The sequence below is a fragment of the Alligator sinensis genome, unplaced genomic scaffold, assembly GCF_000455745.1.
Source record: "Alligator sinensis unplaced genomic scaffold, ASM45574v1 scaffold469_1, whole genome shotgun sequence".
Lineage (NCBI taxonomy): Eukaryota > Metazoa > Chordata > Crocodylia > Alligatoridae > Alligator > Alligator sinensis.
Window position 1 is genome coordinate 1,292,161 of NW_005841934.1, and position 64,637 is coordinate 1,356,797.

Below are 64,637 nucleotides of genomic sequence, written 5' to 3' on the forward strand. Positions count from 1 at the left end.
GTAAGTAAGAGATGCATCCTTCTATACCCGCCTCGAGTGAAACAGCAGCAGTGTCTCGGGTACGGCGAAAGACAAAGATGAAACTAAACAAACCAGCCTTGAAAACACAGATAATGTAAAGTGATTGACAAATGGTTGGATAGGCCTGCCATACAGGCCAGAGACATCATTACATGTGGAGCTGGGCCACTTAAAGTCAATCAGTTTGAAGAATTACTAGATTACTAGGTCTGGATTTGGAAAGCAACATAGATTAAAAGGGGTTGCAAGGCTATGTATTACCATAATGACTGTGTTCATGCAGCAGACATCTCAGAGACTTTAAAAAGACAGAGCTAAGTCATTGCAGCAGAGATGTACAAACCCTAGCCGCATTCACGTCAGATCCGAGCCAAACGACGGCTCGCTGTATCTTTACATATTCCCTGCACAGATCTCTGCTTTTCAATGATTCATCAAAAAGCATCTAACCTGCTGGAAAGTGATATTAGCTTTCAACAGTTTTCACTTTCTCTGCTGTCTTCATTACAGAAAATTTGAGCAGATTTGGCTTTCATTCAAATCTGGCTAATATTGCACCTGGAATTCAATTAATCGAGTCTTCTGGAGCACGGAAATGACACGTGCTGGCAGCCTCGTGCATCACTTGCATCGGTATCACTGAGCGTCTCCACGCTGACAAAATGCTGGCGGTGTGCTTTGAAAGAAAACACATGTGAGCTTTAGTTCAAGACACCCCACCACCATTTTTTCAGCATGGGGACGTGCAGCAATGCTGATACGCATGAAGTGCAGGCGCTTTTAATTAGTCCAGCTGACTAACTAAAGCTCCTGGCACTGCATCTAGAAGCATGTGTAAAAATGCCCAGAAGTACTAGATTTAATGTGCATTAACTAAAGTGCATTAATGCACGTGTAGACGTGCCCTCCTCCAGGAACTTAGGTTAGCGTTTCCTAGTTAAGGATGTCCCGTTAGAAATTCACTGCATCTTTGAAACATCCCCCCCTCCCCAAATTGGACTTTAAAGCCAAATCCTATATTACCTCCCAGGTGTCTAAGAGGTACTTGGGTGCCTAAGTACAAAGGGCCGATGGGTGAATGCAAAGGTTAGTAGGTTCTCTTCCTTGCTGCTTTCTGTGACTTGGTCTTAAGACTTAGCCAAAGACATTTTACAAATGTTGCCTCATTCTGGGTTTTTCAGGGACGCAAGCAGGATGGAGTGGCACTGCTTGTTGGCACCTGAGTGGTGAAATAGGGTTTGGGCACACTTAGCTGCAGTGCCTGGGAGCTGGGAGTGCGAACTTCTAGCCTCAGACCTAGGTTAGGGCAGTGCTCATCCTCTTCAGGTGTCATGCCAACCATTCCTCTTCCATCCCCAAAGGGTGGTCGCCAGCTCTGCCCTCTACATTTTACCTGTTTGAACCCTACACAAAGCTGTGGTGTATGAGGAGTGCATGAAAGTGCTGCACACACAGGTGAAATGCAGGCCTTGACTGGCCAGGAAGATCTAGCCTGGTCCCCTGCCAGCGGGATGAGCATTGGCCCTAAGCAAGAAAAAGAAACATAACCAGTTAGTTAGAGCTGGGGGTGGTCAGGAACTGGTAAGTCCCCTTTGAGGGAACTTCTCAGCTTTTGAGCAATTTCTTTTTCATTCCAATTGGACTGAAAGATTTCAAAATTCCCCAGAAATGGAAACTTCATAAAAATTCAACATTTTTATTCCGCAATGCTGAATCATTTTTGTTGAGCTAAAAAAAAAAAATCTGTCATTTCAATGGGACAAAGTATTACATTTAGCCTTTCTCATTCTGCTTAACTTCATTTGGAAGTGTGTATTATATTAAAAAATTCAATATTATATTAGAAATCATCTATATTTAATATTTTAATATAATAGAGATGTTGAAATGCTAAAGTCAAAGAAGAAGGCTTCAATCTTTTGGCTAAAACCAAATAAGAAAGTTGGAGTGATTCGTTTCAACGTTTTCCCCCAGCAAAACTGTTGTCAAAATGAACAAGTTCCTGGGAGAGATTTTGATGCAAGGAAACAGGTTGTGAGAGTGTGTAATGAAACACTGCAATGGGTAAGGAACTTTGAATGTATCTCAAGTGTAAGTTGCTAACCAAGCAAGGTTTTGAAATGCCTTGAAAAATAGCCAAAAGTGAAGGGTTCGTAGAAAGAAGCAAGAATGCTGCTTAAAACAAAAGGCAGACAGTGGAATTTGCTGTTGGATCCGTTGCCTGATTGCGTTTCCGACTCGAGGCTTTCATTCTCAAGCCCATCACAGCCAAAAGGCTCCGGCGCTTGTTAGAGAGAAATAGGTGCCAACATGGGATTTTTTGGTTGCTCTGATGACATGACCCTTTTGCATGCAGGAAGCGCAAGGGGTCAGAAGGCAGGAAATGGGGAAGTGGCATAGAGCCAAGGACACGACCGCTCGTCTTCAAGAGGGAATTAATGAGGACCTGCAACCTTGCTAACTGGGGCCTGGAAGCAGGGCGCCTCAGTAATGAAAAAGTGCTATCGTTCCAGGAATAAAAACTGTATTAGGTCAGAAGAAGCACCGAGAAAATGGCACAAGCAGACGCAGCCAAGATTTCAGAAACTTGTATCAATTAGAAGAGGATGGAAACTACACTCCTACCTCCTACTCTCCTTCTCTGAAGGCCTGATGGAGCTCCTTTATCCACAGGCTGGTCAACTAGGCATAGCATTTTCCCACGTTTATCTTACTGGCTTCCTCCCTTCTTTTGCAGCACAGCACGTGCACTTTGCACACATTTGGGACCAGTGGCAGGATCCCAATGGGAATTCCTGATGGGTTTCCCAGCAGGTCTTTACTGCTTGTTTCCCTTTGCAAGCTTCAGGTGACTTTTCACTCAGGGCAACCCTGGTTTCCAGCATGACTCGTCCCAAAGAGAGAGCCTTTCATGTTTGCCATCCGGGTCCAGCCGTGCCGCCGCAGCTCAGCAAGCAGAGATGAACGGGCTGCACGCCGAAGAGAGAGCGCCGTGGAGGAGCCGGGAAGCTCTTCCTGTCTGTGCTTTCAGGAGTGCACCCTTCTTGGAGTACGGTGACATCTTATGACAATTTTGTGCTGAACAGCAAGTACACCAAACTTAATAACCACTGAACAGCTCATAAAAACTTAATGTGGTGAGCCGCTTGCAGGGCAGATGTGACTTGAATTAATGTCCCAGCCAAATGGTCTATTGGCAGCAGGCACACGGCTCCTCTTTCCATAGTGTCTGAGTCTACCCCCTTTTGATGCTCAGGACACCCCAGAGCGGGTGCTGCTCTCCCCGCTGTGCAGGTGAACTGAGGCACCCGCTCATCCAGTCAGTACTGATGTTTCCAGATGTGTCCGGACACTGAGCACTTGCTGGCTCCAGCCCTTTCCTTAACTTCTGGGTGGCTGAGGGTACTGGACACCTGCCAGCATGAGTAAACCTGAGCAGGGCAAGCTGGAGTTGCTCAAAGCAGAAAATCACTTCTCAATTCTTACCTCCTCCGTGCTAGACAGCAAGGACGGAAATGCCTCCTTGAATCATTGTAAACTGGTGACTGCGACTAATGGGAAGTTAACCTTGACAAAAAACAGCTGTAGGCAAATTTTCATCTACTGTAATCCCCTTGCTCCTTTCTGTAAATTAGCCGTGCTGGAAATCACAAACCCAGATACAACCAGAGGGATACGAATACAGCATGAGAGAGACCGTTTGCAGGACTAGAGCTACAGTACATGGATTTACAGGCCCTGGGTGAGAGATCTGTAGTAAAATGAACCTAGTTATTCTTCCAAGGAGAAAACAGAATTATATGTCCAGCCTCGGGCTAGTTCAGAGCAGGATATAGAGAGCCCAGACAATGAACTCCGTCCTGGGGAAATGGGAATGGAGACCAAGAACAAACTTGGGCACTCCTTCGAAACACTCACTCTTCTGAAACGTATTTTCTACCCACTGCTTTCAGTGTGGCAGCAAGTCATCCTAGCTCCTTTTTCTACAAGTGGGTCTCTGTGTATACACTGGTATCTTTTAATGTGTTTTTCTAATTATGCAAGGGGCCTAGAGCTTTCTAATTGGTAAGGAGAAATAAATAAATCATTAAACATCGCATCTCTTGCAAAAAAATCACTCCGGGGAGTGCCCCAGAAGTCTCGAAAGGCACAACTAACATGTCATCGTTTGACAACCCCCGGTTAGCAGATATCGATAAAAAGCCTTCCAACCTTTGTTATCTCAGGCTTAAGCCATGTGCTCTTTGCCTCTTTTCTTCGCAATTAGAAAGACCCATAGCTGTCTTAACAGAAATGCGAATAATCAGCTGCTGCTCACTAATCTCTCCACAAACTCCCCGTGAGATCGCAAGAGTTATGCACGTATCTGTGCCCTATGATTATTCTGGCTAAATAAGTCTTCAAAGAAATTGCATTTCATTTCTCCAAGTGAATTATATAAGATTTCCACTGGGAAATGAAAATGTATTCAAAGCAGACGGTGAAGCAGGGCGATTCACTTGCAAATGTGTTGCATGAAATCGAGCGCCAGAGGAACTGCTCCAGGAGTACATTTTGGTTCCCTGTTGCTTTCCAAGCTTTTAGTACCGAGGCGAGGAGGGGGGCCTGATCCAAAATCCACTGACGTCAACGTGGGCAAGACATTTAAAAGTACGTAGGTGCCTCAATCTCACTGATTTCTGTTGGAGTCAAGTGCTGAAATGCCTCTTTAGCATCTTGCTCTGAGTGTCTTTCCGTCGACTTCAGTGCACGCTGGTAACAGGACGCAGATGAGGACCATGTCCATGAGGAAGGAAATGACCTCAGGGAATACTACCCACATCTAGGGACCTTCCAGCATCCTTATGGCCATGTGCTTCTGCCAGAAACTTGTTCTACCACCTCTCCATGGCCAGGGATCGACCACAAATTACATGCCTTTGATTGCCTCATCATGCCACAGCATGTTTTACCTCACTCCCGCAAGACTCGGGAGCCACCGTATGCCCCTACCACATTTTGGCCCATTTGCAAAACTTTATGTCTTCTGCCTTTGTTTCCCACTTCATACCATCCTGGTGACTGTAGGCAAGCATCAGTCCTCTGGATCATGGTGTACACGTGGGAGGTCCAGTCTGATGAATCCACTTGTGCCGAGTCCTGTGACCATCACACCAGGACCTTCAACGCATACACTTAGGCAAGAGTATGGAGGAGTAGAGGGTGCCCAAGACCTACCACCTCCCCTTTAGACCACTGAAGCAGTATCCAAAGGCCAGCCCAAGTCTAGATGTTCAGTGTTTCAATAGCTGTAGTTTATGGCAGAGACAGCAACAGGTAAGACAGGGAGATGTCCCTTAGCCTTTCTCCAACCAAAGAGTATCCCCAAGGCCATGGAGGCTAGGGCTATGAGGCAACTATACTTGCCTTACTCTGCAGGTTGCAATGTTATGGTATTTTATAGGAGCTACCCCAGCACGAGCAGCTCCACCACGTTGCCACCAGGCCTTCCAGTCAGATGCCCAGGGTCTTACCCAGGTGATTAACATTATTTAGGAACAAAAGCAAAACCAACATCATATTCCTTCTCTGCTTCATGGTCAAGGCGGGGGAAGGAACTGAACGTGAGCGGCACTGGACTCACGTGAGTCGTCTGTCTTATTTTTAACTCTGGAAGATCATACGACATAGGGGATGGCATAGCATGAGAACCGCAACAAAGGAAACAAGACGGACATGGAGAATGCAGGCCCTTCTACCTGATTCAACAGTTTTTTGTGTTTGCTTGTGATCACATGAGTAAAATCTATTCTTTAAATCCCGTGTTCCTTTTCTGCTGAGCAATGGGTTACCGGCATTTAATCCCTGCAAGCAAAGTGCTATTGACAGGTCTATTTTAAGTTGCAGAATAATAGGATCTTAGGCTAGAATCAGCAAAAAAACCCCAGCTTCACGGAGGAATAAAATTTAAAAATGGGGCATATTGCAATATTCAAGCATTTTGCTTGGACTCCAGGGGAGATGAAGTTTCAACGGGACGTTAATTAGCATGTAACTTAATCCTGAGTTTTAATAAAGAGTTGTGGCTAATGCCAAGTTCAGAGCTGTCCCCTACTTTAGCCTGGGCACAATGCTGGAGCGTACGCTATCATTTTTAAAACCTCTAGTTACTGCGAAGGGTAAATCTCAACACACCCTGTGAACAGCTGGCTCCAAATCAATTTGACACAGTTCCTTATCTTCGTAGCGTTGGTTACTGTAGTTAGAGAGAATACGTGTTCTGATTTTCCTGCCAGAAATTGTGACCCATAAGCGAAACTGTGCAGTCTCCAGAGAGCCTATATGTCTGTGCGGACACCTTCCATGTTTAGTTCAGTTTAAGAGTAATGTACTCCTGCATCGCTCAGTTCGAGCTCTTGCACACTCCCCCTCCGCTCCCCCATGCTTCCTGCCTACAGACCTTGGGCCTCTGCAGTCTGTCCTCATCATGATTGTGATCCTAATAACAGTTGTGGTTGTACTGCAGCTACCGAGGTGAGCCAAAGAAACCAGGAAGGCAAGACGCCAACCTTGGTGCAACAACTTCTGCCTGCTCACCATCACCCTCTCCATCCTCTTTATCGCTGTCAGCCATCCTGAGTCTCTGTGTTGATGCCTTGCACCACCTGATGCTTCACCGGGCATTACATTATATCAGCTGAGTCATTCACCGAATTATTGTAGAAAAGGTAACCTATGGTCCAGATCATTGTTGATGGTGTATCAGGAGCTATTGATCAAGTCAAGTACATTGCATATCAAACAGAACAGGCAATTACTTTGGGTTGTAAACCTGGCCAAGGTCTCTCAAATCAATTTAACTGAGGTTAAAAATTCATGTTTACATGGGCACTAAAGGCGGCATATGCTTGGTAGGAAAAATATGATGGGATTTGGGGTTTTTGGGAGGCAGGGGAGGGGGTTTGCAGGTTTCTCATGATGCCTGGCAAAATGGGTCTACAGAGCCTGTACAAAAACCTGTGTTAATTATGCATGTCTTCACTGCAGAGGCCATTGGCTGAAAGCTAGTTTGAGTTTGCAGTCAGCCCTCCAGATAGGATAACCCTCATCATCTTCTTCTAGAGGCCCACTCCAGTTCAGAGAAACACAGAAAATGAGGGTTGAAGGGACCTCAGGAGGCTGCATCTAGTCCAACCCCCTGCTCCAAGCAGGACCAGCCCCAACTACATCATCCCAGCCAAGGCTTTGTCTTTGGCTCATTGGGAAGCCTGCTGGAGAAAAAGGCTCAAAGGTTGGATGTCTGATATGAGGAACTTAAAATACTACCAGAGAGCTGAGCAAAAGCCCTGGTCTGTCGAGAGAGCACTGCATGCCCAGCAGCTAGTCGACTTCCTCAGGAGTCATCGGGCACTTTTGAAAACCAGGCCACTTATTCAGATGCCTCAATATGATTCTGATTTGCTTCTTGACAGACTCATTGGTCTGGCGCTCAGTGCACTAGACATGCAGCAGACTCCTAAAGCAGCACATTTCATGCAGCAAATCAGTCAAGAAATTGGAACCTATTAACCGTTGTTGGAGATTGTGCGATGAAGGAAGCTGCAATGGGTTGGACACATCCCGGGAAGGCCGGATACCCTTTCTGACACCATAATGCAAGGTGCTGTGGAGGAAAACAGAAAAAAAGGTAGACACAAGAAGAGTTGGGGAACAAATATTAAGGACTGGATGGGGCTTCAACTGATAGAGTGCACAAAGCTAGCCAAAGACATCTAAGGTGCCCCAACAGTTGCAGCAGCCTTGGGACTGACCTGACCTGAATCTGCATTTACCAGCTCAGTCCCATTGAAACTGGAAGCCTTGATGAAGGGAAATATACGCCGACAGCCCTGGGGGAGATTGAAGAGATCACTTTCTATGGAGTCCTTATGCAAAAGCTGGGATAGCTAAATTTGATTTGGGAACCCACCAGCAATGCCAACTCATCCTGTCCTCGTTAAATCCCATGTGCGGAGCATTTGTTCTAAAGGATAATTCAAATAATTATTGAAAACCTTGTCAGGACACATCAACGATCAAAGTGAAACAAACACACCTGTAGAAAGGGAGCAGCAGCATGCAGACTGATGAGGACCGTTGTCCCTGACCTATTGAAATGTTTCTGGCCCAGGGCAGCAACGTTTCAGAAGAACGAAAACTCATAATAACATCCGGATCAAATTCACCTGTGCAATGCTAAATATTCTGCAGGAGTCAGTGGTATATTCATTTTCACTCCACACACTCACATTGCCTCTACGTGTTCTTAAAAGACACGTCTGTCCCACGTCTCAGCTGCACACTGTGTTGAGAGAGAAGGAACAGTAAGTTGTGCCTATGAATTGCTGCTGATGCATTATGGATGTTTTCCTTGAATTTTATCTTTTCCACTTGCCCTTGGGATGCAGCAACTTTCTAGCACATTACATTACCTAGATGACCTTAAAAATGAATTTCCCAGCTGAGATCAAACAGAAAAATAATAGCTAGAGCAATGCAGAATTCATTCCAACCGTGCACGATGCGATTGGCAGCGATGTCCGCGGGCAGGTCTTTTGGCCTCTTCCTAAGTCTGTGGCATGATCCCTATTTGCAGGCACACAGATTCCAGCACACAAGCAAGAGGGCATGTAGCTGTAGCTCCCCCAGGGGTGGTGAGGAATTTGGGGCATTAGCTCTGCTGCCAGGATTGGCTGTGCTTTTTATATTTGCACGAAGCAGAAATAACCTATCCACTGAGACCAGAGCCAAGACTCCCACCTACCAGGGCAGTGCCACAGTCATGTAGCTACAGTCACATCCCCTCTTGCTCACTTCTTTTTGGCCCCAGGGGTCTTGCACTCCTGGCTGCTCAGGGGATGGAGAGCCCCATGCAGTCTAGCCCATAGGTGTTAGCATGTCCTCCTGAGAGGAAGCTGTGGGTTGATGACGAAGGCCCAACCCCTGCTCTACCACTCCCATTTGAGCGCTCTAACCCTTCACCTGATGGGCTCCAGGTGGGCATTACTTCTCCCAAGTTGGCTAATAAGCAATCAGTACTGGGCATGCTGCAGGACTAGGATGCCCAGTATTCAGAGAGATTTTAGGCTCCTTCCACATTGATCTCAAGACAGCCAAAGCAACAGACCTGGATGGCTTCTGGGTATGCCTAGGAGTAGCCCAAGTCAAGGTGCTCAGGGATCTTTTCAGGCCAAAATGGAGATACCAGAGCAGTTTTGCAGCAACACCGTGGAGTCAGCCCAGATTGTGTTTTCTGCTTCACTCCTAAATGCTGCCTAAGTCATGTTCAAGCATTGTCAAACTTAATTTGGATCAGGCCTATTGTGCTCAGTGCCATCAAGCTGTGGACAATGTCCTGAGGAGTTTGCATGCCACAGAACTCGTGATTATCTTTTATAGAGAGCCGTAAGAGCAGGAAGTTCATTAGAGGCGAGTATAACGAGACAAGCATTAGGAGTCCCATTGTCTTCAGTGGAGATGGTGCAACATCACATCTATGATGCAAAAACACATAGGGCTAAGACGTGCTGTATGGGATGCTCATGTTAACAGTTCAGCTGTTAAAAAGTGCTTTTAAACATCCATGGGATATTTGTGCATGTGTGTGTGCAACTCAGTGAGTCCATATTGATGGACCTTTCCTGAAGGAGTAATGCGGTAGATCATAAACTTATGATGCTTTACTTTTAATATGGAAGTGCTATAAAGAAGAGCTCAGCGCCATTCACAATGGTGTTGGCGCTTCCAGATTATAAACAGCATTGTTCAGTAACGACCAAGATTTCAGCCATTTGTCTCACCACAGGCAATGACATCTTCACTTCGCATGAAAAAAGAGAGAGAGAGAGAGATCATAGTATCAAAACTAATTCTCCGGCTCTGAAATCTTACTGTCGAATACTGCTGCTTACCGCTTCGTATCACGGTAGAATCAGACAGGGTCTCAGTATGATAACATACATTGTGGTATTTATCTGACATGTTCAGAGAAATGTATATATTTGCTCACATTTGCATTCCTGAGTTCGCAGCCAGGAACATAACGGGCGCCTTCCAAATGCAGTGAGAGATTTTGTTCTTACCATATCCCCAACTGGCAACAGATGTAGGAGAAAGTTATCGTGAGTGCTCCAGTCCAGTTCTGCAGATCCCATGCTAGATGTTCATGAATTTTTCAACAAAAGACTTTTTTTTCCCCACTGGAGAATGACAGCCCATCAAAACAGAAACTTTTCCTGGAAAGGAGTTGGTTTTGCTGAGTTTCTTGACTCCAAAAACACTTGGCAAAAAGTTTTTAAATGGTCTAAAAGTTTCATTTCCATGTTGCTTAACACAAATTACATTTGCTCCCGTTCAAAACAACTTTTATTGAGAAATTGAAACCAGCCTTTTTAAAAAAGGTTGAAATTAGCACGGAGTATTTTTAAATGATCTAAAGGAAACACTTCTGACTGCTGATGGCCAAAATTGTTTTTAGAGTCTCGTGGTTCCCAACATTTGTCCTAATTCAGAACGATGACATTTTTTGAAAATTTCTACAGGGCAGGAAAACTGCTTTTCCCCCCAGTTCTGGGCAGCTGAGTGTCAACAACACAGCCCCAGCTCTTGAAGATGTACCCACTGCCCATCTCCGCAGGTCCCCAGACCAACGCAGATCCTTCAGAAGCAGAGATGGTCCCCGACTATAATACCAGGATCTGAACCTTGATCCTTATCCCAGCCACAAATTTAAGAGGTGCAAGAAACCATAGGTTTAATTCAGCCAATCATGAGAATACAGTGCAGGTGTAGGAAACAAGTCAGCTGGTGCAACTCAGTGGGTGTTTCTACCCATGCAATTAATTTGAAGCCATAAATTCCAGCGTGATAAGCACCGGAGCTTATTGCTTCCAGGCGCACCGTTTCAATGTGCGTCCGGGACCAAAGCCCATTGAGTTGGGTTGGAACAACCTTGGCTGGCAGGGGACCCCAGGGGGTCAGCCCGCCAGCCCCGGGCTGATCCTACCCAGCTCAACATTTGAAAACAATGACTAGGCATGGGAATTTGCATCCTGACGTTGAAACTGTTGTGATTTAATACCGATCCAAAGTGTTATCACCTCCTGAGCCTGATACTCCATGAGAAAGGAGCACAGGATCAGGACCAGCATGTCTTATTGAGGACATTATGGCCTGCTTAGACATTTACACGAATGGAAATCAGAAAGAGGAAGGAAGGAAGCTGGCACCTAAAATAGAAAAGGACGTGCCAGATTCCTCCGAGCAGTGAAAGGGGACCGCGGTTTTTCATTAATAGATAATTGCTGTTCTTCTACTTTTGAATCTTAACAAATATTCTAATGATGATTACAGAAATTCTCTATTTATAATGACCCAGCGCAGGGATAGACAATAGCATCATTTGTTAAGCAGCATTCTTCCGTCAGGGTACAAATTCAGTCATTATCTTTAGTGCTCTTCATTACAATTTGAAAAGAGAGAACCAGTGAACAGCAATGTCATTTCCCAGCAGTGGGCAAGAAGGGTGAGAACTAAAACTCAGAAGAGTTGGAAACAGAAGAAACAAACAGCACCCTCATTCCAGTTCCTACTACCATGCTGGCTGAAAGCCCCCGGAGAGATCACGGGTTGTCCTAAACACCACGTTCCTGGGGGCAATAGTTTTCCAGCTCTGAACTCAGCCTCTTGAACCTATCCCAAATGAGATGCTTATTTTTAAAGAAAAAGTTAGATGTCCTTTAAAAGGAACTACCCAGTAAGATGGAAAAGAAAGAAAAATAGGTACAGACAGTCAAAAGCTCGGAGGCTGAATCGAGTCAGTCTTTGCAGGTTAGTCTAAACTGCACAGATTAAATCGAAACAGAAGTGAACAGACATTACCTTTGATTCAGAAAATGCAGCCACATGCCTGCAGTGGCTCAGGCTAAAAGCCGAGGGGCGCTAGAGTACGGCTCTCTGGCTGTGTGTTCACTTCCTCTTCCTGCTGCCCCTGAGGGCTCTGGGATTTGCAGTCCAGAATTACAGCAGCAGGAGTCTGCAGGGTTGCACATCACTTCCTCTTCCTGCTTCCAGGTGCCTCTGGGATTTGTAATCCACAGTTGCAGCCAGCAGTCAGTTTGAGTGGGGGAAGGGGTGTTTGACCCCCCTCCCTGGCCCCAGACCCCAGCTGAGGTTTATTTGCCTCCCCGCCGAACCCCTCGTCAGCCAGGCCTCACTGCTCCAGCTAAGAGCCAGCCCTGCTCTCTGGAGCAGACAGCACAACCCAGCCCAGGGCTGCAAAGCATGCTGGGATGCTGGGGGACTGTGATTTAACTTGAACCAGGAAGGGGTCTGGGGCAGAAGTTTCATAAACTGGTTTGGCCCAAAATCAATTAAGTCTGGTACTACATTCAACCAGGTCGACCTTAAACCAGTTTCAGCCATTTTGAAATTGGTTTGTGTGCACAGAACTGTTCTGTTACAGGTTGAAACCAGTTTCTGATCGCTTAAACCAGTTTACGTGTAACCTCTGTCCCTAGCTACTATGATTAAGCAGGGAGCTGCAAGAATTACTCAAGGGTCATAAATATCTTAGCATTCCAGGGCAAAAGAAAGAAATAATTTCAATCCTCTGGCAGGAAACCACCATATGGAGTTGGCCACGCAAAGCCGGTCTACTTGGGCATTGCATCAGAAGGGTTAGGGGTTTCACCTGACACGGGTTCCCTTGCTGGCGACTCCTCACGTACTTTCAGTCCTCATTTGGACTGCAGGCAGTCACCACTGCCAATAGAAGAGAGAAACAGCCATTTTCATGTGTTCTGCTGCTTTTTATTCCTTACAAAAGCGTAACTTCTCTGTCCTACTCATTCAAAGCACCTTCTGGGGCAAATGGACTCAATGAACTTGTAAGGTCCTTTCCAGCCCCTAACATCTATGAATCCCTTGGTATTTTCTTTTCTCTTTACATAAAAGAGCTTGTTACCTTTTCTAAGGACAGTTCCTGTCCTTAAAAACGTATTTGCGAGTGGACTGCACCCGTCATCAAACGTATTTGTTTGGCAATACTTGTAGAAATAAAGGACATTAATTTACTGACAATTTTCAATGTGCTTCTAGGTTCTATGCAGTCTTCTTCGATACTAGGCATTGAATCTCCCTCTGGAAAGAGTTAGTATCAGTAAATCCCTGCAGATGATACCCCTGAGTACTGAAACTACTTCCTTCACCCCAACCTGCTCGTCTTTTCTGGATCTTGAAGGATCCCAGTGGTGGAATAACCACAGTTTCTAAAAGGCTTCATTTTGGGCATTATTATTAATGTTGATGCTCTGGCAAGAAGATGGAGTGGGTAATCAAACAAGCAGTCTTGGCGGCAGGGAAGAACGGGAGCAGGAGAAGAAGCTGATCTTGCATCCCAGAGAAGCTGGACGCCGAGGAGGGCAGGCAGACTGCAGCACAGATGAGGCAGGGCCTCCGTCACCTCTACCAGCTCGTTAGAGGTTGCTTTGCAATCAGTCCTTGTGTCCCATGTTCCACTGACGTCGCTCATCACCTGCCTTTGCAGAATCTATCAACAAGGTTATCTAATGATAGCGCCCTTCTTGATATTTTTAATGGTTGCAGAGGAGGATGCTTTGTGGAAATTCTGCTAGAATCAGTTAAAAATAGCAACTGCATTGAAAGCCTGAAAGGAAAAGTTTGGAGGAATCTTAAAGAGAGCTGCTAATTTAAGTTTGCAAGCAGTTCATTCTCAGGCCGCAGCTATCCGAACGCCTTTCTCACTCCTTTGGGGTGTTTTTTTTTTTTAATAAGTATCTCTGTGTTAGATGACGTCATGTTCCCATGAGTGAAGTCAAGGGAGAAAAACCCTGGGTTTTGGAAAGATTCATTTATTCTCTGAATGCTGCATTCTTCGGCTATTATCAGGACCTCTCGCTTTTCTATATAATCTTTTTCATTTCTTAAAATGTATTTCTGGCTTTCTTGGAAACATAAATGCTTCCAAGTTAAATAGTGTTTTCATCTCGTATTCTGCCATTTGGCCACCTTGGAGTTCTTTCAACTACATTGTAATAAAATACCAGTAGATGCTATTTAAAATGAAAGGGGAGCTACACTCATTCTTTTCTAAGACGAAAGCTTTAAAAGGCCCCTAAACCAGGAAATGAGTGCATTCTTAGGGGGTGAGTAATGAATAAGAAGAATCGTGTCAACGACTAAGCACAGTTTCTGGGGTCATCAAAAGAAAAAAATGCCGTTGCTAATTCAGTGCTGCAGTCATTCCCGACTGCTGTAGCTAAAGCGATGTGGCTGGCCAAACATACCCAAATTTCTATTTTGTTTAGTTTTGTTTAAAGCATCTTAACAACCTGCAAATGTATATTAAGCACCAGTATCTGCACTAGAAAGGCTTTTCTTGGACTCTGGATGAAAAACTAATTAGCAATTGAAGGGGGAAAAGATGAATACTTCCAGCTATAAAGATAGCAGTCATTAAGGACAAACATACACTGGAATATATGTGTATTTGCAAATATGTTGCATCCATCTGCTAGAAAACAGGCCCTATTCCCGTACCCCTCTCCGCTTCAGGTACATCCTTGGTTGGAAGCTGCGCGCTTGCAATTACCAGGAAGAGGTGACAAGTCACAAGTGGGCTGAGAGATGATAGGTGACTCCAATTAAATCGGAAACAGAAAGATGTCAAATAAATACTACTCTCAAGGACCGCTCTGAGCTCAAGGGGCCCAGGAGAATTGTCTGGTGTAAGATTTACTAGCAATGTCCTGGAGTACTTAACTCTTTGGCAAAGCTACTGGAAAATCTCTAGATGATAAAATGTCCAACAATAATATCAATTTCTTCTTGTTTTACCAGTTTTTTCCATGTCAGTGATCAACCTTATGAAAGGCAGGTGAGCAAAGATCACTAGGCCCCTTTGGGGAAACTTAAAAATGCTTCTTAGTGTAAGCATCCAGCGCAAGGCAGAAGATGCAGGCAGCAAGCCTGGAGATTTAAAGTCCTAACTCACATTGCAAAGGCTGACTGACATACACTTCTAGTTTGCAGTGGCTTAAAAAACATTTCTGAGAACATTAAGGGCCTTATAATACAGTCCTCAGGTGCTTTGAATGGAAAGCAGAGCTCTTGATCTATAGGATCCCCTTGTGGGATGGTTATACCGTCCTCCATGTGACCCGGGAAGGGCTTGATTGCTTTTAAATGCACATGATAGGATCCAAATGAAAACTGAAAGACTGAGCTGTAGTTCTGGGTATTGAGACCGATGCTCTTCATCACCAGAGCACTTCAGCATGTGCTTGAAGTCAAGCATCTCTATCAATCTCGTCGGCTGCAACGGGGCATAAGCACGTGATTCAGTCTAAGTGAGGAGCTGAACAGAAGCCCAGATCCCGAACCTATTAAACCTGTGGAAAAACCTGCACTGATTTCAGTGGGACCAGAATTCAGCCTGAAACGGCACATTTATTTTCCTGATAGTTTAACCACTACCAAAAGCAAGACTGAGATATGGCCTGAAGCATTCAGCCCTCTCCTCTTTCAGACATCACAAATAACCTTATCTTTCAACATCAAGCCAGCCTCCGCTCTAAGAGGAGTGGTTTTAATTACTTTCCCCACCAAGTACAATCCATCTCGCATACATCACTGAGACGAAAGGGGCTGGTCTCTCCAAATGCTGGGCTGAGCAAAATGGATAGGCCTTCATTTAAGCCTTGGGTTTGCTTTGGCTAAGTCCCCGTGCGGTCCAAGCGACACCCGGATTTACCTGTTTGGCTGGGGCTGGGTACCCACTGGCTGGGGCCCCTGTGCATGCTTCATGGAGGAAAAGGGCTGTTTTGCAGCCTCACCTGCAGAGTTTGCTGCTTGAGGTCCTGCTTTCGGGTTAATATTTTGAGCTGTGGAGGTCTCCAGTTTAGTCCTGTGTTAGCCACAGCTGTGGCCACCAACTCTAGCAAATGAGCAATGTAGCCTCATTGACTAAACAGCCAGCAAGTCTAACTCAGCTTTGATGGGTGCTGAGAAGACACCCAGAGCATCCCCAAAGTACTCTGACTCAGGCACACTTATCGGCTCATTCTTCGCTTTTTGCCGGTTTTCTGGTTTGAGTTTCAGCCGTGCAATCCCGGGCCACAACCCGCACCCTGGGGTTCAAGCGACCGATCGATCGCTCTGCAAACAGGCTGGAATTTCTTTGTATAAACTTCTCGAACACACACAAAGCAGGACCTGCCTGTGAACCAGGGAGGGAGGCAGGAAAGGATGCATTCATGAGACAACTGCTGACCATAATTTGCCCAGCTCTAAATTTTACTGTGCTCAGAGACTATGATGATGGGGAAACACAGGCAGTGCTCCCATCTTCCTCTTCAGGCCAGACATGCTGTAGGAAACTCCCCAGCTTTTGATTTCCAGCTGTCACTGAGACATACTTGGTGCATCTTTGAAAAGCCGTTGCATGTCCTTGATCTTCACCCAGCCGGTCTTCTGAGCAGTCCTTTGCATGGGATTATCTCCACTACATGCAAAGAGCCAGGGGAAAACAGATGTTTCCTACCAGTGGGTCCACAGGCGGTTGTAGAGGAGTCAGGCGGGCAGAGGGTTAGGGTTAGGGCTAGCGCTCCTGTAGTGATGGACCTGCTTTAAACACTTCCACCTAAAACCCAACAGGAAGATTTCTAATTCATAACAAGGCATTTTCTCCTTCACTCCATCTCCCTCTGGGGCCTTGGGACGTGGAAGGGGTATGGCTGCTGTAACCAAAGGGCTTATTCTCCAGCAAGGTTCGCTTCTTGAGACAGCAAATGCATGCTTCTGATGTGAACTTCCCTGAGCCCTGCGCACCAGGGCACGCACAGCTCTGTCTAAAAGAAAAAAGCTCATTAAAAAAAAAACCTCATTAAAAAAAAAAAGACTCAGAAAAGCAGCAGTGAGAGATGCCTCCTCTTGGAAAAAGAGCCAGTGCAGCACGTCTCGAAAAATGCTCGTTCTCTCCCACTTACCTCCAATAATCGTTACATTATTTGAGCCCTTTTTATGTTCTTTCTTCCCCTGCTCTCTCCCGTGGCTTGTCCCTTGCCGCCGAACTGTGATATTATACAACAACCTCCGGCCGCCTTTGTTGGGAAACCGCACCGTAGCCCAGATGTGTCATGGGAAAGGAGAGGTTTTGCTGATGGCCGTTGTAAATATTTCTGCCTACTTCATAAATAACAATCACTTGAAGTGATTTGCCCTAATAATACCGCTCAAAGTAAGGCCGGAAACAGCCCCTGCAGTGTTACCTGATTTCAGACTGAAACTGTGTCACCACTTTTATATTTTTTTATGTATTTTATTGATGGAGGGGGAGATGGAATTAGGAGCATAAAGTGCTATTGATTTGCAGTAGAAATTGCCAACCTAATTCCCTGAGGCTTTTTATTTTTCAGTCGTATCCTCCCCGTCTCCAAATATACTCAGCACGATATCCATAAACACTGCCAGCTGATTCCATCCTTTCCAGATGAAGGAGAGAAGAGAAGCCAATCGTTCCTCTACAAGAAGTAAATAAACTAGAAATGTTACCAAGAAAATCCTAGCTTGATATAACACATCCCCCCCAGTATAAAATGTGGATATAGGAGGTGGAGAGCGCAACGAGTGGTCCAGCAACATATATACCAGCTGCGCCTACGGCACTAACCAGAGACAGGAGAGATCACAGCAGTCGCATGAAACAGCAAAATTGACTCTCGTCCAAAGCCTATTAAAGTTGTTGGAGTCTTTTCATTGACTTCAATGGATGCGCTTGGAATCGTCCCCTATATGCCTTTCTATATCCATTTGGATAGCTACTAAAGATGAAGGAACGAGCTAATTAGTATCCTAGGAGGACAAAAAAAGGCCGGCTTGAAATTACCTCCCGGAGATTATTTTTCCTTAATATCAATTTACATTTTTCGGTGTTCGGTCAGGGTTTGGCACAAATAAAGCCGCAGTTCTTAGGAACTGCTTTGTCACCTGCTGCAATGCCTCTTTCTCGTTGCGAGCCGTGTATTATCATAAGTAATGACTTTGCTATCCTGCTTGACAATGAGCATTGCTGACAGCTCTTGCCCTTAGGATGTACCTCGTCCAAAATCTGGCTTTACGACATGAAAGACAAATCCACAACAACAACCAAAAATTCCTTTTCAAGGGCAAAAATTGTTCTTATTTAAATCACAATTGGGATTTTTATTCAGCTCTATTAGTTTATGCCACTCTAAGTAAAGATAAGGATGGCTAGTGATTAATTATTTATGCTGGATTGTCGGGTTACCAGCGTTTAGATCCTTTAAGGCTTTTTGTTTTTCTGATATCCCAATAAATCATTTCACTGTGCATTGGTGTGGGACACAGTTCACCTTCACCTCTGCTCTGTTTCTTGAGCAAGAGAAGGCTGGGCTTTCTTCAGCGGGCCTGGAAATAGGAGGATTGCAGGCTTGGTTCACCTAGTGCCCTACATGAGAAGCTAAGTTCAATTTATTCACAGGGGGTGAACTGAATTATGTGAGTCTTCTGAATTTGAACCGTGCTGGTATCATGCATGAGCCCATGAGACAGAGCTGGCATCATGCATGAGCCCATGAGACAGAGCTGGCATCATGCATAGGCCCATGAGGTCTACGATATAAGGCCTTAGGACTTGGTGCTTTTCAGGGAAAAGCATGACCCAATCTTTATGCGGGTCTGACTGCAGGTGCTCTAGGATTCATGACATCCCTTCTCTTGTCCAAAGACCAACTCACTGTTTTTTGACTGAAGTCAGATGCGGCACGTTCCACTGCTCCGCCAGAAAGGTCAAGGACAGCGCCGATCAAATTTTAGGAAAGAGGTAGGTGCTTTGCCTTTGGAGGATGAGAGCAGGCAATGAGGAGGTCCTTCTAATACCTTCTGATGAGCTCTCAGGACATCTCCGTTCAGTCCTGCGGGCTGTTCGCAGGGAAGAAAGAGCAGAAAACTCTTACTGAGACATCGTCTTGGGAAGTTCACATGTTCCCTGTCTTCTTACAGCTTCTTTTCTGTTCAATGGCAGTGAGAAGCTCGTACAGCTCTACTGGCTCCTAGTTGGGCTGGTCACGAGCAAGTGAAGTGCGCTCTGCCCATCCATAGCAGTTAATCCTCAAGAAGAGGAAAGCCCTTCATAGTTCCCGGTAAATGGTGCCGCTCCTGTAACTCGGTCATCTGGAGTGCCAGCTCTGCCACGGGATGGACGAGGCTGCGGCTGGCTGTAAAAGTGCTTTAGAGGCACCTCTTCCCTCCAGCCCTCTCCCGCAGCTATGAATCATTCCTCCCCAAGACAACGTTCAAGGGGAGATTTGCAGCCAAGGGACCGAGGGCAGTTAGTTGGACATCTTCCCTGGATTGAATGCATTTACTTCATTTTTCCAGAGAAAATAATCCTGTGTCGGCCGACGTGCTTGCCAAGGTAATCAGATCAAAGCCCCTTGCAGCAGCTGGCTCTCCCGCCCCTTATTCAGGCATGGGTTTACATCTCAGAGCCAGAGGCATCCAGCATAAATTATAGGGCTAAAATAGGTCCTGATGCCTGGCCCCTTTCCATGCCCTCTCTCTAGCAAATGCTTCCCTACTCCCTGAAGGCATCTTTCCCAACCAAGTCATCTCCAAGGACCAGGTTTTTCACAGGATGCCAGCTTAAGCCCTGGCTTCACACCCATCCTAACAGGTAGGAATATATCACCAATGTCTTCCAAGGATGAAGCCACCTTGTGACACTGCTTCATTTCTTTATTGCTGCTTTTGGGAAGGAACGGCTTCCTATGCAGAGGCGGGGGGGAAATATTAGGATGAATACGGTGGCTTCCTGGGGCTAGCTGGCTGGAGGCATCTCCTCCAGACCTCTGCCCAGGACAGTTGGACAACCCTAGAGAAAGAAGCAGAGAAGTTGGCAGTCCTACCCTGGGGGGACGCTTGTCAGGGTTGGGCAGGTGACGGCACGCTGCAGGAGGGATCGATAAGGCTCATCTCGTCTTCAAGTGTCTGTGCATCGCTTGGAGGCTCTCTCTGAGACGGGGTCAGGAATTTTCCAGCGAGATATTTTTCTCCGTCTGCTTTTGACAACCGGGCGGTTGCAACGTGTGGATTTTGATACGTGTTGATACAGCTTGGACAGATCTCGTGGCAGCCGGCTGGTGGCTGCCTGCCCACGCAAGCGCTGGGTGAAGCAGGGAAGGCACGACGTTCACCTCGTCGGGAGGCGCGTGCATTTCAGGGGAGGGGGAGAGCGGGTCTGCAAAGCAGCGAGCTGAGCGCCGAGTGGAGCTCGCCTGGCTTCCTGCCGGGCTCCTTGGTCCCCTGCCCAAAGCGCTCCTCCCGCGCTGGAGAGCCAAGTCTTACCGAGTCCTCATCTCTGGATCAACCATGTGGGGTGCCCCAACACCGGGACCCCAAAGCTTACAGCCTACCCCATTCTCATGGCCTGAGGAGCTCAGACAGCCAGCTGACTGGAGGGCCTGGCTGCTTTAGAAACCCCAGTCTGGACAGATCTGTGTATCTGAAAACCACCACTCCCTAAAGTAGCACAACAGAGGGAGCCTTGATTTATTATAGGAGAAGGGAAATCACAAGGGACAAAAGGGCAGCATAGATTATATGCCACTGCACTAATATTTTGCAAGCCTCTGTCTTTCCTGTTCATTCAGAAATCTTCCCTTTGGTTTTCTCTCCAATATACCGGGTGTTTATAAAGTCCTTGTGCAACTACAAAATATACGGGGTGTTTATAAAGTCCTTGTTCAGCTTTAATAACTTTGGATACACGCATGATAGAAGCAAACTGTAAATGGGGATCCAAAGCATAATTAACACAACACAGCTCAAATGTCTAGACTTCTGCATAAGCACCATCTTTCGTGATGCATTGTTCGATCTGATTTTCCAGCTCATAGGAAACATTCTCCAGGTGCTGCTGAGTGATTCCAGGAGTTGCACTGGTAATCCTTACCCTATTCAGAGCTTATACTATGCTCAAAAACTTAATGATTTATGCTTTCAGTTTATGCTTTCAATTGCTTCTATCATGTGTACATCCAAAAGTTATTAAAGTTTTAAGTTGCACAAGGATTTTATAAACACCCTGTCGAAGCAAAAATAAATGAGGAGCCTGATTTCTATCAGGATCTGGGAGACCACGGGCATCCCCAGAGGCTTGCGATTTTCAAAGCAGCTTGGACAGATGAGATAAACTTCTCCCTTCGAGCTTTGAAGCCTCTGGCTTGTCGCTCGGCCGCTCTGCCACAGAGAGAGAAAAATAACCAGGCTGAAAAACATCTTCTCTCCGGCATTCATACTAGATGAGAACTTGTAGAAGGAGCCTAAAACAAAATGCCCTGAATAAGCTTCCAGGTTATTACTGTGTATTCCCATGAAACAGCCCCAGATCCTGCCCACTGCTAATGCAACTAAATATTTCCCATTAAACCCATGGTGCATAGTTCAAATGATGAGACATCAAGAGCAGCTTTGCCACGGACGTCAGCGGGAGAGAGGCAGCATGCTCTGATGCATAAGGCACTGGGTGGGGGCTGAAGAGACTGATCCTTGGCTCCGGCACTGCTCAGCCAGGTGATGGTAGCAAGTCACTCCTCCTGTCTTCCTTTCTGTGCCTTGCTTGCTTGGATGGGAAGCACCTCAGGGCACAGGCCGCTTCCTATGATGTGTGTCCTATGATGTGCTCTGATCTTGCTTGGGACTTGTAGGTGTTACTGTAATACAGACAAAGGAAAAGACACAAACTCCTTTGGAAACAGAGTTCATCGCTTATGCAGCCAGGAACCAGCGCAGCCTGTGCCCGGTGCTGGTTAGGATCCTTCCATGGACCGTGCAGCTGATCCATAATCAGGGACACAGGGAGAGGGACTGATTTTGGGGTGAGAAGGGTAAAACCTTGAATGAAAAGAGATTCCTGAAGAATGGTCTTAATCCCCCACAAAAACATGGGAATAGGGCAAAGTTAGGGGTGCTCTTCAGGACTCTTTCTCCTCCCTTGGCTACCTCCGCATGTGCCAGGGAGAAAATGTGCTGAAATGCAAACTGACAATCAGCAAAAGACATTTACATCATTGCAAGAGACACAAATCGCAGAGAAGGGAGAGATAAGACCGCACAGCCCATGCTAAGCAGCTTTGGCAGATGGATGCTGATATGGGAGGTTACGGCTAGACCCTGGGCACCGTAAAGATAATTCATCAAGATAGAGGGATGTCTGCTACCACTGGCACGCCGAGGGGCTGGGCAACCTTTGCACCACCGAGCTAGGACTCAGTCCAGAAACTGCAGGAATCAGACAATCAGGCAGACATGTCTGTGAAACACTATCTGACATTAACTGGCAATAATTCAGTCGCATCCTTTTCACTCCGAGCCATCAATTCTGAAGCTTGCTTGCTTGCTTGCTTGCTTGCTTCCTCTCTTTCTCTCTCTCTTTCTTAAAAAGCTAGAAAACAGTGTTTCCTCCTGTTACTGGGGAGTTCAAGGAAATGTGTATTAATTAGACTTGCTTGCTGTTTAATCAATCATCGCTCCAGGCCTTGGCTAGAGATGGAGCAATTAATCTAATATTTTTTCTACCAAAGGATACTAGTGGAGTGTCCCTAGTTAGCGGGCGAAGAATCTTGGAGGCAATTACCAACATTAGCACTATTATTTATTGCTTTACAATGTTACCCTGTGAACGAGCATGCAGTCTGAAGAACAAAACAAAGTGGTTTAATACATCATCCAAGAATGATTGGGATTAAATCTATGCTTTAATTTTGCTCACAAAACCAAATCCTATCTATGAAGGTTAAATGAGAAGGTGTTTCCACATTTGGGGAACAGACTGTTGCACACGTACAGCGGTAGTAGCAACCGATTTTTCAGTTCACTGGTACTTACAAAATATCCAATTCCTTCAGACTGACCTGAAACAATAGTTCTGAAATACTGAAGGAATCAAAAAGTTGAATTAAAATTGCTTCTGGATGCACAAAACCTTTTGCTTTGTTTCGGATTTGACTGTTTTTATGTCTTTTTAATCAGGATGGAAATCTCTAAAAAAGAAAGGATTTGAAGTTAAAATATTCAAATGTTTCATTTTGAAAATGGCAAAAGGAAATGTGCTGGCTTTTCTGGACGCACATGATTGAGCAAAGTCAAGACAAATCTGTGAAATGTTGCATAGCACTGAATCTGTATTTATGGCCTCAAAAAGTTTTCAGCTGAACATTTTTACCCAGAAAAAAAGAGTAAAGAATCTAATTGTGATATAAAGCATTGGCTGATGCATAAACTAAAGCACATCCTCCTCCTTAGTAGCAATCAAAAGGTAGCTTTAGATTAAATCGACACATATTCATAGATGTTAGATGTTAGGGTCGGAAGGGGCCTCACTAGGTCATTGAGTCCGACCCCCAAATATTAAAAGATAAGCCTGAGGCTAATGAGCAGATGAAGTAACCCCATAAAGATTATTATGCAAGGTGAAGAGGGGGAAAAAAGTCCTTTTGATCTTAACCTATTACAGCAGGAAAAGAGAAGAAGCAAAAATAAAATCACGGCTGACTTCTTTTAGCTGTTTTAACAGAAGAGTCTAAGACTTTGAAATTGGGAAAGGTTAATAAACCGGGTGGCAGGTGCATAATGTTGTCAGAGGGGCTGGAAAGGGAAGAATCACAACCAACAGGATTATCCCCCTTGCTTGCGTGAACTGCCTCTGACCAGCCCCACGCCAAGGCCAGTCCTCCCGGCACACCCGGCACCAAGACGAACTGATGAAGCTCCCTGGAGCTGGTGACCCTCCTTCTGCAGAAGCCCCGATTGTTCAGCGACAGGCAGCATGAAACATTGCAAATCAGGCAGGACGTGGATACCTGCTACTGGATGAGAACAGAGCATTGAAATCCTGGGGGTGAGTCTTTTGCCAGAGGGAGCAAAGAAAGCAGGGATTCATGTCACGCCCAACGTGATGTCCCGCTTAATACAAAATCAGAATCACCTCCAGTTCTGGCCCCAAGTGCAAACCCACATCTTCATTCCCTCCTTCTATTTTGGCAAGGTAAAAATGAGTTTTCAGCCCTAGGAATTGCCTCCAAATGCTTTGGAAAATTTCAGACTCCTGCCATACAGGAACCCTTCAGCGCCTGCACAACTCTCACTGCAGGATCGGGGTTTTTGGTTGTAGCCGTGTTGATCTAAGGCAGAGACGGGCAATTATTTTGGGTGGAGGGCTGCTTACTGAGTTTTGGCAAGCCATCAATGGCTGCATGACAGGCAGCCAGGGGCGGATAAATATTAATTTTCTAAATTTTTTAGGGGTAGAATAGCCTGGTGGGCTGCATCCGGCCCACGGGCCATATTTTGCCCATCCCTGGTCTAAGGACACAGGCAGGCCAGGTTCTTTGAGTAGACATGATATCTTTTATTAGACCAACTGAGTAGTTGGAAACAAGTTCTTAGCATTTTTTTTAATAAAACCATATTTTTAATAGTTTAAAAACTCTGCCAAACTTTAACCGTTCAGAATTAGATTTTTTTTTTCATGCCAGGCATCTGTATCCCAGGTATCTTGTCCCATTTTTACTCACCTTCTTTACTGCAGGATCTGTGTCTTCTTGGCACCTCTCTTCCAAATGTTCTCTTAGTAGTTTTGCATTCAGTCTTCTGTGGTTCAAGCTTGGAGACTGGCAGTGCCGACATACTTTGTGAGTAGCTAATGACTATCATAAAGTTTTATGCCTCTCCCTTATGGATGGAAGAGAGATTGGGTGTAGGCGAGGCTAGCCGGCTTTGCTGTAAGTCACTTCCAGGGGAAATCTCCAGCCACGGGCAATGTTCAGTAACCACTCTATCCATACCGCCGTGCTAATGAATTGCCTTGACACCACCTCAATACACTGTAAATTACTTTTATAGGACAGGCGGAGTGATTGATGTCTCCCCAGCGAAGCTATTTTAGATTTGGCACCTCCAAACCCCTGCAATTTCCAGCTGCTCCAGAGATTAACATTTTACATTTTAACCTTTTCATTCATCTTATGAGGCCACAGCCCCCCAAAAGCAAAACACTTTGGAAAATTTCAAACTTCTGCTGGCTGAGTACCAGAATGTGAAGCTCTCACAAAACTAAGAGCTGTATCCAATACATTTATCAAAGTGGTTCACTTATTTGCAACCAGGCTTTTAAGAAGCCTGGTCAAACTTTGGCCACATACATCTTTGCTTGCAGCACATTTTTTTTTTTTTTTACGTTAGTGAATAGGAAATTGTTAAAGAAAGCTTGCTGCAAGACTCAACATGGGAGACTCAGGGCATCTGAGAGATGGCATCGATAATGGGAAGGTGATGAGCGTTGGAGACACAATTTTCCAAGGTGCTCATATTCACTTAGTCCTTCCTTGTTCATGATACCAGTTATAAGGCGGGGGTTGTATTTTAATTGAAGATGTTAAATAAATGTCTAGCAACATGCCTTTTTTCAGCAAAAGGATCTTCAGGCTACTAAATGCATTTATTCAGATGGGGGAAAAAAAGAACAAGGCAGAAAATGAGCCATACACCTATTGTAAAACATAGCTTCCATGCCATTTGCTGCCATGTATCTGGTAGGCATTGGTGATGTATGAGGTAATAGGCATAGCTCAGCTCTCCAGCTGTGATGTCATAATTTCAGTTTGGACACTGCATGGGTTAGCTGGCTTTGGCAGCAAAACACTTCATATCGGATCATTTTGAGAGGCAATTTTTCACTAGTTATGAAATGAGGTTGGACTTCATCACCTCTCTGTACCTATGGATCTAACCATCTGCCTATACACTTGGTCTGGGACAAAGAGGCTGAGAATATTGCCTGGGCCTTTGTGCAATTTTTCTCCTCCATATTGCCTAGTCCCAGAACATCTAGTGGTTATGCAGAGGCCAAACGTGTCAAGGAAAACAGCTACTATGGGTTGAGCAGGTCCTCCACCTACCAACTTGACTGATTCCACCAGACCCATGGTCTTATATGCCCTAACCTACCTCTTGGTGTGAACATCCCGCTCCATAAAGCATCAAGGAGGACACTGTCCAAACTCCACTATATTGCAGACCTACTCAGCAGGTCCATTCAAGACTGGACTCTGTTCTGCTAGGCCATGTAAGAGCATATGAAAAGCAAAAGCTAGCATTTAGTTGCAATGATGAGGAGAGTTGCTGCCATCTCAGAGCTGCTACATACACATATTAAAAGAGGGTTTGATATCTGCCTGAAGCAGCTGATGAGGATAATGGTCAAAGCTCTGGTCAGTGCTCCTAAAGGCTTTGCCTCGTGTTGAACTTCTCCACACCACCTCTATAGCATTCAGGACAAAACCACCAGGCAATGTCTCAGCACAGCTCTGCTGCCTTCCACCAGCTGAGGACTGGGCATTAAATACTTCCAGCTCTTATGACACTAAAGCCTCTATGCTGTAATAAGTTATAATTCATTTGTAATTCCCTTACCCACAAGAAGCCATTAGCCGTGCATGACATTACCCTATAGCTCCGCAGTGTTCTAGTTTATTAGGCATTTCCCTGGTATTGATATTTATTGCTATTGCTGTGTTTACCATCCTTCTAATGGTTATTGATATGGTTCCATTTATTTTGATTTTATATTTTGTGAGTTCTGATATAATAGCATTTTCGGAAGGATCACGCTTTCCATGAGCCCAGGGATCAGGGCTTGTACATGCTTTGCATGCAAACAACCCCCAGCTCTATCATATAGCAGGCTCCCAGTTAGCTAGATGCAACAATTACCATGGTGGTCTGGGCTAGGGACCATATTATTTACTATACTGAACCAGGGCCCCTTGTGTAGGCTCTGTAGAAACACAGAGCAAAAAGATCATCCCAAAACATAAAGCCCTGGTCCAATAAATGACTCGGGAGCTGCATGTCTAGGCAGCTACTTAGTCCCATGCCCACGTTTGCCCTCTAACCCAAACCTGCCTACCATCTACATGAAACCCCTTCATCTCAGGAGGAGGCCAGCACATTCCCAGAAGCTCTCTTGAGCTTCAGGGCCTGAAGCCAAGCCTCTAGCTAGCCACAGAGATGCTTTATGAGGTGCTGTTGGGTATCTAATTGGGATCCACACCCTGGAACATGCTCTTAGAGAAAGACCCATACACCCTTTCCCTTTAAAAATGCTGGGGGGCAGTGCATTTTATTATATAAAAGTCTAGTGGTTACAGCACTCACCCAGGAAATGGGAAACTCTAGGGCCTTATCTTAAGAGGGTTAAAACCCACATCTTCCCCAATGTGGGGCATGGCCCGTCTGGTTGCCACAGTCGTTGCAGTACCTTGTCTAGTTCTTCTGTTCAAGATCAGGATTCAATTGAGTAACTTCAACCATTTTCTGCAATTCACACTGTATCCAGCAACGGGGAACCCTGGCCATTAGGGATCATCCAAGGAGTCCTATACATTGAAGACACACGGACTCTCTTGACAATAAAAACAGCAAACAGAATTGCATTCAACTTTTTTACCTCCTCTTAGAAAATGGCATGAAGGGAAAGTTTCCATCGCATTAAAATCCCAGAGTTGTAAAAAGCTCTCCTCCCCTCCCCAACTCAAGCATATCTACAGCAAAGGTTAAATAAAACCACTGCGCACTGATGCAGTACTTCCTGTTTTATTGCTCACGATAATCTGAGACACCACCTGACCATGTACCTCGTAGTTGTTATGCAGCACATCCAATTCTAATAAATTAGCTTTGCATAATTGAGTCTTGGCTCTTCCATTTATTATCATCTCAATCAAGTGCATTGACTGAGTGACTGAATCTGGATTGGTGAACCTAATGGAGACTTTGGATGTTGCACTTAACTGTTAGGAGGCTAAGGAGAGCACAGCAATTTTTTTGAACAAATAAATAATAAATTCACCCCAAAATAGCATTTTTTTTAGTGGGCTGAACTTTTTAGGTATTGGAGTCAACCTTGGCGATTTAGCTTCGGCCTAAAAAAAAACAAAAAACCTGAGGGGAAGTTTCAAAACTATCCAAACGTTTCATTTCATCGTGTTATTAAGTGATATGTTTCATTGTGGAAGTTCTGACGCATCCTTGTTTTGACATTTTTTAAATGAAACTTTTGGCTTTTTCATTTAATGATAGACCTACATTTAAAAGGAGACAAATTATTAAAGGAAATATTTCATTCTGAGGTGAGCAAAACTTTTAGGATGGATCAAAAAAAAATTCTGATTCAGTTCAAAACATTTTTTTTATTATCATTGCTGATTTCTTAGGTCAGCCAACAACGGACAAATCCTTGGCTTCTCTCCTCTGCCAAGGAGCTCACATGTGGCAGTGGCACTGAGGATTATTAGGCTATCATAAATATTTATCACCTGTTGGAGATAGGGCACAATACCATTGAAGCCCGTTGTAATGTGGTCGTGCACATATTTTAAATGTAGAGTAGAGTTTTGCTGGGTATTTCTTGTGCATGAGAGAGAGGGAGAGAGAAGCCAAAACATTATAGAGACAGACACATCCTGAACAACAGACTGTGGCCCTGGGAGAACCAGAGGGCATGCTTTTGAGACAACTGCAGACTCAAAAGGTCTTTAAGCTGTGAGCAAAGAAGCTGCCTGCTTTACCATCTAATAGAAACTCTCTGCATGACCCTTGGGTTGGACCTATCATGAGGTCAAATGGAGTTCCCCCACTTCCCCAAATCTCCCTGACTTTCCATCCGCTCACACGTCTTAGCCAACTGCCACCAGGGCTTCAACCCCCTTTCAACATCATTTCTTATCTCTGCTCCTCATTTTTCTCCCGACATCTGTCCTCCGTCCCCCATCAGCCTTCCAGTGCCATCTATGCCCTGCCGCACGGGCTCCTTCATACACTCAATGAAGCTATAATGCAGGGCTGGAAACCCCAAGTGAGACAGTCCTCCACACTGCAATGCGAGTTTACTTTCAAGGTGCCATGAAACAAGAGCAAATATTACTGTTCAGGAGCCCAGCAAGGGTTTTGCACAAAGAAATCAATAGGCATCTGTTATATTTAAAATGGTGACAAGCAGATGCCATAGTTACCATCAAGTAATGTTATTTTATAGAAACTTTTGACAACTCCATTTAAAATAAAGTGACAGTTGATTCATGTTATTTCTACTGCATCGGCTCCAAATAGTAGTTCCCGCCAACCCATGTTGCCACAGTAGATTGTTTCCAAGCAAACAACTACAATTAGATTACAATTAGATTAATTATATATCAGAGGAATATTTGTCACCTGGAAACTCAGAACAGAGAGGCGCTTACAGAGATAACTCAGAGGTGACTGCAGACCTGAAAGTCTGCTCAAGGAAATGGTTTTTCTCTTCAGTCTGTTGACACACAGGTTTTTGTAGTCCTTTCCTCCCATTGGGGTAATTGAGTCTAATGGCCTTGTTATACATTACACTGTAAGCCGCACAATGTTAATTGGTTTAGTGTAACCTTGCAGTCACACCTTCAATTTGAGCAGCACATCTGTGGGGAGTGTCTGGGTTATGTGGAACAGGGGCTGGGTTATACAGATCAAGAGATAATCCTGCGCTGGAGTGGCATAACTTTGAGCCACATAAAGAGTGCTTTAAGCCACTTAAGCTGCTTAAGCCACTTAAGAAGGGTGTTTGTACCCAATAGCTTGCAAAGAAATTTTTTTCCAGCTATTTTAATTGGTCTAATAAAAGATATCAGATTTACCCAAAGAACCTTGTTGTCTTAAGCCACTTAAAAGTATTCATGTACAGACAATCCAGGAGCTCCAGGAGCCACCTAAAATTAATGGGTAGAATGAGACCCTTAAAAGATGAGGTTCGCTTCCCAATGAAAGGCAAGTGGTTCTAGTGCTACTGCTGCCCTTTACCAGAAGAGGAAGAATTAAATTCAAGCCAGAGGTCCACAGCAGTCTAGAAGCCATATGTCCCCAAGAGATCTATCAAACCAGGAAATTTCATTGAATTGGTCCCTTGCCCAGTCCTGCCCACTTTACATGCCACACAGTCCAAATATAGCCCAGTCTACATACAGCCTCCACTGCTTCAGATCTGAAGGAGTACTTTGGCCCCAAAGACAGAACATGACCCATGTGTTTTGATGAGTCTTATGTAGAACAGGTTTGGGAAAGAGCTGAAACTACTGAATTAGTCTATCTTGTGTTATAAACTTCCCACGTTACACATGGACATTTAGGGGTTTACAGTTATTTAAACTAATTCAATCCATTTTTGATCCTGAAGCTTGTAGCTGTAATCTTATTGAAGGTTAGTTTTTGTTTTGTTTTGTTTTTTTTGTTTTTTTGGGGGGAGGTTACAAAGGAAAAGGAAAATCAAATTGGAATTTTTTGGTGTCGGGAGTATTTTTTCTTCATAGGGTTGGATTTCAGGTAACATGTAGCTCTAAGATTTTCCACTTGAGAGCTAATTGCTGTGTATGTTGGTAAGAGCTTATTCCAAGAATGAAATCAGGTAAAAAATTATCTTTGCAGTACCCCACCAAGTGGTGATTTTAATTAATTGAGACTTACTTTGCCACACTTTTGCTGTATGACAATTTGTCTTTTCTATGCAATTCTTCAGCAAACCCTCACAGCTGGGGACGATTGTTTTCCATGATTGTCTTATCAGTGGGGGCAAAGATGGCTGACAAGGCCGGACTGGATCAACAAACTCTATTGCAATTCAGGCACATGTTTCTGTGTGGGGTGGTTGACTGCCACTCCTGCTTTTCCACCTTCTGTTGTTATCATATGGTTTTAAAGTACTGAGATCCTTGCAGCAGACTCTTCCTTCATTTGGAGCAGCTGGGTGATGAGTGGATGTTGCATTTTTTCAAGCTGGCCTGAAGGATGTCCTTGAAGTGCTTTCTCTGCCCTCCTCTTGAACATACGCCTTGAATGAACTGGAAGAATAAAACTTGCTTCAGAAACATGAAGTCAGACATCTGGATGATGTTGTCAGCCCAGTGAAGTTGATGTTAGATGATCATCACCTTGATGCTCATGGTGTTTGCTAGTGAGAGGACGCTGATGTTGTTATATCCATCTTTCCACTGGATTTAGAGGATCTTCCACAGGCAGCATTGATGCAGTCTCTTCTCCAGAGACTTGAGGTGTCTCCTGTATGTTGTCCACATCCCAGCTCCATACAGTGTCATGACTGCTTGATAAACCATGAGTTTGGTTTCTGATCTGATGTCCTGATCTTCAGACACCCATTTCCTCCAGCGTCTGAAGACTGCATTTGCACATTTGAGGCAATGTTGGATTTCTCTCCGTCAGCCTTCTGCGAGAGATGGCCTTCGAGGTATGGAAAATATTCAATATTTTATGGAATTACAGCAACAAGAAATATAGAAACCTCCGAGATGAGAGGCATGAGGTCAATTTTTGAGAAGTTCATAAATCCATAACAGACTCTTTACGGTTTAAAGTTCAGCTATCATAAAATGTTTGTGGCTTTCCAACATACTGTGCAGTCAAATACCAAGTTACTGCAAGATGGTCTCTTATTTATACAGAACGTGTATTTTCTTAAAGAGCTGCTTTCTTAATCATCTTAAAGATTATCTGTAATGATCCTAGAGAAAAAGGTAATAGGGTAGCTACTATAACAAGCTTTACTCCTTGGGCTTTGTGCTGTTCAATCAGAGGATAATATGAGGCAATAAATACATTCAGATCTATTGATAATAAAGACTCCAAGGTACTTAGTAAGTCCTTTTGTACCAATTATACCCATTGCCACAAAAGGAAGATCCACTGCTGTGTTAACTAGCCTACTACATTTGAATTAGCAAAAGTGTTTCTGATAACTATATACTGGGACAATGTTCCTCTATACTCTGTTATAAATGAGCATGGCATTGCTACTGAAACTTGGTGAAAGCTAGGTCAAGCAAAATGTATTTGAAAAGCAAATTAAATTTTCCTGCGACGAGCTTGATAGAACCAAACACCACAATTCCTGCCCCTTTCCCTGCTTCCCAATTATTAGATGAGAAGTAAACACGGTCTGAGCGTGTTCTGCTTTATTTTTACGTTGTTCTTTAGCCATCTCATTAGAATGATAAATACCGGCACATTGCTTGTGAAAATGGATGGTAGTATCAATTGACCTGTTTATTTCCTTTTTTCCATAGAGCATAAATCATGATGATGTCCCCAACACTGCTTGAAGTCCAAAGTAGCTTGATTAATCAACTGGTGTTCGGATGCTGCTGATAGTGGTCCCTTCTGGATTCAAGACCTATCAGTCGGACTCACTGTGCTTTCCTAAGCCTTCATGTAGTCAAAGGATGTGTCTGTCTATCCCTCAGGTACAACAGACAAAGTTGGGATGCTTTCGACTGGAATCTGAGTGTATATTTATGTTCTCCATGATAAAATTCAAATATGGAAGCAAAGATTGGTCTACTGATCTGTTTCAATGCGGGGAACACATTTTCCTCACGTGCTTCCTTCCTAATGCCTGTTAGGACAGCAAAGAGGACCCGGGTTCAAACTGGCTCAGTGCAGAGACAAGGGATTGCTGCAAAACTCAGATCTGAGTATTTTCCATCTTAGGTCCGAGCGCAACAGTTCTGCATGTCTCATTCAGACCGAACTGCCAGGGCCTGGGATTGGAGTTTCGGCTGAATAAGGACTCCAAAACCTGAGCCCCCCCGTATGGTTAGATGGGGTCTGATTTCTAGAGCTCAAGTAAAAGGGAGCCAGGCTTCTGTCCAGTGAAAATGGGGCGGCTAGATCATCGAAGCTCTCTGAATCTTTTCTGAAGATTCGGAGAGCTTTGAATCAATTCGGACCTTTTTAATGGTCTCCTGATTCAATTCGGATGTGGAGATTCGGCCACCGAATCGGGCTGAATCTCCTCCGAATCGAATCAGCACCGGGTGCAAAAGTCCTACTTACATCAATGCATCCAAGATCTTACCATGCTCAGAAAAGACTGCAATTCTCCTTGTTTCCTGATATGGTCCAATGAGGCTGTCCCGTGCAGTGCTACCCCTGTCAACATGGGCCGATCTAGGGCAGGGTGCAGTGGTACATTTGCACACCCCTTTGACTCCTGCTTCACCCAAACTTTTAAACCACCTGCCTGACAGCAGCAGCGTTTCCATTCAGGCAGCAACGAGACAGTCAACTGACTTCATGGCTCATGAAAATCTACCTGATTCCTTCTAAACTCTTCATTCCAGAGGTGTTAACATCCCTCTCTCCTTTTTAAGGGTCTTGATGTCTCACTAATCAAGCTACCTTTTGCTCTGCAATTCTGCTATTAGCTGCTCTTGGTCATGAAGCTCCTATTTCACAGCCCTGCAATCTGTTTTTAAGTCATTGCAATGAAGTTGTATTTGTTTTTGCTTCAATCTTAAACTGAGTAATACAGCCCTTGGCAGCTAGTGTGTTAGTAAAGCTTCTGGTTCATTTTTAACGGGGGAAAAATGTGTTGCTTTTTATGGGACAATATACCTCATCATCTACACTTCCCTTTTCAAAATGCTTCATCCGCCCATGCCTGTCTGGAAGCCTTTGTTTGGTATCAAAGGATTAAGAGGGTAACTTTCTGCTAGGCTTATTTTAGGAGCCAAATCTTCACATCTCTTTTTGCGCTGGAGCTCTGCATGACAACGGATTCCAGTGGGTCAGTGACTGTGGAAAACAAGTCTTATTTTATATTTAGGCAAGTTATATAAGCATTTGCTAATTAAGGAAATTGTTTTCCTGCCATTCTCCTCTATTAAAAAATATACGCATATGAACACAGGGCAAGGACTTGGGAGGCCTCTGAGTTGCCCGTGGCAGTATTGCTCATGGCAAAAAAGACTTCTAAGAAATTTTTGCAGCAGGATTTAAAAATAAAGCCAAGTGTTGTTTCTGAAAACCAAGTGAGATATGTGTTAGGATTTCAAGCAGCATAAGATGATAATATTCACACTTCCACTAACAAAATCTCAGAGGCATTTGAATATTATAAAAGGGCCCAGTTTAATGTGCAGAGGAGTTCTGCTTGCTCCTCTTACAATCATAGAAAATGGGGGTTGAAGGGAGCTCGGGAAGTCACATCTAGTCCAACCCCCTGCTCCAAGCAGGACCAGCCCCAACTACATCATCCCAACCAAGGTTTGTGTAGCTGGGCCTTAAAAACCTCCAAGGATGGAGAATCCACCACCTCCCCGGGTAACCTCTTAATGGGTAACCTCTCTAGGTAACCTCACCCTCTTAATGCTATCAGAGTAATTTGGTCAAGTCCCCAGCTGGTGCATAAGTGAAGCAGCTTCCCTTTTAAGTAGCACATTTACCAGTCAGAAAAATGGAATAAAACCTCAGAGGTCTGTGGTTTATGGTTTAGGTGCACCCTTCTCAGTGATAAAAGAAAATACAGCTTTTTCTGCATCTAAAAGCCACCTAAGGAGGAACGGGGGGGCCCTGTACTGGTCCCTGATGTCCCAGGGGCAGCTCCGTGTGCAACAAGCCGGAGGATGGTGCTTGTGCCCCAGACTTGCTGAGTGGAAGGGGCTGCGTGGATACACCAGTGTGTGGGGCTGAAGGGTTTTGCTAGTCTGGTCTACAGGATGGTCCTCTAGCTGGTTTGTTAGCCTTCTATATTAAAGAGCTGCTCTCATCATAATTAAAGGTTATTTTAAAATGTTTTATAAATGGTTATTAGAGATAGCAATAGATAATCAAATATTATAGATTGTGACTGGGTCCAGTGGGTCAATCGATCATTTCTATGCATAGCTAATAAGCAGCTATATCCCCTTGTATTGATTTGCCTTATACCCATCGGTGTCACACACTTGACATATCTGCAACATGCCTTTATCTCTGAAACGGGGACAAACGCAGCCTTCACGTAAGCAGTAATATTTGTGCCTACAGGAACAGAGAAAAGACCAAAGGTGACTGCTTTCACCTGCTTGCAACCCCTTCTTTCACTGATTATGCCTTTGCCCATTCTGAACTATTGGGAAAAATGTTCTTTGTAAAACTGGGAGTTCCTGTTGAATCAGCCCAGGCTGCCTTTGCAAGGCAAGGGTTTCTTCTTCCTCCACCATCTGTAATCCATGCCAAGGCATGCTAAGACTCCTCAGGCATGTTTGCCACTGTCCTCTCTTCTCCCAATCCTTATCACTATGGATCTGGGAGCATTTGGATGAAGACTGACAAATCTGGAGGTCTTCACAATTAATCCTTTTTCCCCCCCTTGCAAGTTTCTGGATTCATTTACTTTAATCCTCTTTATTCCAATTCATTCTGTTTGACAATTAATTGCATTAATGCTAAGGTATTCTATTCAAACACAGAGAAATCATAGGCATGAAGGCTATTTTTTGCAGCGGTGAGTACAACAAATTGCTAAATGCTTTGGCCTGGTTGCTAGCAGTGATGAATGTTACTTTCAATCAGCTTGCAGATGCTCTTCAAGGATTCATCAATTAGAGGAAATCCATTCTTCAAAAATCACAAAGGAAAAAGCCTTTTTAGACTTCTGCAAACCTCTTCTGAAGCACCTGGGTCTTTGGTTGAAGAAGACTTGACAAGAGATAATTAACAGTGTAAAGACTCACCTTTGCTCAGCCAGATCAGCGGCCTTTCCTAGTGCAGCTTTGCTTCTCATATCATTCAATTCTAGTCAGTCCATTTTCTGACGGTGTCTTAACCAATGTCACTTTATGCTTCCAGGCATATTGTTTCACCTCCCAGAGCTTTGTAAGCCTCTGCCTGCTTGCATTTCTATGGCTACTTGTAGCAGTGAAATCCATGCAATGAAGACATCAATACTGTTAGAAGGAACAAAGCACAGCATCGAAAAGGAGCTATTCCTAATGTTCTTGTGCTGTCCCGTTGCCACTATTATAGTCCAACGCCAATCTCCTGGGGTTCTTTCTTTAATATTACCCTTGCCCTTGTTTCTCCTCACTGGCCTTGATAACGTCTTAAAATAGATACAACCACACTGTGCCTTTCCTTATCATCCCCAAATCTACATTTCCCAGAGCACAACACATCTCATTTGACTACAATCTGAATGCATCCATTACTTTCCTAACCATTCACTTCCCTGTACTATCTAGCCTGGAAATCTCATTACAGTCTCAACCTGGGTATTAAAAAAAGACAAATCCACGTGAGATCCCTATCATCCTATTACACTTACCACTAGAACCAATAAAACATAGGCAGTTTGCAAGAAGAAGACTTACTCTTTGTCTGAGAAATATTCCGGGGGGAGTGATGATAGGACCATTTGCACTTTTCCACTTTGCATTCAACGTTACCTGTATGGCAGTGAATTGCTATCCTGTACTGAGCCCAAGAAACAGAACATCCTCTTAGGCATCCAGAGGCAAAGACTTCAGCTGAATGTGTGTAAGGTGCTTTTGGTTTCAGTGCTTTATGGAAAACACCTGACATTATTGTCCTTCCTAATGGCACAGATTAAATGAAAGAGGCCAGACCCAAGACATATCTATCTCCCCCTTTCCCATCAGTGCCATGCACAGATAGTAAGAAGGAGACCTCTCCTAATTCATGGTGCAAAATCTGGGGGGGATGTTGTGCTTGTGAAGGCTGAAAGGATACTAATATTCAGTTAAAGATGTCATATGTACTGACCTTATCCTAATCTCTCAGCACTGCCCAGGTACCGCATATTTGCAAACCTGGATCTGTGCTGTACTGCACTTCTCAGGCATGACCCCACAGTGCTCAACTACGAGCTCACCATCAAACACATGAGAGCTGTCATGTAATCAGTGGGACGCATGCATGTGCAACCACTGACTTGATGTGGGAGGCAGACGTATAAGGACATATCTCAGGTACATTATTTTCTTCTTCCCCCATTTTTTTTTGTCTTGTTCCTTTCCTTCCCTTCCTGCTTTACTGCTGTGCAATAGTAATTAAGTCAACAGTGCTGAAACATGGTAAAAAATAAAATCCCATTGCTGCATTTTGTGGCTTTTTTATTCATGGAGACAAAAAGGTTGTGCCTTGTGTTTTGTACTGAGAACCCCGCTGCACCAACCTGTGCATTGCGCAAGAGGAAGTTGAAAAGCAGTGCAATTAAGGCATTATATTAAATGAGAATATAGGTGCTTAATAGGCCCTTAAACTCATTGCTCATCATGGATTGCATTGTGCCTGATGCACTTGTTAGTTAACAGAGTCCCTGTGCACCCTGTGGGGATTGTAGGAGATGGATAAGTGCCACAGCCCTGGGATGAAGCCACTGCAGGTGGGCATCTTAACAGGGTGTTAATTGAGCAGCAAGGGAACATGAGCTGCCCCCTTGGAAGGTGCGGAGTAAAGCACTGTTGGAGGAGCAGTGCAAACTGCCTCACAGCCTATATAAATGACAAGTTTTCCTTCGTGTCTCTGTGCCGTGGCTTTTGTAACAGTGAAAGGGCAGGAGGAAGGAGAAACATGCTGATGTGGTGCTACAGTGTACTTTGAAACCAGGCTTTTTAGGGGCGCTTAGAAAAATCCCAGCCAGGAGTCATAAAGACCTGTGTCCTGCATCCTGTGGGCTAATCGATGCATTGGACACTTGGCATAAATAATATCAGAGATGGGCTCAGATGCACCTGGGGTTTTCTGGCCAGTGGGAGAGACCAGGAGGGTGCAAACACAGCTCTTTACAGCATGCTTATTCTCCATTGGGCCTGGCAAGAGTTAGAGCAGGTGGAGGCTGCTCTATGCTGTGCCAAATAATGGATAAACACAGTTGGTGCATACAACTCACTCCCCTCTCTCACCCTAGCAGACACCCACTTCAGGGACTGAATCTCACCACCTGAAAAGGAGCTCTTGGCTGCAAGATTCAGTGAGTTTCTGCTCTTTTTGAACAGTTGGAACAAGCAAAAGAGTGTGCCCCCTTTGCTGAAAGCTTGCTGTGCCCTAGCACATGAAGGAAAATGTGCATTAACACGTTGTTAGAGTGAGCAAGAGAGGTGGGTGGGAGTGAAATGCTCTGGGGGCGTTGTTCTCCTTGTCACGGTTAGCTGCTGTTAGCATCCGGGAGCTGCTCCCCTCTAACCAGGTGTAGCCCAGGAGAGGGTAAAAGCCCCCACTTGAGCTGGAGGCATTTGTTCAGCTGTGCAAAAGGGATTACAGCTCAATTCCTTCTGTGTTGCTAGCTTCAACATCAGCAGCTTGACCCCTAATGGGCTACTGAGCTTCGGGTCATCGGTGACCAACAGTTGTCGGCGATGTCCATGAAGTGCGTTGGAGATCTTAGCCCCATGGGCGATGAAGAGGCATCTCGCCGTCCTGGCAGCCCCTGGCCCTGTGGGCGATCAAGTCAGCGTGCACCACGGGACACACAGGGATGAGCTGACTCTCACACCCAGTGTCTCCGGTGCGCGATACAGGTGGCATGTGCTGTACATCCAGCCTCCGGGACCTTGCAAGGCTGACAAGGCAATTAAAAAATATCCGGAGGAGCGCCTTGTTCATTGAAATCTTGAGTTATATAAATAAATATAATGGCTGAGCTCCCCGGCAGGTTGCAGAGATAGCGAGGGTAAAGCGGCACTCTTTGCAGACAATTAAAATGTCTTCTCTCACAGCGTAAGGAACGGGAAGCCAAAGTCGATTATAACAAGAACTATTTAAATTACTGGCAAAACAATGTGATGTTTGCCCTTTGGAACGGCAGATGGCTAAGTACTTTATTTCAATGGGGATGATAAGGCTGCGTTCTGATATTTAAAAGATAAAAATATTTCTTTGTGTAATAGGCCTAGCTTCTCATTTATGAAGCTCTCACTTCCCTATCCTAAACAGTGTGGGGAAGTGTGGGGGTTTTTTTCCATTAAAAGTTTGTTCTTTCATTTCCCATTCCTCCAGGATGTGATTTTTTTTTTCCCCCAGAGGAACACTTTTTAAACAGCATTTTGCTCCCTCTTATTTGACTATTACCTGTAAATGAGATAAACAGAGGTTAAATTAGTCGTGGATGAAGTCAGCACGCTAAGCATCTTAAATAATTGGGATTTGCCGATTGAGTTAATGTCCTTGTAAATTATCCCACAGTAGATATGACTGTAATTTCCAGATGCAGTTTAATTGTTTATGCTATAGAGGTTTTTCAGAGACGTATTTAAAAATGAAAGTTTCCTGTTAAGTAACAGCAAGAATCTATGAATAAACAGACTGCTCTCGGAGCTTTTGAGACACCTTTGAGATGACTCCCTTCCCTTTGAGGCAGCACCTACAGTGCCTGAAAACCAGAGGCAGAAATGCACAGCATCATCTTATTGCAATTAAAGAATTTTTTCTGCAAAAATCTAGTTGGTCTAATTAAAGAGATCACCTCTACCATGAGTTCTGCTTTCTTCTGCCTCTAGACCAATACGGCTACAACCTGGTACCTGACAGCAGCATCCTATGCACCTGCAGTCAGCGGTAGCCGAACCTTCAATAATCCGGAGACAATATCAAAGGCTGAGCTTGCTTTTAAAAAGGCCACAAAACCACCTACACAACAGTGCACTGCTTGCAGCTTCTCCCAAACTCCCACCCGGGCTTTCAAACTATACGCTAAGGTTTGGGGAGTTGGGCAGGCCTGATGGTGGTGCAGCGATGCTCCATCAGAGCAGACAAATACAACCAGACCGCCGAGGCATACTAATGAACAGACCACACATTGCTGCTGCTTGATATGGAAGAGAGTTTTGCTTACAGTTATTAGCAATTAATCTTAAAGAGCCTGATAATTGGGTGTAAATTAGAGATAGGTGGAAGCCAAGAGGTTTGAATAGGTTGAAAATTGGGCATGATTTAATTCTCCGCCCTTGTTTAAATCCACCTTCAAGTAATAGCCTTATGCAAGTGACTGGGGAGCAAGGGGAACTCTCTTGTAGGAGCCATGAAGACAGTGTCTCCATTGGCCTTTCTTGGTTTGGAGGCACAAGGGGTATTGCGGCAGCATCTTATAGTTTTAAGGTACTTGAGTTTTACACAGGGGAAAGTTGGATTAGGTAATGAAAAGCTTGGGCACCCAACGATGAAGAGAAATAGGAACTGCAGGTCCTGAGCCCTGACTGGCACCAGGTGCCTTTAAGCACCAATGTGAGAACCCATCCATGGGAAGATCCCTCCTTGCTAGCAGTTGTCTTAAACCCTGGCACAGGAGATTTCCGCCCCTTCCCCAGCTCCGTGTTTGCATTCACGGGATGCACATGCTTGCAAATGAAGTGGTAGCTAGCTCCCAGCTGCCAGCCAGGCTTAAGTGAGTAATGCTTGCTTCCCACGTTGGCTTCGGTGGGACTGTTCACAAAGCGAAGGGCTGGTCCCAGGAGGCCAGGTTGACAGGTTGATCATTAGCACGGCACGCTGGAAAGCGATGATTGGTGGTGCATGAGGGGAAAGTTGATCCTAAAAGCAGAAGGTCATATGCTTGAACTAAATCAGTGATGTCTGCAATTTGCAGTCGGGACCTTCCCCTCCTCTGCTGTGGGCAAGTCACTATGAACCAAAAGTCTTCTACTGGAGGTTGTGGAGCTGTGTCTCTCACACACGGAGCCCAACCTGTGCATTGGCACATCTCTCCGGTGATGTGCCTGCCTCTTCCTCAAGCAGTAGGGGCTCGTCCTTCCAGCTTGCAAGATCTCCCATTCAGTCCCTTGGTCAGAAGCTGCCCCTAGCCACCCCCAAAAGACTTTGGGCCTGTTCTACTGCATGCTTGAGCTGCACCTGAAGGGAAGAGCTTGCACAGGATCGTGTCCACATGCACCAAGTGCCCTCTCCAGCTCCCATGGAAAAGCTGTGCAGACTGATGATGCTCTCAGGACAGCTGTAGGAAGGGAAGGCCGTGCTCCAGCTGGACTGACAGCTGGCTCCTGGTCATGAATGCCCTCGGATGGACACACACGTGACCGTGATCTATTAAGTTTTCTCCCTGAACCAGCTTTTAAGATAATTTTTACAACTTTACGAAAAAACACTTTGGCTGGTAAAATCAATAGAGCAGCAAAGGATGTGATTTTCACAGAGGAAAATAGTTACCTCGTTACCGTGTAATAAGCCCTTTTACGGGATGGTAACCATTTATATCTATCCCTTTGCCATTAGAGAAGGGCAGCTTCTCCACCTCGAAAGGATCTGAAATGAAATGCCTATATTAATGAGATTAGTAATGCATTTCCCTCCTCGCCCGTCACATTTCTTGTAACAGAAGCATTATTCAGTAGCTTGGGGGGGGAAAAAAATGAAAGAAGGGTTGCGGTGAAGTTTCCTGAATTCATAGACCGTCAGGTTGTCTTGCAAAGAGTCAATAAAAATCAAACCTTTAAACTCCATTATTGGAGCCAATAAGCTGTTCACTTCCCGCTGAGACTTAATAAGGCAGAGCCACAAAAGGTTTGATTGCACTTCACTCCCTGCAGTATACAAAGAAAATTTCTCTAATACCAAAAGGTTTTAAGGGAAAAATCCTGGATTTAACATCCGCATTCTCACCCCCCCGATGCACAATTGAGAAGAGTTGATGACTCCAGCACGGATGCGGGTAAATTAGGCTGAGACAATAGCAGCCTGCTCCCAGACAGTCTGTGATACATAGACTGTGTATCAAAGGAATCACTTGGAGGAAATATGACTTCCATCCTGGGCTTCTTAGGAGAGACAATAAAATATTTACCAAAGGAGGCCAGCTGTTGACAAGCGTCGGAGTGCCTTTGAAAGGGAGCTCTTTCTTGCTTCGTTAATTATACTCACTTGTAAAAATCGTCACATTTTTCCCCTCCTCCTGCATCCGAGTTGCGAATCGGCACAGAAAATGCCCTAGCAAGTTGTCTTCTCTTATTCTCCTTGCGCCTTCGGGAATGATTGTAGTCCTTGAGTGTAGCCAGCCCAGGGTTTAGAAAGCACAGGCGTCAGAACACGATGACTACAAAGGGAATCTGATTGCCTTTAAGTCCCTTGTTTTGCTGCTGTGGGGTGTATACAAAGTGACTGTCCAAAAATGGCTTTGTTTTCACATTAGAAACACCAGTTTTCATCTACCTGGTTCTTGCGGGAGGAATCTAGCACAGATCGGTGAACTCCTGCGACTGCAATATTGCAAGAAGCTCTCTGGTTTGTTTAAAGGCCTGTTAGAAATAAAGTCCTGGCTGTATTTACCATCCTGAACCCAGTTTAATGGCATGAACATAAATGTTAGTTGATTAATTGTCCTCTAAGTAAGTACCACAAGCTCAGCTATGCACTATAGTAGCAACTATACACTTACAAGGAACGATTAGTTGATTACTTAATTGATTAATTTAATCGACAGTTAGTTGATTAATTTTCCCTAAATAAGAACCACAAGTTCAACTACATGCTATAGTAGCTACTGTGTACTTACAAAGAACAATTTGTTCATTTAACATACAAAAAACTAGAACTCTTGGTTCCCAAATGATAACTTTTATTAGACTAACTGGGACATCACAAAAAAAAATTGTCCTTTTCTGCAGTTAGTTAACAATTAGTTGATTCATTTTCCCCTAAGTAAGAGCCACGGGCTCAACTACACACTATATCGTAACAACTATACACTTACAAAGAACAATTAGTTAATTCATTTAATAAACAATTAGCTGATTAATTTTCCCCTAAGAACCACAAGCCCAACTACACGCTATGGTAACACCTGTACACTTGCTGAGGATGAGAGCATTAACAGGCCTTTCAGATGTTCGTCCCTCTGCTTTCTGTTCCTACAAATAGGGGACTATTCCCTATGTGCTTGGGAGGTAAGAAGCTTTTAAAAATCTTAATTTGTTTTCCCCCTCAAATCCTCCACTTTCTCTCCACAGATTTTTTTCACTCTTTCTCCTACCAAAATGTAGTCCACGCCTTTTTGAACAAACTGCTTCTGGCACCCCTAATACCGCCCAGCGTCCTAATCTTGCTTTTGTAGTCTGTGCTCAGAAGCGCCAGTGGTGGACATGTCTCAGATAAATTAGAAGGACATGAGCTATTGGGTTTGCAGGAATGCTTTGGCGTGTAAAGTTATTTCTAAGAACAAAATTAACTTATTGGCCCCTCTTGGCAAGGTTTGTGGAGCTCCTGTTTCAACGAAATAAACTACAAAATCTTTGGACCTCAAAAGTCAGAATAGGAATTTTTCAGAGCGGTCGAGTTGGAAATGAAGCTCCAGTAATTCTTCTTTTTACCACAGATGAAACCTTTGCGAGAACGATGGCTTTAGCTCTGACACCTGGAATTTCTTAGTGTGCTGCGCAAGATGTGAAAATGCTGTTTTCCTTTCTGCTGACAGCTTGTTTTTCCACATCATTTGCTTCTTCAAAGAATGCTTTACAAAAAGGAGCTCTGATGACTGTTTTCAGATGAAAAATGACAATTCTCGTGGAATGTGTTCAACGGCATTGACAGAAAAGCTGTAATTTCAAGCAGGAATCTCTCCTTGTACCGGCTGAAGGATCAGTCAGGAGATCTATTGTAAGCAAACTGAAAAACAGAAAAAACAATTTCATAAGTGTCACTGATTTCAACAGATCCCTGCGGAAAAGCCTCTGACATTTCCTGGGAAAGCTACATGATGCCTCCATAATACGCACTTCCTTTGACACGCCACTCATACATTTATCTTTCCGCTCACCGGGATGGTGTGAAAGCTCGAGTATATTTTCTTCAAGGGTTGAGTTGTGCAGGATTCTGGTATTCCATAAAACACTTTTTCGGTGAAGCTGAGCCGCCGTGTTTCAAGGAAACGTGTATTTCTGGCTCAACTCAAGCTTGCACCGTGGAAACGGGATTACAATTCTTGCCGTGGTTCTGCGTTCAGGCTGCGCGAGCGATTGAAAAATATTCAGATATTTGGAAAGCTGGACATCAAACAACAAACTGTGGTGTGGGAAGGATAGTTACTGCTGGGGCAGCTTACCAAGCATTGTAGTATTACCCGGCCTTTCCCTGTGGAACGCATGACCCTAAATCAAAGGTTTTGCAACAGGGACTGTAAACCATACCCTAAAATCAGCCTGAGATGATGAGAAACTGCTTCTGTAGCCACATTAACAGGTTAATTACATTTCCACAGCCTCATGGCAAAACCAATATAAATTTAGTGTTTGGGTTTGTCTTGTTTTGTTTTGGGGAGTTTTGTTGGGTTTTTTTGCTTTTTATAATGTGTTCAATTAAAACACTGAGCGATCAGTTGAAATGCTTGGAGCTGGGCACACTCACCAAATGCTATTACACCGCTCTCCTTGCTCTCTGCGGAAACCAGCCATTAGTCTGCGGTGGAACGAACATAAGGATAAAGCAATACAAATATTTCCCCCAACTTCATTACACAGAGATGACTTATTCTTTTTTCCCCTCGTGGCAAGAACAGCAGGGCTATATGTATGTACAACATCACTGTGTCTGACTGCAACGGGTGGAAAAATACTGAAAACAAGTCCCGCTGGATGATGCATAGGAAGTTTGCACTTGCTATAATTGATCCCTAACTGGCACAGCCACAACGCACTGACATTATTCCTGCACACCGAGCAAATGTTCTTGTAATAATTTTCTTTTGCTTATGTCTGAAATTGTGCAATTGGATCCGTCTGGCTCCGAGTCACAGGAGTGTATTCTACCGCTTCCTTCCCCTGTACAAAATCAGGATCAGCCCCAGCTGCCTGTACAGACTCGACACAAGCTCGATACAGCTTACTGGGGCATAGGATCAGCCGCAGCTGCCTGTACAAGATGTCTGGGGCATAGTGGAGTTTATTCAGGAAAGTCCTATGATCCACCTGATGCAGATGGTTGCACTGAATGATCCCAGTGGTACCTTTGGGCTTTAATAACTATGAAAGCGAGCACTAGCACTCTGGGAGCCTGTCTTCCATTTTAGCTACAAGCCTCGCTAGAAGACTGCTTATATTACTCTGTGAACAAAGGGCTTATCACCAAGAAGTGACAAAGCCATAACGTTTCCTACTGACAACCTCACACAACATCACCTGTTGCCTCTGACCCAGGTCCAGCAACAAGGTGGCTCATTTGAAATGCCTGCGTGGCTCCAGCGACTCCTGGTCATTGAGAAACTAGTGTGGAAGCGTCTCCTGTCATGCCTTCATTTCAGTGATATCCTTCTCCTATTTCCCCTGCATAGGGATTTTTCCTGGTACAACTACAAACTGGCATATGGCCTTTATGACTACAAAGGGAAAATCTAAATTAAATTGCATGCAGTGCTCAGGATGGGAGACTGCTCTTGTGTATTTAGAAGTCCCAATCCACCATGTACTCCACAGAGCAAAAATGTGTGATCATTTCTAATTTGAGAAGCTAGTTTCCCCTTCAATACACCCAGATCCTACCACTGCACTGCCAGAGTCATCATTGGAATGATTTTTTTATTTCTTTGATCCTTTATCATTGATATTTTCTATGTTTTTTTAGATCTTTCAGGCCCAAATCCTAAGCCAGGATGACATTGGGCCCATATGCTCTGTAAACACACACAAGGACAGCCATTAACTCAAAGAGCAGATGTTAAAATGAGGCTGCCTTAGTTGGTTAAAGGGAAAAAAAGGGCTCAGATCCTACTACTACCTACTTAGTAGTTTTTGCTTCTTGTCACGGGGTTTAATCCTCATTACATTTAAATAGCTTTATAAAATTTAAACTTGTTTATTTTGGAGTGTCACATCCGTGTTTATATGCACTAAGTTTTGGAACAAATGAAGCTTTGGAACGTCACATCAGTGTTTGCACTCAGTAGGTTTTCAAACAAATTAAGCCTGGTCCCTGGCCGGCACCACAGAAGAGTGGGATGGTCCCGTGCTGGCCCTCTGGGATCCCCCACCCCATGCCTTGACATGCAGCTATGGAAGCAGGGAGGTGGCACACGGCACAAGAAAAAAAAATGGAAGCAATTCAAAGAGGTGAACTACTTCTTTTGGATTTCCTACTTTTATTAAAAGGCCCAGAGTGGATTAAAATGTCAAGTCTTTTACAATCCTTTATCCTTCCTTATAAACCAAGTGTGCCTTGACAAGCTGCTTGGCAAAGTTAGAAGGATTGATCACAGGGAGATCAGCCTCCCTTCACTGGAGTTGAAAGAAGAAAAGGCCATGTGAGGTGCTAGACACGGTGACGGCTCCCATCGTCTCAAACAGGGCTCTTGAAGAACTCCACTTCCCCTTCTTTTAAAATGAACAGGAAGTCACCAAGCCTCCATCTCTGGAGGAGCCTTCGTTCTCCAAAGATCATGGAGACATTCTTCACTCCCGAAGGGAAATGTTCTGCATGCTCCCAGCACCATCGACCTCACCCCAAGTGCCTCCAGATTCCCAACTGGAAAATTGGGGAGAAATGGCACAGTATCTCAAAGTCTCTAGGGATCTGTTCATACTCCCACCCACACTGTGCCCTGTAAATACAACCTATAATAACCAGCTTCTGTGCAAAGTGCCCAAGCAGGAAACCCTCTCCCCTGGGCCTTGAAGAAGCATGTGGATTCCCAGAGCTCTCCACGGCAAAATTGTTTCTTATGTGTTCCCTTTTGGCACCCCCAAGTGTGCCACCCATGGGTCAGCATAGACGGGGGCAATTCCAGCCCATAGCTGGAGCACTGATGCAGGATCCCCCCCCCCCCCCGGGAGATGAGTTTCCCCCACTGCTGTTCTCTCCAGTTCTATAATCAGATTATACCGATGGACTAGAAACCACCTGCGCCACATATCCTGCCTCTGGTGGTCCGTGTCTCAGTGCTAGTGCCAAGCCGGTTTGGGTGGTGGCCTACCCCAGCTGGGGCCACAGGTGGACTGGCTGGTGAGCCACAGCTGTGCCTGGAGAAGCTCTGGGAAGGGCTGCTGGGATCTTCTGCCAGCTCTTTTGGACATTGTTTGGCCGCCAAATTCAGGCACATGCTCCTGGCTCCTGGTGCTTGGCTGGGCTCCCTGTTCCTTGGCCCTGGTGCCACAGAGTGCACAGCTGCCTTCCTGCTGTGGGGTGGGGTAGGGGAAGAGGTTAGCTTTTGCTTCAGGCTTCTGAGCCTGGACTGTGGCACTTACTAGTGGGATGCATTGCCCAGCATCCTGTGTTGGAGTCCCTATGTTCCTCTGGAGCCTGAGTGCCACGTGCAGCAGATCCCCCAACCTTAGGACATGCAAGTTTCCCAAAGCCATGGCTAGTTTTGCAGGTCCAGCACACATGGGATCAGAGGCTGGCTTAAGGGTGGATAGACACATTCCTCTGAGTAACTATGCAGCCTTACAGGTCTAAATACAGGGGCCACCCTCCTCCTCACTAGATCCTGACTTCACATGTGACGTCTTAGCGACAAGATGCTTCTCTTGAGCACACTGAAAAGCCCTGCAAGCAGGGTTGGGGGCTGGAAATGGTGACGGCCACTGAAAGGTGGCATCACACATGCCGGCGTCACAACATATGTTCTGAACAGCGGCTCCAGCAACTTCAAATTGCTTCACTCTTTGCGTTCCCAGAACTCGGATGACTTGCAAATTGAAGTGCTCTTAAAAACTTAAAGCACTCCATTAATTTTAAATTGCCATACGCGGCACAAGCCCAGAGCCCTCTTCACTTCCAAACCCCGGCACTTTTGGAAATATGAAGCACTTCAGTTTTTAAATCACTCTCTCTGTGCGGCAGGCTCCAAATCCATTCGGTTGCACGTGTGTATTTGTCATGTTTATACTTCCTCCTGAAGATGCAATAGAGCAGACACACTAAAGCTCTTTGGCCATTAGGGGAAACGACAAAATAAGAAAAGATCTTTTAAAAAATGGTTCAAGTAAGGAAATGGCAACTTTTTAAAGCATTTCAGTCACCTGCAAAGGCTGCCCAAAAAGTGGCTCTCACCCCCACCCCCAAAGCCTTGAGTACAAGCAGGAGCAAGTGCACTTGGTTATTTTATAGGTGCCGACAACAATATTAACCCCGCAGTAGGTAGTCTGCACCCTTCTGCACAACTGTTCCTGCTTTTCCACTTCCTCTGCCCACCTATGATGTTCTGGTCCTCCTCGAACATCAGTGCAAACATCCGACAGCGCAGCCGCTCCGGGCCTGTGCTGTGTATCAGATATCGGCTGCTGAGTAGACTTTTCCAGATCAGCCTGAAACTGCAACACGGTTCTTCCCCTGACAAACGGCAGAGAGATTCTGGTAAGCATTTTAATAAAGCTCTGTGTTGAAGGAAAACAAAGGTAGAGCTCAGCCCAGCAGCACTGGAGACTTCAGGAATAGGTCAGTAGAAGAGCTATTGTCAGGGCAGCAACGCAGCAAACTGATTTGCCCCAGTTGCCTATTTTTTGCACCGTTGGATATCCATGGAAGGGCCATCCCTTGGACAAGACGGTTCAGTCTTTGGGCCCGCGTAGTTCTTGTCCCCACAGACCTTATCAGGAATGAGGTCCCTGGTCCAATTCAGTGATGCTCTTACCTAAACAGCAGCCAGGCTAGCAGAAGGCTAACACTAGTCCCAGTTGGCTTCCTGCCCATGGCTGGCCCTGGGAGGCAGGTGCATTTGTAATGGGCCTTTCTGTAGATGTGAAGAGGAAGCAGGAATCCCAGTGCTGCATCTCATGTTCCTGAAGGGCAAGACTCTGCCTCTTTTCCTCACGTGGGGTGGCAGATCCCACCCTGCTCTTTGTTAGATGAAGCATGGCAGGGACAGGAGTGGTGTCTGCAGGCCAACCCACACATGCCCTGGGGCAGAAGCATCTCTCTGCTTGCCATGGGGCCCTGCGGCATAAGTGGGGGGTTGTAGACTGCAAGCTTAGCCATGCACATGTGCAGGGTTGCATGACGTGACACGCTGACTGCTCTGCAGAGGAAGGCTGGCCTTGTGAACACAGCCATCTACCCAGCTGAGCTGCTAGGGGAGAGGGTTATTGCCTGGCAGGACAGGCAGCTGCAGCTAAGAGCATGGGACAGCAAGCAAATGAGGGTGAATCTAAAGCATGTGGGCACTGCCTGTGCTGCTGCTCTGCAGTGCGCGCCTGCTCCTACCCGTGGAAAGAAACAGCTAGAGAGAAGCGTATCATTGAAGGGTAGCTAATGTTATAGCAGAGTGCCTTTCCTCCCTTGCATGCGGGACCATGCTAAAACTAAAGTGGGGAATAAATCATGGAGCAAAACTTGCATGGTGTTTGTTTGCAGCGCAATTACCTGTTGCTAGGTTCTGCTTCCCTTTGTACAAAAGCAGCACGGAGCCAGGTCTCTCCCAAGCCAACCTGCTTTCCTGGGTCGTGCTTGCGGAGCCGCACGCTGCTGATGTTGTGCTGCGTTTATTCTCGCTAAAATACGCTCGTGCTTGCAATTCTTCTGGGACTCCAGGCCCAGAACTAGCAGATGCTCAAGGGCAGCCCCCTACAAAATGCATGGTAGCTATGGTGCCTGACTCAAATCACATTGACCAAGGTGGCCACAGACCTTATTTCACTGTGCAGGAACATACTCTTTATTCTAACCTGCTGTGATGGGTAGCAGGGACAATTCACCCCATTCCTCCCTATGCGCTGAAAGCATCGCGGGCTAGTAGGATCCCTGACTCTGCCCTCCTCCAACCAGTAGCCAGCATCTCTGGGCAAGCATAGGTTGAGATCAAGTATCTCTACACAAAGTGGCTCAGCTACCCCCTCCTTAGAGCAGGGCATGGGTAGGGGGTCCTCAGAGGCACAGCTGGATCTCTGGTGCAGGGCAGCCTGCTGCAGCCTGGGCCATCTTGTAGGGTCTCGGTCTAAGCCATGGGAGTCGTGGAGCCTGCAGGTTTCCTCTCTCTTGCTTCTGGTGAGGAGAGTGCCACTAACTTGCGGTGGAGCAATGGTGTTTTGTGATTCCTGAGCATCGCACAGCTGCGGGTTGCAGTCGCGCTGCGGAGCCGGTTGTGATCCTTGCACTCACAGCGAGAAGCCGTGCTGCTGAGGGCCCCGATGGGGAGGGATGTAGCACGCTGAGCTGGAACAGCCCTGACACTGTCAGGCTGCAGAGTTGAAAAGCTTCCCACTGCTGCCACTCAGGGTGAACCAGCTTTGCCAGGAGATGAGGCTCCTCTGAGCACTGCTTCATTCCTGCAAGGGGGCAGATGGCTGCTCCCTTTAAAGAGCAGCCTGGTGCAACAGGGACACAGGGAAAGTGGGAGCGGGCTCTGCTTCCCGGCACCTGAACATGCCTGTTTGGTGCAGTTTGTGTGGCCTGAAGGAGATAATTGCATCCTGGATCCTGTAGCTACCGGGCGAGCTTGGGATGACACTTGCAGTGCGTGCAGGGAGGGGCAGGTTCGAAAGCCGATCTCCCTTGTCTGTCAGTGCCCTGGGAATGGAGCACGTTGCCCTTTCAATAGCAGCAAGTGAGACTAACATTGCGTTGGTCGACACTGAGCCCCCGTGGCAGCATGACGGGTGGGTGATATCAAAAAATGTTGCGATGGGCTAGGAGATAACACCCAGATTCATAAGGAAGTTATTTTTCATCTATTGCATTTGGACGAGGAGCGGTCAAAGGCTTCAAATGTGCATTTTTTTTGGCCTGCTGAAGCTGTCTTTAGGGGCAGCAGCTGTCTTTGAGTCTGTCACGTGGGCTGTTCAGATAGCTGCCCGTTATTCCCTTAGACTCCCCAGAGTCTGCACAAGGTGATGCTCAATAGGAGAGTTCAAGGTCCTTCTGCCGAAGAAAGCCTGTTTTCCTCCCAGAACAGCAGCAGGTCGAGGAGTTTATTAGTTTGTATAGTGAGGACTTCTCTTGCAGTCATAAGCCTCTGCATTGCTTTGAGAACAAAGTTCAAGGGGGGTCATACACACGCAATGTTTTCAACTGAGGCTTGGAAAAATGAAGTACCCATCTGGAAATGTGATGGAGAGGAGGCATCAGGTGTGATTCAGAGGCAGCCGGCAGTGAACTGTAACACAATGGATGAAGATGAAGGTGGAAATGAAAGGATTACTGACTATAACAGGCCGCTCTTCATGCAGCTGGGGGTTGACAAACTGTTCTGTATGGGATCACTAGCAAGAAGAACTAAAGGCTGTGGGAGCTCTTGCTATACCAGAATTGCTGCTGCCTATCACAACTCTTTGCCCAAGGTCCAAGGTGCATATGACTTAGTCCCTACAATGGCATATACCCTACAAAAACAGGGATTTATTTCCTAGCAAGGGAGCCTGCAGAAGCTGTCCCTAACACTAATAGCTCCCATGATGTGTTTGCAGTTCAGCCTGTAGCCGTCAGCTCAGAGCCCCCGTAGCCAAGACGGATGGCCTCCAAAATCTCCAGCCTGAGAGACAGGCTAACATTTAGAGCCGGTAGCATGCCAGGAGCAAGGCAGCTCTGCAAATGTCAGTGTTTGCACTGAATTGTGCCCCGTCACCTGGATCATGCGGGAGCCTGAGATCCCAGGCAGAGCTGCATGCATCCTTTTGTGGAGCTGCATGGAAGCAGCCTGGAGATGAACTCCGCTGCGGCAGAGCTCCCCACGGGTACTTTGGCTCTGCTTAATGATGCAGTTGCAAGGCCTGAGGGGTCAGGGTGCAGCAGACCAAGGGAAGAACTGCTGCAAACACCATGCAAGGAGATCTCTTTGAATCTGGTGCCTGCTCCCACACAGCATTTCTGCCAGAGGCCTCCAAGCCTCCCCCTGGCCTGCAGGGGCTAGAAGGCTACAGCAATCACAGGGCTGCTCAAAGTAGGGAAGGAAAGAAGAACCCATAAAGACATCCCATCCAACTGCAGATGTCAGGTAGGGTTGCACTGTGTTTGGGAGCAAGGATTATCTCTACTCTCCTTCAAGAGAAAGCCAAAGACTGGAGGGGGATGAAGAAAGCCAGCTCTGGGTTGCATATCCTGAATCCTGCCCCGGTGAGCTTTGCCAGGTGAGATGATGCTCACCCCTTTGCTTCTTGTGTACATGCTTCTGTTGGAAGAGCTAGATGTCGATGTTGGTGCAACAGGTGATGCCCTCTTCAGGCCCCCTCATCCCTGCTGGGCTCTCTCTGCCTTTCCTGTCGAGGTCTCACCTTGCCTTCTCACCTGCCACATCTTGATGGAAACGTTATGAAAGGGAGGCTGCCCTCGGAGATTGATGAGTCTAAGGTGCTCTCTCCCCCCTTCGGCGGTTGACTCTCCCAACCTAGCTTGCCTTAAGGGCTAAATGCATAGCTCCATCCATCCCTGCACTACACGTCATGCCTTGCAGATGTTTTGAGTCTCCAATCAAGTGTGGGACGCTTATTCCTAAGTCTCCAGGTCCTCCCTTCCCTTGTTGGGGTTTCAGCCTGCCCCTCTACTCTGGCTGGTCCCTTAGTCAAGAACCACCGTTTAGACCTGGCTTCTGGGCTTCAGCCCCAGTTCTGCCCCTACCTGGGCTTTGGACCCTGTGGCCCTCATGCTCTGCCCCTATCTGGGCTACCGGCTCTCTGCATAGGTCTTCATAGATTCATAGACTCATAGATGTTAGGGTCGGAAGGGACCTCAATAGATCATCGAGTCCACAGGGCTTGAGGTTAAACCACTGGTGCAACTCATACCAAAAACATTTCAGCTCTCTGGCAGACACCCAAGCCCGTGGTGGGTTTAACATCAAAGAAAGGCTATGCACCTGCCTAAACGAGCCTCTCTCTGCCCCAGGCAACCCTCCCTTGTCCCCAGGCTTGCAGAGCTGCTTCCTTCCAGCCCTACTGCCAGTGCAAGAGTCCTGCGGCTCTGATGCCAGGAGCTCCTCACTCCCTGGCTTTCAGGGCTAGACTGCCTGGCTGGCTCTGGTCTGGGCTTATATGGCCCAAGCCCAGCCCTCTTCTGGTCACATGACTCCTGTGTCATCTGACCTGACTACAGGGCTTTTCTTTAACCCCTGCTGTGCCGGCTGCCCGTGCTACAAAGATCCTGCCCTTAGAGGGGCCACACCATTTTCCAGGAACAGGGCAAGGGGTCCCTGTTACAGTACGGCTGAGCCATCAAGGCCCAGGATGTTCTGGGGTTTGCTAGTCATCCGGCTGCCTGGCCTCTGATCCGCACTGCACACACTTCATCCTGCGATACCGAACTTCTGTCCTGAACATAAGTGACCAACAATTAATTTTGCAATAAAAACTAAAAGTGATTTGGCTTCCAACTGCACGCCCTGTATTGCAACGCCAAAGGCTTCCTGGCAATGTTGGCTTGTTTGGATGGAGCCGCCCGAGTCCCTGTAGTAAATGGAAATCTCAAAATGACTTTTCACTGCATCAGATAAAAGAAAAAACAATGGTGATGTGAAGAGGTTCTCAGGCATCTGTCCCCTAAATAGCTCTATTTGTATTTGCTTCCCTGGAATTTTTATGGTAATATTTGTTACACAATAAATAATTCAGCATGTGGCAAATATATAAATAAAAGCATTGATCTTGGCATCCCAACAGGACTATCAAATATTTAGATTTTCATGGTCTTTAAAGCGACTCCTTCCATCACAGGGTTACAGTTCGGCAACACAACTCATTGAGCAGCCGGCTTTCATCTTCAGTCAAAGCAGCCATCACGCACATTAGCGTGCAGCTGTCCTCTGTCAGAGGGAAACTTGCTATTTCAAGGTACGCTCCCTACCTTTAGGCTGAGTCCTCTCTATTCATGTGCAGCTGGGAATTAAAAAAAAAGTAATGAGCACAAAGATTTTAATTTCTATCCATCCCAAATGTTAGGGTGGTTCCTGTTTTGCTTTACTTCGGCCCTAATCCCGATAGCTCATGAAGGCTCCACGTCAAGTCTGTGAGCATGGAGCGGTTTCTCCAGGCACGGGCATTAAGGTTGTGCACCAACAGCTGTGAGAAATGCACGGCCAGAGGATCCGGTGTCTCTGCTCCGGGCTCCCCATGACACGAGACAGCATGGCACCTCTTCCAGGAAGTAGCACATCACTGCTTCGCCTAAAGGCTCCAAGCCTTAAAAGGGGGATTTGCCTTTCACCCTAATGAGAGACATCAATTATCGCTTGCATCTGCCATAGGTCTGCCCAGCATCTGCATGGCAGGGTTTGCCCTTAGTGCTCCCTGGCATCTTGCACTAGGAAGGCTGAGAGATGGGTGCTTTGCTTCCCATTTTTAAACTGCAAAGGGCGGTGCACAAAGGTCCCTGGAGTGCCGTGTGTCTCCTGGAGCATAAGTGTGGATACCCCAAGGATGCACCGAGCCCTGGGCACCCTGGGGAAGGGATGGTTGCTTCCATTTTTCATGCACAGACCCAGCCCCCCTGTCCCACAGCCTGACTCCTTCTTTATCTGGATATGCCGGGAGGCGACTTGCCTGCTAAGGGCAGGCCGTGGGGCTGAGCCAGCCTGCAAGAGCCCCCCACAATCTCTCCAGACCAGGCTGGGAACAGAGGGCCGCAGGCCTGCTCCCCACTCACAGCTCAGCCCCGTGAGGGATCAAGCCACTCTTCAGGGCTTTATTGCACCTGGCCCCTGAGCAGGAAGGCTAAATGCGTGGAAGGGCTGATAGCAAACCCCAGTCAGAGTCCAGCCCCCTGCAATTAATACAATGCAATGATTCAGTTCACAAGTGATTAACAGTGGCTCTAATTGCTTTTCTCTTCTCTGCTTCCAGCTGGCAGAGGGATGGGCGCAGAGCTGGCTTTGCTGACGTTGATGCATGTATGCTCAGATGGACGGCCCGTGTCGCCTCTGCCTGTTGCAATTTGCCTCCTCTCATCACTGCAGGGTCCCAGCTCTGGTCCTGATGCAGCAAAACACAGGGGCACGATCATCCCTTTGCTTCTGGAGCATGTGGAGGTGGCCAAAGAACTGCTGGGACTCTCTGCTATCAGTGCCTTGCTTTGACCCATTATTTAATTCATGTTTAGTTCCCAGGTGGAAAAAAAATGTCATTCCCTGGCTGTAAGGCTGGGTGCGTGTGTTGGTAGCCATGCTGATTTCTCATCCAGGTTAACCTTTTTCTGGTTTGGGGCACTGCTGCTTTTGGGGACACTAGTAAAATACGCTTGAAACAATTCTCATTGCTGTTTCTGGGTCTCTGTTCTGTTCTCACCGGGGCCTTGGTTCGAGCTCTTTCCAGCTCTGTGTCACTGCCCTGTTTTCAGTGCAACGTGTCTCTACGGTGGATCGGTTTTCCGGTTGACCCACAACAGAGGTGAGCGAGCCATGATCATTTGTACCTGTGCAACCACGAAGTTTTAGTGCTGTGAGCAGTTCCTCCTGATGTGACAAGGTGAGAGCCCATCAGGAATGCGTCCGTGTCAGAGGCAAATCATTTGGAGCTGGGAAACTCGTCATCTCCAGCTGCTAGCGATTGCAGAGTGGGTTTTAATACCAGCAGCGGGATTTCTATGTGCACAGCAGCCCAGATGCTGGGGTGTGAGATTGAGGGGGGATCTCAGAAGGAATCATGTGGAGCTGGGTGGTGACATGGCGAGCTTTACAGACCCATCTGCTTTTCATAGTCATGGGCTCATAGAAAAGTGGGGCTGGAAGAGATCATGCAGTCCAGCCCCCTGCCTGAGGCAGGATCAGCCCTGGTCTGGGTCATGCTGGGGTTTGGGCTCGCTCTCACACAGGGGTCAGGACAGGACCTGGGATTTACCCAGATGTGTGCAGAAGAGAGGTCCTGGTCTCTCTGCCTCCAGCTGCTGGTCTGGGGGCTCTCCCAGCTGCCTGCTCCCTGGCTGTCACTTGACCCTTGACCCTCCAGGAAAGAAGGAGCACAGTGTGTCCTTGCAGGCAGCCTGCAGTGTGTCCTTGCACGGCAGTGTGTCCTTGCACGGCACATGTCCGTATCATGTGCCATGCAGTACTGTTGATGCTTGTTTGCAGCACTGCCCAGTAAGAGCAACATCCTCATACCAGCAACCATAGACATTTTCCAGGCCGTGGAGTAAGGTGATGCTCCATATAGCAGCAACACTCAGTGATGGACACAGGGGCTCTACCATGCTGCTTCTACGAGGCTTCGACTGTACTGCCCTCTTGGCCTCTGCTTAAGCCATCACTTCTGTCTGGGAAAGGGAGAAGCCCCATGGAGTGTCCCCACTGCCTGTCCCTTCCCAGGGCTTGGTGAAGATGGAGGGGACCTTGGCTCTGGAGTGCATCCTGCTCACAGCAGGTAGAGGCAATAGGCTTGGTGCAAATCAGCTTGGCTTTCTTTCCTAGCAAGCATTTCCCCCAACTCCTGTGTGCCCAGCAAAACCCAGAGGCTACCCACAATACCTAACAGTGGTGTCTTTGTTGCCCTGCCCCGCCACCCTCATGCATGAGGCCATGGGAAGTTGACTAAGTAATTTTGCTAAGAGGTTCGACAATGGGTTAGTCCAGGATGGTTTGGATAGGGCTGATCCTATCCACAGCCATGCACGAGGCCAACACTTGCGGCCAGACAGCTCCTCTGGAGCTCATGGCTCAGTGCAGACATGTGCAGGGGTAGGTGATTACCACTAAACAACAGGGGAGCCTGAGAAATATGGGAACTGCAGCAATAATTAGGCCATGTCTTTCTGGATCTGACTCCTTGAGAAGGAGGTTTGCTGGTCTGTTGGGCAGGAAGCATTGCTTGCTTTCTTCTTACTGGGGGTCATTGGTCTTGCTTTCGGATGTCACCGCATGGCCATTTTAAGGACAGGACTGAGGGGAAAATGCATCTTGTGATCTTTCTAATTTAGATGTCCTGAGATGGAAGGGCAGGTGGGAGCTTCTGGACTCCAGGGATGTACTGACTCCTTTCAGGAAGAGCCTGGGACATGGCTTGACCAAGCATTGCTGAGCCCAAATGACACCCTTAATGTGCAGCTGTGCCATTCTTGTCTCTCCAGCCATAGGAGCAACCTAATGCTGATGGGAGCAGAGCTATGCTTTCAAGGGCTCAGCATCTTACCTGCTGGGCTCTAGAAAAACCTATCCATTGGTGTCGACGTTATCTGAAGACCTTCTCCAGCAAGCGGATCTTCAGGGGACACGTTGCCATGCCAGCCTTGTGTATGCTCCTTCCAGCATGTGATCTGTCTCCTCTGATGGGGGGTTTGGGCTGTGGTTTGGGGGCATCTGTTAGCAAAATGAGATCCAAATGCAACCTTTTGCACGCGTGGGCATCATGTGGGCTCGAAGAAGGCACTTAAAGACAGGCCAGTGAGCGGTGAAGACTTGTCTTCTCTTTGGTAACAGATTGACTTGGGTTTCAACCCTGCCCATATGCTTTCAAGAAAAACTGCCTCCGTTTCTTCCATGCCAGCAGCCTGACATGGAAAGGAATAACACCTTCCACCATGAATAATCATGGGAATAAGGATAGCTTCTCGAGAAACATCAGGCTTCTGCTCCTTGGATACCTGAAGTGACAGCTAACGTGTACACATTGGAGCAAAATGTATGGCTCTCCTCTAAGTTGCAGTCCCACCTGCTCTCTTCCTGCGCTGGTCACATCGCAGTAGCATCTCTTCTGCTAGATCCTGAATCAATACAGAGCTCAAAGATGGTCCCTGCCCCAGAAAACATATGTTCAGGTCATACAAAAACTAACCACATGTGAAAGGACACATTAAGGTGTGAATGGGCAGAGAAGTTGAGGTCCAGGGGATCCTTCCATGAACTCAGAGGGGCAGGCGATGCAGGTCGATAATAAGTCACACCTATTTGAGCTTGAATGCCTGCTAGAGTAAAGCTGCCTAATAGCTAGGTAGCAATGCTGAGATCCCTGAAGCCGGCTGCTTCTTCCCTCCACTACCACGTTAGGGCGTGCGGGCAGTGCGCTCGTGTAGGTCTACAGCTGCTGCAATGGGCACCCTTGTCCTACACCTGCACTGTGGCTTGCATTTTTATAGGCACAATGTAGCACCCTTCTTCAGGTCTCACTCTCATTGAGGCCCAGGGTAAACCCTCCTTTAGCAGCTTTTTCCCCAGGAAAATTCATCATGGAGTCACTTTTATAATCACCCATCAAACCCCGAGTCTCCACACCACACTGCGATTTCCAGTCTTCTGGACGTTAGGAGACCAATTTTGCAAGCATCCTCTTTGGAGGTGACTGCTGGGCATCTGAGTGTCCATGATTAATGAGATCCAAAATGTTCTCCCGATAAAGCAAGGATAGCTACCCAGGCAGCATTGCGCAGACCCTGCTCACAGCAGCGACCTCTACAGCAGAAGCCAGGCTTGATTAAAAGTGTGCTTCCCTGCAGCTTCGATGAGGCCAACAGGTCATGCTTGTTACTCTCACATGCCCCCTTTTATTGGTGATTCTCCTGGAAATAGATGCCAGCATGGATGAGGTCCAGAAAAGCAGTCAGCAGTCAAGCGTGGCCTGGGAAGTCTTGCACAAGGGACCACACTCTGCTGTTAAGAAGTTTCCTTCCTTTAAGCCTGCCCCAGGAGCCCAGGGGCATGTGTGCATTGGGGAACCCGTGCTCCGTAATGTGTGCTCCTGGCCACGTCAGGGAGACCACCTCTATCACCCCTATGTAAGGCAGGAGGTGCAGGTTCTCTACTCATAACCTTCCCACCTCGTGCTGCACCAACACTGACGTTGCACAGAAGGCACAAAGCGAGGACATCTGTCAAGGACAGGGCCTTTGAAATGATATATTCATAAAATCACAGAATCATAGAAAATGGGGGTTGGAGAGGAGCTCAGGAGGTCGCATCTAGTCCAACCCCCTGCTCAAAGCAGGACCAGCCCCAACTGCATCATCCCAGCCAAGACTTGGTCTAACTTGTTCACGAGATGCCTTGGATGCATAGAGTTACTGATCTGCACACATCTGCAAGATGAGAGCCTGGATTAAGTATAGCTTGTCCGCCATTTACAATACTGGCCTTTATGAGATTAAATTATATATGGCTTCAAAATTCATCTCCTCCCCCCAAAAAAGCTGGAAATATTCAGAGTACTATTAACTGGGGGGGGACGGTTCCTGTGTATGATAATTCAGTTATATCGCCTTGTATTGTTATTTTCCTTTCGGGCAGGATCAGTCCAAGCTTTACTGTGCCAAACACAGTTACCAAACCTCTAAAGCATGTATTAGAAACGTGCAAGAGGAATCTAGCTTTGAAGCAGCTAAGTACATGCTGGGACTTTGCATACTTAAGAAAATAAAGGAAGAGCTGCGTCAGGCCTTTGAAGTCTCGATGCAGCGTTTGCCATTTTGCAGGAATGGGATTATCGCTTAAATACTGCTGTCATCCCTTTTCCTGTTTGGGTTAACGAGCACAGGCTCGTGTGTGTGTGCATGTGTAAGAGAGAGAAGAGGGCAGTTTCTCAAGGCCCCCTTGGTATCAGTAAATCACGGTCAGCTCCAATCGCTTTTCTCTGATGGCTCATGAAAAAGTTCGATGACTCAGCTGTTTGACATCACTCGTTGAGTGCCGAGTCATCAACTGACCGCCCTAAAAGTGTCCAGCTGCATGCTACGAGACGGACTGGATCCACCTGAAGGACTGGACAAAGCAACCATGGAGGAGTTGGGACCTGGCATAGGACAAGCATCTGTACAAGACCAACTGCTGGACGGTAGTGACAGTGGTAGAGAGAAAGGCAGAGATGGGGGCACGCCAGCTGCAGAACACCTGTGCAAAGGTGAGCACACTACTCCCATCCCGTGCACGGCTGGGGATTGCCGTGGGGCCCGTCACAGCTAAAATCATATGCCTGTTGTGAAGAGCCGAAAGGATCATGTCCAGGTAGTGGCTGTTTCATACTTGCATAGATGTTAGGGGCTGGAAGGTACCTTACAGATCATCGTGGCGGGCTCCTCTCCTTTGTGAGGATCATAGGATCCAGACTGAAATGCACCCACAAGCTTGGGGAAAGCTGATCCGAACCCCTAAAATACCATCAAGCTTCCCCTCTCCAGAGCAACGCCCCTGAGCAAACAGATTTGCCTTGGCCCCACTCCCATTCATTTCCCCGTTGCTCCCCAGCAGCTTTCACGCCTCTTACTCGCACGGGTATTCCTAGAAAGTGCATGTCACGGCCACGTCTGCGACTCAGAAGTGGATGCACACGCGTGAGCAAACCCTCTCCCACTCGTCCACCCAAGGAGCGGGACCGAGCTGATCGTGCAGGAACCCACAGGGCGCAGACAGCCAATATCTCCAGCATGCAGGCTTTGGGTTTTTTTTCTTTTACGCTCAAGTGGAAATGATTTGTAACCAGATCCTTTGGAACAGAAAATGACTGCAGGAAGCCCTGGCTTGGGGATGTTTTGAAAGCAGGAGGAGAGGCCAAATTCCTTGGGTGTATTTTGTGTTGGCGATGACTCACCCCGCTCCAGGAATGATATGAGCACTGACAATAGGGGGGAAGACATAGAAGCAATGCCCTGCCTGATACAAATGAGCAGGGCACTTCAGATAAGGGGAGTCGCTTTATTTACAGGATACGGGGGCCAGGGCAGGTCCCTGTGCTAATAAATCAAAGCCAACACTTATCTACCCACCTGCTCTCTGACCCACAAGGCAGGAGGAACAGAGTACGAGGAAGGCAAGCGCCTTAATAATGGCTTGCTTTCTCCTGATTGATCTTATAATTGGGAGAATCTTAACAGATTGGCCAGGGGAGGAGACCGTAGGCTGGGAACAGAGATGTCTCCTTTTATATTGCTGTTTACTATTTGCCCTGTGTCCTTCTAGAAGGAGGCACGCAACGGCTCGTATGGATGAAAACGGGTTGCTGTTTTTCTCTCGTTATCTTAGTAGACTCAAGAAAAGGCGAGGAGATAGCTCAATCATTATCCGCAAGCCTTTAAGTAGGAGGCAGATTTCTGGGAGGTGGCTTGTTGGGCAAAATGGCAAGAAACAATACTTGGAAGCTGAAGCTGGACAAACTCGGGTTACAATATGATGCAGCGAGAAGGTGACCATTGGTGTCACTTGGCTTCTCCATCACTGGGAGCCTTTAAATCAAGGCTGAACATCTGCAAGAGGAGTTGGCGCTTTGTGTGGTCGGGGAGGTTTGCTGGCCTGGGTTATGAAGGAGAGGATGGATAAAGATCCCACATGCCCTTAAGGCTTACAAAATGCTAAATGCTTCGATCCTTGCTCCCCTGCCTGCAGGAGCTTTCATCTGGACAGCTCGACCACCCCATTTAGATGGAGGTACCCTATCTGCTTCTGTCTTCCCAAGGGCACAAGAGGGTATAGGGTCAGGGTACCTCCCCGAGCCCCCGCCGAGCAGCTGTCCACAGTTCATCTCAAGTGCCTGCAGTGACTGATACTTCAGTGCGCTCACCAAACAGTAGGAAATTGTCTATAAATTCCTGAAGGGGAAATGGATGGTATTAAGCCTATTCTTAGACAGCAGGCTCCCGATATACAAAGTGCTGACTCTGTCAGGGAGCGCATAGTCTGCTGACATGTTTTTGCGGTTATAGTAATTCACAGTGAAGTGTTGCTTCCTTTCCCTTTGCACACTGAGTCAGATAAGTTTTAGGTAAAATTAGTCTTCTCCAGCTGCTGAAAACCCAGCGAATGTGAGCACTTCTCTAGGCACCCATGTGCACAACCTAGCCTCTCTAGCACTGCTGGCTTCCTCGTGAACTATTTTGGCTATTGAAAACAGCCCAAGTGGAGCTTTGCAAGTTGTTGAACTGCTTCACTCGGGAAGAATTGACCACTAAAAGGGCTTGCTGATGGAGTGAATGGCCTTGAAAGAGGCCCAAACAAAACCAGGGCTTCAGAAATGTGGCAGCTGCATTCGTCAACTAGTTTGCAGTGTGGCTTCATGGATGAAGCCCTGGGAGTCCACCTCAAAGCCATTCCCAGCTATGCCATTCATTTGCTTGGAGGGGCTAGGCCAGTTGCTTCCCCTCTCTATGCCTCAGCTTGTCTGTTTGCAAAATGGGTTTAATGGCCCTGGCCTCCTGCATAAAATGCCTGGAAACGTTGCGGATAAGAAGTGCCACATAAGAGCTGGATATTGTTATGAGTGTGGCTGCTATTATTTCTCTATGTGCAGCGTGAGACTTTCGCTGCTGCTGTTACCCCACTTTCCTTTCTGCCGGGGAAAGAAAAGACCAGGGATGGAAACATTGGAGGAAGGAAGCAGAGGTTTGTGAAGTTGTCCCTGGTGCTGGCACATCTGCCACCAACTTGGAGCTGGTTCCCTCTCATGGCGTTCACTCAGCCCCATTCATGCATCTCTCATTGCATAGGAGATTTGGACTAGTAAGAACTAGTATATGATAAGACAGGGCAAATGTGGGAATCAAAAGGCATAGTGTCTCCTTTACTCACAGGTGAACTTCTATTCAAGTTAATGAGCTTTGCACAGCTATTGGTCTTTGCACCAGGGAGTGTAAAACACTAACCGATCACCAGGCATGGGTGCTAATACTCCTCCCTGTGTGTCTGGTTGGGCCGAACCTTGTGCTCCCGTGAGTCTGGAACCTGGACCCAGGTTTGACGAGACCGCCTGCTTCATTTCCAACTCCTCCGCTGTGATGGATGAATGACGCCGGGGAAAGGACATATCTTGCAAAGGGGGCTTGTCCTCAGACACATCACAGCCTTCTTGCTTAACTCATGTTAGCCTGACACAGAAATCAGGCTATCACCGCTCTGAGATGGTAGGGAAGACAGAAAACGGGGCTTTGCATTTGCATAGTGCCTTGTATATAGGGAAATCATTAAATAAAGCGGGGCTACTTTCCTATCAGGAAAACTGAGGCATTAGGGAGCTTAGTCCTCTTCTCAAAAGTGGTCTAGGAAGCTTGTAGCTTGGGTCTGAGACTTCCTGGCTCACAGCCTTGTCCTTCACTGTATTCATTGGTACTGAAACCCTATCTGAAAGCAAGCTTTATCTCATTCAAGAATTGCACTGGAGCTAAAGCAGCCTAACACTGGAGAAACTCAATGATGAAAGCCCTGATTTCTAAACAAAAACCTCACAGTCATAGTTCGAAAATACAGCAGAGAAGAGTCTGAATAATATGTATTTATGCCCCAAATCTTCTCTATGTAGCAGCCTTTTGCTGTTGGTGTGGTGCCAAAGACCACATTCACATTACTGTATATTCTGTGCTCAGAGACGGGGTCGTTACTGTTTCTCAGGTTACACTTAGGACTCGTAGTAGGGAGGATATCTTTTATTACACTAACAAAATGTTTGCCAAAAAAATCCTGTAATTGGTTACACTTGACACCCTTCATTCCAGTGACTTAGAAATCACCTCAGTCCCACATAAGTGATGTTCTCTGTTTCTTCTAGAGATCATCTTTTTGTCAATCTCCTCAGCAGCAATGAGGCAAAATGTATCAGAAACACCTTTCTGCAGAAATTAATTTTCTTCTGTCCTGCTTTTAATTGACAGCTGTCAATTCTCCAGCAAAAGCAGCCAAATCATTCATCAAAGCTGCTGAGATGTGACTGTGTGAGAGGGCTGGTGTCACAGCTGGAAAAACGATATTGATTTAATTGGCTTTGCCCCTCTCTTCCTATCTGAATATGCTTTCAGTCTTGAGAGGGCAACATTTTGCTTCCAGGCTCGGAACAAATAACGAAGCCATCTGATCCCTTCGGGGAGCAGAGCAAGGGGAGAAAACAGACACCAGGATACAGCACCAAGCCCAAGAGGCAAGATGAGGGTGCAACCTTTTAAATGAACTTGCAAGAATGCCAACTCGAAGATTTCTCCTAGATCTTATGTAAGAGCAAATCTTGGCACCGTCGGAAATCCAGGTTTCCTACTCTGGGCACATTAGAGAAGGCCAAGTCAGCAGTGCCCTGTGAGAGGGCAGGGATGCCGGTTACAAAACCCGGTGAAAATCCCCCTGCAAGTGCCCAGCAAGTCACGGTCCTCTCCTCAAGGTCAGTTTTTCAACCGGGGGATCACAGGCATCTCCAAGCTTATCCACGGTACTGATGGGCAAGGGAGATTGCTCACCATGGCATGGTTTCAGCGTCATTGCATCAGTCCAGTAAGCTCAGCAAATCCCTGTCTGAGCTGATATAACCCCTCGCCACCCCTTGCATGGGATTCCTGGGTGGCTTCAGCCTCAGCCTCCCCCAGCCTGTTCAGGACGAGCCCTCTGCCATGCTGCTCTCCCCAGAGCCAGCTGCATTCTTCCTACAGAGGGGCATGCCCTTGGGCAGAGCTGCCACATCCTGCAGCCCTGCATGGGGTGGAGGAGGGGGCAGCAGGGGAAGGAGATGCTTCTGCTGGGATGAAGAGCTCTGCTGCACATTTGACAGAGGCAGCAAAACTGCCCCGGGCCCAAGCATCTTCTGGATTTCTCCCTCCCGGCAATACGACGACTGTTGCAGTTGACCTTTCAGTGAAGCAATGCTGTCTGCTTTCCTCTGACACTCCCTCCCCAATCCTGGGAGCCTCCCCGGGGGTACGTGCGGTCCATACCAGCCCCGGTTCAGAGCTCTCCGGTCTAATTCAGAGCTAAGTGCCGCTGATCAGTCCAGAAGGAGCTATTTTTGCTGCAGCGCTATTGCCTCCGACCAGGCTGTGGGCTCTGAAACACTGGCTCCGGACCTAACCGAGCGGTTAGGCAGCTTCTCCCAGCAAATCAGCATCCCGTGCAGTGAGACATAGCAGCAAAACCAGCCCAAGCCATGCCCCCCCCCCCCCCCCCCCCCCCC

The 64,637-nt window shown here is 46.4% G+C and overlaps 2 long non-coding RNA genes across 2 annotated transcripts; one reads left to right on the forward strand and one right to left on the reverse strand.

Annotated features, from left to right (window-relative positions):
* Positions 1–21,259: 21,259 nt before the first annotated feature.
* LOC102376099 lies at positions 21,260–36,441 on the reverse strand. Its single transcript, XR_323333.2, has 3 exons — positions 36,309–36,441; positions 35,673–35,885; positions 21,260–21,791 (listed from the first exon to the last, which is right to left on the reverse strand). It is a non-coding gene; the product is annotated as an uncharacterized LOC102376099 (long non-coding RNA).
* A 170-nt stretch (positions 36,442–36,611) lies between these two features.
* On the forward strand, positions 36,612–39,350 carry LOC102376275. Its single transcript, XR_323334.1, has 3 exons — positions 36,612–36,926; positions 37,868–37,930; positions 38,244–39,350. It is a non-coding gene; the product is annotated as an uncharacterized LOC102376275 (long non-coding RNA).
* The last annotated feature ends 25,287 nt before the right edge of the window (positions 39,351–64,637 follow it).